Source organism: Cryptomeria japonica, chromosome 1 (assembly GCF_030272615.1).
Source record: "Cryptomeria japonica chromosome 1, Sugi_1.0, whole genome shotgun sequence".
NCBI classification, from domain to species: Eukaryota; Viridiplantae; Streptophyta; class Pinopsida; order Cupressales; family Cupressaceae; genus Cryptomeria; species Cryptomeria japonica.
In genome coordinates, this window is record NC_081405.1 from 712,736,119 (window position 1) to 712,808,207 (window position 72,089).

The window sequence follows — 72,089 nt, forward strand, 5'->3', positions numbered from 1 at the left end:
CTTTATCATCAAAGTTTCTCCATCTTCCGGTCCGTTCAGAGATCTGGTAGGTTCTTCCTCAACAAAAGCAGTTCTTCCATCATTCGTAGTCCTCTTATTTGAATTTCCTTGTCTACATTCAAAAGCTCGATGTCCTTCTCTACCACATTTAAAACAAGTTTCGATAAATTTCCTCTTCTCATCTCTCTTGAAACCCTCATTCCGGTAGTAATTCCTATCATCTCTCTGGTATGAATTGTCATCACCTTTGTCTTCTGTCTTTCCTTTGTTCTTCTGTGCGAAAGATATTCCACCTCCGATAAAGGTTATGCCTCTCTAAAATCTTCCACCTCTTCCTCTCTGTTTTTGCTCATGTCCCTTATTCAACCTCTCTTTAGCTTTCGGGGCATATTGATAGGCCACTTCCACACTCTGCAACTTCACCAAACTGATCTCATATTGTATAGACATCTGCAACCCATTAACATACCTAGCAATATGTTCAAATTCATCCTCCTAATGTCTAGATCTGATGTTCAACTTGTAGAACTCTTCAGTATACTCCTTCACGTTGGATTCTTTCTGTTTTAGATTCTGCAACTCCTGGAACAAACTAACATGGTAATCTGCTTGTAAAAACCTTGCCTTCAACTTACTCACCATTCTATCCCAAGATTTGATTTTCTCTTTTCCTCTCCTTTGTCTATCAGTCTGTAAATGTTCCCACCACAGTGATGCATGTCCTTTCAACTTAGTGCAAGCAAATTTCACCTTCTTCTCTTCACTGGTACCCTCAAAATCAAAGTATTTCTCCATTTCGGTAATCCAATCTATCAACTCATCCAAATCCAACTTACCACTATACTCCAGTGGGTTAAAATGTGGTTTACTGTTCACACTAGTCAAAGCTCTTATCAACCTCTCATCATCTTGTGCCAATTCCGACTGACCTCCATTTTTCGGTTCATCATTATGCTCTTCTTCATCATCACTCACATCTTCAATATGTGGACCTCTTCTTTGGGCCATTTCAACAACTTCCAAGCGAGTCACAATCTGTCTCAACATATCCATCACCGTCGGGTCTGCATCTCTCCGAGCTCCACCTCTCATATTTCCTCTTCGCGCCATTGAAGCAAGTCCTCTGCAGCTGTAGGTTGAATCCACAATCCACCACCCTACAACAAAATCAATAGGACATAACCTTCACTTTGATACCACTTGGTGTAGTCACGGTGAGGAGGATCCTCAATGAGGACAATCTGGATCGTGCAACAATTATGAAACAACACTAAGCAAAACAAGAGAGAGAGAGAGAGAATGCCAGATTTGGCGTGGATCACATTATTAAATCAATTACAACTATCGACAACATGCGGGCTTACATGTAGGTGACATGCCTTATTACAAAATTACATCCATATGTATCAATCTAGAAACACTCATCAGATCTAAATGACAATCTAATGATCCTGCTATCAACTACTACCATCCTAAGATTAGATACAACAATATATAGCATCCAGAAACATCTGGGTCGACCAAGAAAGATCTCATTCCCGAAGGTGGGAAAATGAAATGTGCAAATAGGTCGGCCCCAAAATATGAAATGAGATCCCCCAGAAAAGAATCACCATGAAGTGCAGACCAACAGGAAGCTTGACCAAGCATCGAAGATCATCGAACAAGGGACCAAATGGATCCACACATCAAGGAATTTCTTCATAAGACTCGAGAACGCCAACTAGCCGTTAAGCTCAAACAGGTCTCGAAATAGAAAATTGCTAGCCAATCCAGTAGTGATAACTTTCCAGAAAGAGATCCAAACGAGATGCGGTTCAGGAACAAGATAGAAGAAATGGAATGCAAGCCAAATCTAGCTCAACACAAGAAATTATTAAAGCCAAGGAATCCGGTGAAATCTCAGAAACTGAACTACTAAAATGAACAAAGGACAAAACTGAAAATGAAATATTTTTGGTTGATACAAGATTGCCAAGAACTGGGGATGCTCGTGCAACACTAGCCTAATACTCACAACTTCCCTTAGCCTATCAATTTCACCTTTGATATGCTCTCTTTGGTCTAGAAACTTCTACAACTAAGAGTGTAATTTTTCTATTTGTGCCTTTGTGGCACCATCTTTATCCTTCACCAAATCATAGATTTTGTCCATTTGAGTTTTTTGTGACTAAATAGAGTCCACTTGATCCTTTATGCTCTTTGTAGATACTGACCATGTCAAACAAAATTGATATAATGCAGTGGCATCATCTAATTTTTTTTAATGCTTTTTATATTTTCTTGCAGAATATTATTTGTCTTAGCACATCTATTAGATAATTTCTTTATTTCCATTTGTTTTACCTGCTTCTTTAGATAAGATGAGTGAGTTTTGAAGAAATCTAACATAAGCTTCATTTGTTGAGTAGGAGGCAGAGATGGATCTCCTTTTGCTTCAGGCAATTCCTCTTGAATTATGTTTATTGCTTCTTCTAAAAGTTCAACACCCTCAACATGTTTATGAAAAATATCCTTGAATGAAATATATCTCCCAGTTACAATCTGTTGAGGGGAGATATACTGGATATATCAACTTGTCCATGATGTGTTGGAAACTGTAATAGTCGCGGATTGACCACATGTTAAAATTGCATTTGTTGCATCAAGATTTCTTTAACTATGTTTGTAGGGGGGGTAGAGGAAGATGTTTCTTGTATTTTTTCAGAGCTTTCCTCTATGCTCAAATTTATTTTCTCCTTTTTCTCATCAAGCATACCCTGTTGGATTGTTCTTTTCAAAGGAGATGCAATTCCCTTGACTTGTGCATCATGCTCTTTATGCTTTGTATTCTTTGATGAGCGAACATTAGGAGATGCAGTTTCTACATCTTGTGCAGTATGTTCTTCTTGATGATCAATGACATCAAAGGGAGCATACATGATTGTTCCTCATTATCTTTCATTTCATCAAGAATTTTATTTGTCACATCTTATGTTTCTTTCTGTATTTTGTCCCCTCCTCCTTCTCCATTCTCATGAAGACATTCATTATTTTCTTTTTCTTAAGTTCTTGAGATTTTCTTTGAGATATTTTCACTTTTTCTTCATGAGAGACAAAAGATCTGACCTTTTCAAGCTCTTGTTGTCTTAGCCCTTCATCCATTTCTAGAGCTTTTTCTCTCTTCTGCATAAGGGCATGAGCAAGACTCTCAAATTTTTTATCTAAGATATCACTCAAAGACACATTGTATTTGATACTCTTATCAAACTTTGCACCATTCAATTCAGTTACCCTTAAGCATTAAGCATTCTTAATATTTTAATGATCAACAAGAGGTACTCTCGGATAGAGTTCTACTATTTCTTTTAGGATCCCATATTGCACAATTCCATTCAAGATTACTTCCAATTGAAGAGGCTCATGTGGAGGTGTCACTGAAGGATTTGTTTGGACCTCTCATCTTTCTTCTTTAATTTTGAGGTGTCTTCCTCTCCTTCTTCTTCTTCAACATCCACACTCTCAACCTTCTTTCTTGTAGCTAGTTGCTTTGGTCTTTCATGCTTTTTCTTTATAGTTTTCTCCTATGCTTGGGCTTCTAATGAAAATATTTTTGTAGTAATTTGTGTGAGTTTGGAAGGTTGTGGAGTAGTTTCAATAGCTAATGTGGACCTACTAGATCTTCTAGGTCCCTGGGTATCTTGTGGAAGAGTCAGATTGGTCCAAGGATCCACCCCATACACTTTAGATGAGGGCTTTGGTGAAAAACCCCACTTTCTATGAAGATATTCTCTATTTTTGTAAGGTGTTCATTCGCACTATCTTTATGCCTCTTATCCATTATTTCATTGTAGGTTCCAAACCTTTCTATAGTTATATCTTTAGGTTTGCTGACCAAAATGTCAATATAAGAGATTAAATCCTTCACATAGACTTCATAAGGCAATTTTGGAATCTAGATAGTCCTAGGATCCATATCTTCCATATGGTAGTTGTCTTTATGAACCAAAAAGGTTAGTTGACATTGGTATCTTCTTACAATATCTGAGGGAACTCTATATTTGGCTTGTATTTCTGCTTGATTTTTTTTGAAAGATCCCTAGTACATAGTGCTGCAGTTCTTGTCAATGCCAAATCCTCTCACGTGATTCCTAATTTTGGTGGCAATTGGAAAGAAAATTTCCTTGATTTTAAACTTAAATCCAAGTAGCTTATTCAAGAAAAATAATGTTAGACAAATGATCAAGGATCCAAACTTGAAATTATATCAGGTTTCCTTGGTTCTCTTCAAGTTTTCAATTAGTTGTTCCCTCAATAACTCACATGATTCAAATTTTACTCCTTCTTTAACCATTTGATACGTAGTGTGAATTGTGATACCAGTTATTGAAACTTCCTTATATGTGAAGTAAAATTTATAGGTGATTCTCATAGAAGCATACCAGTCAATTCAATTACCCTCTCATTTTTTATGACTTTCATCACCGGGACAAGTCTAGTGGAACACAAACTAGTAACAAACCTAATTGCATCCTTAGTGGTCCTATAGGGCTTATCCACTTGAGTAAATGAAATTATCATGAATTCAACTTAGGACAATACTTACCCATTGATGGTTGTTACAAAAATTAGAGAAATCCTTCCACACAACTAACCCTTTTGCCACCACATTTGCATGTTTCAGTTTGTACGAGCCATCATCATTCGGGAGTTTGAATGTGAGACTACTTCAAACCTTGCATGATCAATTTCATTGAGGGTAGCATGAATGTAGATCGTCACATATTTTGTGTACACCACATATGTTAGAACAAAAGAGAATGCTTCATCCTTATCATTCTCCATAGATTTAAAGAGACGTTTCTTAAAGTTTGGCCTTGGTTTTTCTGAAACTTCAATTACTCATGGAGTTAAGATTGCAATTTCTTATATACTTCAAAAAAGAATAGTACCTTTGTGTATGAACACTAGGGATTCACCTTTAGCACAAAATATGTGAGATATTTTGAATTTTTTTCTTCACTCCTCAACTTTAGACACAAATGCTTGAATTTGAATGAGATTAGATTGTACAAATGAAGCATAAGTACCTTGTATTTGCCCTAACGTTTTACAATCAATGTGCCTTGTCCTTGTTAGGTGAATTGTTGATGAAAAAACCCTATGTCATCACAAACGCCCAAGTTTATTCTGCAAACCTCTATAAGTCAGTGACTACTCCAAAAATTTTAACTAGGAACATGAATCTACTCAATAATCATTTACTTGACATGGTTGATACGAATCAACTTGTATGTTATAAGTCTCAACATCTTATTTGTGTAGGGAGTTGAAAGAAATTGTAGATGGTAGCTCCCCCTAAGATAATGTTCTGTCTTAATTTATCATGAGGTCTTGTGCACCATACCCAAACATACTGTCATTTTTCTTCTCATTATCTTGCCCTTGTTTCTTTCTCCAAACTTTTGTAGTTCCCTGTTTTTGCTTATTCAAGGTATTCTCCAAGTTTTCTTGTTTAAGGCAGGTGTTTTGATATAAATATTTTAATATAAATTTTCTTTACTCCCAAAGTGATTGCACTTGTAGCAGACAATATTGTATTATGAGTTCAACCTAGTTTGCCTTGCTTTAGTTCTACATTTTATTGCCTGCATAACAATAACCATAAAAGAAATGCGAACTCATACCATTATATCTTTGAGGCACAAATGTATTTTTACTCATGGAATAATTTCTTCTTGCCTTAGTTTTTTAATATAGCATTGTGACCAAACTTATTAAAAAATAAGAATAACCTTGAAATGATTGAGAGAACCTAGAAGTGGTAGCTTGTCTAGGAGGAGAGTTCTTGAAACCCCTATTTTTATTATTGAGCTTTTTATAATTATTGTCCAATTTCTGCTTATCTTTAGTATTCTTAGAGTCCTTAGCACAAGCTTCATTCTTCTTTATCGAGAAATTTTTTCTTTAGAAGCATATGACTTTGAGTTATGACCTTTTTCAAATCCAAGATCAACCTTATCCTTTTGGGATTTTTGGTTATTGATTATTTCATCAAGAATGATGGTTCTTTTCTTGAGTTGTAATCCTTTATCAATTTGATCTTTTGGTTTGTCCAATTTTTTCCTTAGACAGAGAATTTCTTCTTTAAGCTTGGAGTATTTAATTGATTTGTCATTGAGCCTAATATTTAGGAAATATGCAATTCTCTTGCCTTCCTCAACTTGAAATTTTAGTCTGGTGATTGTTTCTTTGGACTCTTTGAGTTTGATCTTAAGTTCTTCATTTTCTTTTCTTACTGTACGAAGATCATCTAGTGTAGAAATAAATTCGAACCTTCAAAGTCAACCTCACATTCTTCTTTATTGAAGTTTGATATGTCCTTATCCTCTTTTAGAGGATTAAGAAGTGCACTAGATCCCATGTGTTCTTCTCTAAGATCCACCTTAGCTGTTAGGTTGTACAAAGGAACCTCACTCTAATCCCAATTGTTGAGCACACTGGAGAACTGAGAGATGTTAGTGTAGGTTTTTATTTTCCTAGTTGGGTTTATTATTTTCCCTTTTCCTAGGTTTTTCCAACACTTTAATTAAGCTTTTTTAGGTTGATAAAGCATGTTTAATTAAGACAAGTGGGTATTGAGGTTTCAGCATGCTATGAGGAGGTGCATTTACTATGTTTAGACCATCATGGTGGTCTCTCCTCATTGGCCGGTATTGCCACCTCCACCCCTCTCTTGAGTCTATATAAACATGCTACCTTGCTTGTATTTTCACATAGTTGGAGATAGTAATTTGATGCTATTTTGCCTTGGAGCACTTGACATCAGTTTTCTCTCGATATCATTGTTATGCTATTTATTTCATTTACATTTACAGTTTATTTGATCTATCTCTTTCATTTCAATTCTGTTTTGTAATCTGTTTCTCAGGTTTTAACATGGTATCAGAGCCTGTTTTGAAATATTAGATTATTGTAGAGATCTTGTAAAATCTTGCTGTGTTTTCTTTTGCATTTTGCATGATCTGAAAAACCAGCAAAGGTTTATGAAGATTCGGTAATATTATTTTACATATATGTTTTGTTTTTGTAAAACAAGGTTTTTGAAGCTTAGATTTGTGAAGGAACTTTCAAATAGTGTGTTTTCAAGCCTAAAAAACATTTCCTTTGTGTTTGGAAGGCCGAAAAACCTCTATCTTCATATAAAGTGTGTGCAGATCGGACACCAGAAGCTTTGCATGTCATTTTTTCCTTGTTGAAGACATTTTTTTAACACTGTTGCCCCATCTTCCGAAAGTGATAAAGAAAAACGCTTTCTGGGTTTGTTTTGCTACTGAAAAAAACCATTTGCGTTGTTGCCATAATTTTTATCACTCAATAGATCTTTTGAAAATCGCATCGGAAAGCTTCAGCCAGACCCCTCACCATTGTAGTTTTCATTTTTGCATCTGATCTTCAAATGTGGTTTTCTCAGTCATACGAAGGTAGTTTTCAGTGAATTGTTTTTTGAAATGGGGTATTTTTTCATGCTCTTTGCAGTGGTGCAATCAATGCTTTCTTAGAAGTTACCAATTTTCTAGACATTAAGTTTTATCAATAGATCTGAAGGGCAGTCCCCATTTTATGAACTTCAAACCACTATAACTTTCACATTTGATTTTGGATTCAGGTCATTCTTTTTTTGAAAGTGGATATTTTTTCAATTAGAATAATTGGTCTTGTTTTGATGCTCAGATTTTGAGATATTATTTTTGCCTTCAGTATTTGTGTCCATTTTTTGGACTTTGTAGAACTCTGGAAAATAACCCCAGCATTGTAAATGCACTAAATTATAAAGTGCCACCTTATAATATCTGGGGGGGGTGATTTATGATCTAATACAAAGGAGGGGTGGTCTAGTGTGTTCTCTCTAAGTTTTTTGTCTCTCTTTCATGTACAATCAATCTTACTTTCTGCATTAAAATGGATCAAAATACAGTACTGGTTGGGGGGGGGGGTGATTTATGATCTAATACAAAGTGGGGGTGGTCCAGTGTGTTCTCTCTAAGTTTTTCGTCTCTCTTTCCTGCATAAGCAATCTTACTTTCTGCATTAAAATGGATCAAAATACAGTACCAATAATCACACCTTACAACTACTATGAGTGGAAATAAAAAATGACAATTTATCTTAAGAAGTTGGGGTTGTTTAGAGTAACTATGAGACTTGAAACTGAACCGACACTAATTGCAGAAAATCCAAAATGGTTTAACAAATGTGATGAAGCTTATGGTATTGTATGTATGTATGTATCTTCTGATTTTCTTTTTCATGTTGAATCTGCTACAACTCCAAATGATGTATGGACAACATTATAATGGTTGTTTGGTAAACAAGATGAGTGAAGGGGACACCAATTGGAGAATGAGCTAATAGGGATAGATCCATGTAATTTTGATACAATTCAGGACTTCTTCACAAAACTAAAGGCTGTGAGATTGCAATTGAAGGCATGTGGGATAGATAAGAAAGATTCACAATTGATTCTAATCATTCTTTCCAAACTTGGTCCAAACTATTCAGTTTTTGTGTCTACTTTCTATCCTACAAAAAGTGCCTTAGGAACCAGCTTTAAAATGCCTTCTCTTGATGATTTTGCAAAAGAACTCACACAAGAACAGGATAAGCTGATTCAAATGGGCACAATTAAGCCCTCTAAATCTCAAGCCTTGGTTGCCACCCAAGGTACAAAAGATCAAAATGGGCTTTCTAAGCAAGAAAATAAACAAAAGAAACAAGGAGAAAAGAAGCAAGAACAGAAGCCGGTTACTTCAAAAGCAACTAATGATGCATCTTCTTCTAAGGGCAACAAGCCCAAGAAGGATAAAACTAAGTGTTCCTATTGTAAGAAACCTCGTCATGATGAACTTAAATGTCTAAAGAAGCAAATTGATCATTTGTCTCATCTTCTAGAAAAGAACAACATCAAGGTGCCTAATTCTGTCAAACCAAGTTCATCTCAGGAATCTTCAAAGGACACAAGTAAGGGGAAAGGAAAGGGCAAGGCCCTTGTTGCTGTTGCTTGCCAGCCTAATTCCTGGATTATCGACTTGGGTGCTTCACACTACATGGCTTCATCAAAGGATATTTTTTCCTCGTTGGAGTCATATTCTATGGGGTCTGTTGACGTGGGTAAAGGAACATTTCAGGGTGTCCTTTGTGTTCCATCTTTATCAACTAATCTCCTATCTGTCTATCAGATCACTCACACTAGCTTTGGCAAGCGGGTTGAGCTCACTCCAGACACAGTGGTAATTAGTGAGATGCATAATGGGCCTACAATTGCAGTGGGAAAGGAAGATAATTAGTCTAGACTATATCACGTTTCTCACTTTGTTCCTGATTCTCCTTCACTTGCATTGCTTACTCACTCAGATGAGGTGAGTCATTTGTGGCATCAACGGTTTGGCCACTAGAACTACCGCTACTTGCAACAACTCAATCAACATGACATGTTTATAGGGTTGCCTTCTATTCGACCTCTTGATGGAGTTTGTCAAGGATGCATTCTTGGCAAGCACCTTGAAGAAAAAATTGATAAAGGCAAAGCATGGAGAGCCACACAGCTTTTGGAGCTAGTTCACAGTGATTTAGTAGGACCATTTCCAAATCCTTCTTTCAGTAGGGCCAAATATGTGTTGACATTCATTGATGATCTTTCTCGATACACCTTTGTATATTTTCTCAAACAAAAGTTTGAGGTCTTTGAGTCTTTTCAGAAATTCAAAGCCTTTGTAGAGAAGCAATCAAGGAAAACCATCAAGGTTCTGTGCACCGATAATGGGGGGGAAGATGTCAACCAGAGGTTTGAGCAGTTTTGTATCTCAGAAGGCATTGATCTTCAACACACAGTTCCCTACACTCCACAAAAAAATGGAGTTGCAGAATGTAAGAATCGGTCTTTGAAGGAAATGGCTAATCATATGATCCACTCCAGATCATTGGCACCTCAGTATTGGGTAGAGGCCATCAACTGTGCATGTTATATCCAGAATCGAGTTCCTCATTGAGCAGTGAAGAGGGTAACTCATTTTCGAGCTTGGACTGGTTGGAAACCCACAGTCAAACACTTTCGAGTGTTTGGGTCTTCTGCATGGGCCCACATTACAGCAGAGAAATGAAAGGCTATGGATTTGCAGAGCAAGCCTTGCATATTTGTTGGGTATCCAGATGGTGTTAAAGGCTACAAGCTTCTCCATCCAACCACACATGATCTTTTCATTGAGAGGAGTGTTCGTTTTGAGGAGGAGACTTCCAGTTCTTCTTCTACCACTTCTCCGTCTTTCATTGCTATGGAGACATTGCAACTTCATGATGACAGTTCTTCTAAGGATTTTAATCCTCTTGATCCTTCTGAGGAGTCTTCTTCCTCCACTTCAGATGATGATGGTGAGGATTCATCTTCCTCTTCTCTTAGTCATGCTTTAGAGGGTGATGATTCTCCTCCAGATTCTCCTCATTCTCTAGCTACTGGGCCTCTTTGGGCTCGTCAAACATTAGAGTCAACAGGTGATTGGGTTGGGGATCCTTCAGATGAGAGAAGAACAAGGTCACAATTTGAGCATGCTCCACATCTCTTCTTTGCTACACCTTTCGATCCACAGACCTTTTAGGAAGCTTCAGGTGTCCTCGAGTGGGATGCAGCTATGCAGGAGGAATTCAATTCCTTGGAGAGGAACCATACTTGGGATTTAGTCCCTCTTCCTAAGGGAAGGAAACTTGTTCAGTGCAAGTGGATCTACCAAACAAAAATTTCTGCAGATGGGTCGGTTGATAAGTATAAGGCTCGCCTGGTCGCCAAAGGATTCTCCCAGGTTGTTGGGATTGACTACTCTGAGACTTTTGTGCTAGTTGCCAAGATGAATTCCATCCGACTTTTCCTTGCTATTGCTGCAGCCATCGTTGGGAAGTTCATCAGATGGATGTGAAGAGTGCCTTTCTTCACAGTGACCTTCAGGAGGAGATATATATGGAGCAACTATAGAGGTTCATCCAGGATCCTTCACTTGTTTGTTGCCTTTGAAAGTCTCTTTATGGCCTTAAACAGGCTCCTCATGCCTGGTATGCCAAGATGGACTCCTTCCTTCTGTCAGCTGGGTTCACTCGGTACCATTTTGATCCAAACGTCTACATTTTGCAACAAGATGATACTCTCACCTTCCTTGTTTTGTATGTTGATGACTTGTTGATCACTAGGAGTCACTCATACTGCATCAAGGCAATCAAAACTGCCCTTCATTATCGCTTCTTGATGTCTGACTTAGGCCTACTCCACTAATTCTTAGGGATTGAGATCACTCAGTCGCCTTCTGGTATCTTCATTGGACAACCTAAGTATGCTCTTGATATGCTCTCGAGATTTCACATGGGTGACTATAAGCCCGCACCAACTCCATTTCTGTCAGGAGTCAAACTTGAGGCTTCTTGTCCTTCACCCTTGGCGGATGCTACCTTGTATTGTCAATTAGTTGGAAGCCTCATATATTTGACTCACACGAGGCCTGCTATTTCATATGCAGTGGTCTTGGTCTCCAGGTTCATGCATGAGCCACATGAGCTGCATTGGAAAACAGCTAAGCAGATTCTTCACTATGTATAGGGTACTCTCAGTTATGGGATTCATTATACAATGGGCATGGATATTGACTTGGTGGGATATACAGATTCAGACTGGGCAGGTGATTTTCAAGATCGCAAGTCCACTTCAAGGTATTGCTTCTCTCTTGGTTCTGGTCTAGTTTCTTGGTTGAGCAAGAAACAATTTGCTATTGCTCTTTCATCTATTGAGGTTGAGTATCGAGGAACAATTAATGCTTCTACTGAGGCCATTTGGCTTTAGAACATTCTCACTGAGTTTGGCACTTCCTTTTGAAAGCCTACAGTCATCTTTTGTGACAACCAGAGTGCTATTCAAATTTCTCGTAATCCGGTCCATCATCAATGGACCAAGCACATTGAGATTCACATTCACTACATTCAGGAGCTGATTCATGAGTAGGTTCTTGATCTTCAGTACTGTCTGACATCGGATCAAACTGCAGACATCTTCACCAAACCCTTCACTGAAAGCAAGTTCATTCATTTGAGAGCTTTGCTTGGGGTGCAACATGTGTTCTCTTTTGTTGGGGGGGCTTCTTAGTTCCTTTTTTCTTTCTCTCTCTCTCTCTCTCTATTATGGGGGGTGTACTCTCCTTTTTTGGGTGGGGGGGGGGAGCTTCTTCTTTGTTGGGGGGGAGGACTATGTACATGGGTACCTCATCAGACTTCATTTGTCGGGACCCATATTTTCACCCACCTAAGCTATGCTTAAGGGGGGGTGTTAGTGTAGGTTTTTATTTTCCTAGTTGGGTTTATTATTTTCCCTTTTCCTATGTTTTTCCTACACTTTAATTAAGCTTTGTTAGGTTAATAAATCATGTTTACTTAAGACAAGTGGGTATTGAGGTGTCGACGTGCTATGAGGAGGTGCATTTACTATGTTTAGACCATCACGATGGTCTCTCCTCATTGGCTGGTATTGCCACCTCCACCCCTCTCTCGAGTCTATATAAACATGCTACCTTGCTTGTATTTTCACATAGTTGGAGATAGTAATCTGATGCTATTTTGCCTTGGAGCACTTGACATCAATTTTCTCTCGGTATCACTGTTATGCTGTTTATTTCATTTGCATTTACAATTTATTTGATCTATCTCTTTCATTTCAATTCTAGGTTGTAATCTATTTCTCAGATTTTAACAATAGGGGGGTGCAAATTAGTACTTAAATTTATTCAATTAGATGATCAACAATTCATCAAATGTAATTATCTAACTACAAGAAAAGAAAACACAAAAGTACACAACCATAGCACCAAATTTATGTGGAAAACCCAACAAGGGAAAAACCATAGTGAGAAAGTTGCTTGGATGTACTGTTCAAATCCAACCTCACAAAAAAATAAATCAGGATTACAAATTTTTTTAAGGGTACAAACCCAAGGAAGCAACAACTCCCGAAAATACAATTTTTAGTACAAAGAGAATGACTAGTTATGATGGCTCTATTCCACTGGTCAGTCAACAATATTTATGCTTTGCATCATTAGCTACTTCCAACTCATTGCCTTCAATATTCATACCTTTTCATTCTCTACGACACACCATTTTTGAACAAGCTTGATATTCTATATATATATCCTCTGCATGCATCGAAATATTAATTAGGTTAGCTTCAAGATAATGTGTAGATGAGACAGATATTGCTTTACTAGTTGGCTGCATGATATACCCTCTAGAAGTTTCTAAAACATCAACTAGGTTAGCTATAAATGAAACATGTAGTGTTTTAATGATATCAAGTTTCCACAATCCATAGAATTATTGTAGAGTTGCTTCTGAATTATTGGATTAGATGAAAAAAAATGTTGAACACAATCTAATCCAGAAGCAACTCTGCAATAATGTAGTGTTTTATTAGTCGACCATAAAACATATATGCCAAGAGAGATAACACTTTGCGGTTCAAAACAAGGTTCAACCAGACCCAAAATAATCTTTTTACAACCTATCAAAGTGGTGTGAACACAAAGAAACATGGCACAGGTATGAAAACCATGTCCTATCGGCCTATTAGTCATTTGCCACACATGGCAGTCAACACTAAGTTGCTTGCGGTACCACAATCATGGAGAAAATTCATGTGATGCAAAACTTGAGCACATATGAGATACGTGGAGAGTCCACATAGGCTTATATAGTAGAAATTCACAACCTTCTACTGGCATAAGTACACAACCACTTATAGAGGTGAAGACAAAGTATATCAGTTCAACCATATTACCAAAACATTTTGGAAGTTGAAATTGCATTACACAAAATTATCTATAACTTGAATAGAACATACTTTAGACATCTCTCATCATGTCTTCAAAATGGCTTGACCATATTGTTCACTTTTGTAGAATGTGGAGCACTCCAACTTGTCCTTTGAGACCCTTTACTTTGCCTTAGTATAGTTCGGTACACTGTCGTCTCTAACTTTCTCTATGGAAGGAGTTGTGACTTTAAACTTTGGATATAACATCTATTTAACTCTATGAACTTAACTTTTTTAGCCACAAAAAAAAAAATCTATATGGAAGAATGCGAGGCCAAAATATTGTGTCTGCCTTAGAAGATAAATTGATGATGTCTTAGCTCCTTTGTAACTTATCACTATGTTTGATACACCAAATTGTCAAGATATCACTATATAAGTCTTAAAAAAATATCAAGACATGTGTACTTGCATCCACATCTTACTCAAATGTTGGAATAGTATTAAGAAAAATACTAACTCATTAAAGAAGATACTTAATATGGACATGAACTTCAAAAGATAGGGTACAACTGTGTACCAAGATATTATTATTGCTCTTCAACATATCTCTTCAACAAGGATAACATACAAAAGCATGTAGAATACCATATGTTGACATCAATTAAAACATACTTACACCACATTTGTAACAATATTATGTACCACTTTTTGCCAAAATGAGACATTAAAATCAACATTTTTCACCAAATTTTCACTTTCTGATACCTATAGAAACTAAAGTGTTTAGAATTTAAAGATGTGAACTAGTGATTTTTGAGATTTTATTGTAGATTATAAATATATAATTTAAAATATTTTAAGAAATAATTTGTGAGTTTTTTCACATAACTTTTAATAACTTATTTTTTTAATAATTAACAGTATTCTAAAAAGTGACGTTACTTCGGTAAAGCATAACTTTATTTGTTGAAATGATTAAATTATAATTTTTTAAATATATGTTTGTAACACCAATATCTAGTGCAAAAAAGTTTTTTCATATTTTTTTGTTGCATAATTTTTTTAATAATTTTTTTAAGTGTGTTCATTTTGGACCCCTGCAATGGTTAATGCCAACTTTTTTTTTCCAGTGGTTCTTTTGTTTTACCTGTGGAGCTATGTCTTCACTTGATGTGGGTCTCTTGGCCCCTTCTTCTTTCCATATGGTGGCTGCAATGTTTCTTGCTTTTGTGAGTTTGGTTGTTGCGGATTTTGCGGGTGTCATTGAGGGTTGCTTTGTTTGACCGGTTGCCTTAGGCCCTATTCCTAAGGATTTTGTGCATTGTTGACATGGGTTGCTGACTCTTTTTCTCAGTGGCTTCCCCTGTGTTGAGTTGGATGTGGTTCTTGTCTAGTTGGTTCTCTCACTACACTTGATTAGAGGCGTGGATTCTACCATGGGTTTCCCTTCTAGTCAGAGGATATATTTGAAGGGGTAGATGTTGGTTCTTCTTGTGATGGGGAGATTGCCCTCCCTTGTTTTTGGCCCCATTCTCTCTACTTGCATATTGCGGTTATTTTTTTGTTGTGATTTTTGACTCCTGATGGTGGTTGTTCCTTGCACATCGAGGATGTTTTTGTCAATGATTTGGGCAACCCTTCTTTGGTTTTGGGTAATTCTCTATGGTTTTGGATTTGAGTTTGGATGGGTATGGAGCTTTCTCGCTTTTTCCCTTCAATACACATTTCTTCTTTTATTATGGAGCTTGAGCTTGCTATACCTAATCATTTAGGGGTAGCTTTTGGGGCTTTTTGTTGTTTTTGGTTAAAGGTCTCTTTTGTTATTTTGGAAGAAAAGTTTGTTTTTGTTGATGTTGAGAGGGATCTTAATTTTAAACTTGTTGATTTCTAGTTGAGGGCCTACATATTTTCACCCTAGCCTCCTCTTACGAGTCTCCTATAGAGGTGGGGTGTTCTCCTATGGAGGTGGAGACCTTCCTTGTGGGAAGGGTTGAGGGCTTGGTTCTTCATCAACTCATTTCCTCTCTCACCTATCTTATGGAGGTGGGTACTTCTCTTTTTGAGGTGGAGAGTGTAATGGTGTAATAGAGGTTATTGTATACATGGATATTTAACATAACATTCAACTTGTTTGATTACATGGTAAATTAGTTATAGAGTCAATATGTTTAGTGGTCTGGATCTCTTAGACAACCTCTTGGACCTATTGGATGGTAGTATTGCATATTTTAGTTTCATATTGACTAGATTTGTGGTTATGATTATCTATAATATTCTATTATTTTGGTAAATGACTATTTGGATGTTTTAGACTTGGGGTTCTTCTAGATGATAAGTGGTTTTAGATTTGCATCCATGTGCATGAAATAGATGGTTTTGTAAATTTTTCATGTTTAACCAAAATTTATTGTTTTGTAGATTTGTGATAGAATATTTTTTTAGATTGTGAATCCCATGGGGTGCCTACAAATGTAATAAGTGTATGTTTGCACTCATCCTTTATGCATGCTTTGAGGAGGTTGTTTATAAATTTTTTGGTGTGGAGGTGTTGGTACATGAATTTTCACTCAACATTTTTGTATTGGTTTCTTGATAGGTTCTTGAATGTTGGTTAATCTATTATGGATTTGTGACAAATTGGTTCTAAGGTTGAATTGGTGAACTTGAGTGATGAAAAAGCTAAATATTATTTCTTATTGTTTCTTATTTACATATTATGACGTAGTGTTGAGTTTTCTTTAGACCTACGTTATGGTGAATTCACATTGGACTACTTTGAGATCTATGAGTTGTGTATTATTTTTACATGGACTATTTATACCCATAGAACACATGGATAACTCAAATTTGGGTTGTCTCTACCCATAGATCATTGTATTACTAGTTTAAATTTTTTTGGTGTTGGTTGTCTTTTGACCATCATGATGCATTGATGTAGTGTAATAGAGATATGGTGAGGTAGATGTATGAAGTACTTTGGGATGTATGTGTAGCTTTCCTATAAGAGTACATTAAGTTACTTGTAGACATGTTTTTCTTGGAGCCTATATTAGTTATCTTCTTTTGGAGATCATGCATTTTTTTTCTTTTCTTTGGGAGCTCCTAATGTTTTAGTTGAGTTCTTTAATTGTGGTAGGGTCACACATGATATTTAGTTAATAGAAGTTCATCACGATGTAATGGGCATTTACAGGTCATTTGTAATGGGGTATTTGGTAGTGATATGATATTATGCTATGGAGGGATCTAGATCTTGCTATTTTACAATTTTTGCATGATAGGACACTCTTGGGAGTAGATATATCTATTAGCTCGATAGATGATCTTATATGATAAAGATGTGAATCATAACATCATGTGGAGCTCTTGATTTTATTGTTGAAACTTTGGTAATGTTTTGAGCTACTCTTCTGGTACTGGGCATTGTGATCATTTTACTTAGGGGGCCTCTAGATATCGTAGTGATGCAATTAGATTCAATAGATATGAGATGATTTTGGGTGGTCATGGATACTAGATAGATTTAGGTGAGGATGGAGATATATATAGGGACTAATGACTATTTTTTATGAGGTTTCAGTAAGAAGGCCAAGGAGCCTACACCTAGATCTAGACTTGAGCTCACCATGAACTTGATGAGATGATGAGATTATTCATGGAGAGTTATGGTGGCTTGGCGATCTCAAGAGGAGAAATCTCATTTTCACTCTCAATTCACTCTATAGAGAATCATTTGATAGGTATTTCCTATCTTATTTTTAAATGCATTTCATTTTGTTCTTTTTCTTTTCATCATTATTAGTAGTTAGCTACAAATGTCAATTTTGGAGGAATATTTTGAAGAATACATGGAATGGTTTCTTTTTCCTTTCCTCTTATGCATATAATTTTTTTATGAGACAATGAGTGCATGGGATGGTTTTGGCACATTCCTCAAGGTTTTGGAATGGATGTTTTCTTGAAATGGCATGTTTAAGCTTGGGGTTGAATGATTAGACATTGAGAGGATTTTTTATTTCGGCCTTTTAAGAGTGAGATCTTACTTATTATATATTTAGCACATTCATGTGGGTAGGACATGCTACATGTTTTTAGTTAGTAGGTTTTCTCTTTATAGTCTATTATTTCTTCTTGGAGAATCGTGTTCACATGATATTGATGTGGAGAACTTGGTAGACCTATGTAGATCAACGATGAGATTTTATTTTACAACAATTTAGTTTTCTCAGGTTTGTGAATTATTGTGTCTGTTATTTGGTATTAGATAATTTCAATAACATTTTTCACATCCTTCTTGTAAGTGTTATTTAGCAAAATTTGGCTACTTGATTCATTTTAGATTTGACATTACCCATGTAGTGTTACTTCTAGGATGTATATGTCTCCTTTTTTGTATTTTCTCATTATATTATGGTGTTGGGGGTCTTCAAGACTTCTTTGTGCAAGGTATTCTATACATGGAGACTTGTGATTGTGGATTAGGTTGGATATATAAATGGAAAAATTTCTACCTATGATGATGAATATAACTTAGTTTTGAGGTATGGTTAGTTCGATGTGTTAGAAAATAGCCATGGTTTCTATCTAGTTATTGATGATTTCTTGACATATACTTAGGCGTATCTATTACCCTTGGTTTTGGTGTTTGTGTTTGGATATTGATTTGAGGTAGGGTTCATGATTTTATGTGATATTTAATGCATTCATCACCTTTATATTGGATCTTAACTTTCATGTATTGACATGGTGGAGGATGGGGGAATTCTTGTTTGAGATTATAGTGACCTTGGTTGTTATTGTAGGCAACTTAATGGAGCACACACACATAGATGTTTTGATGATACATGTTGGTTACATGGATTGTTCCCTTAATGATTAAGTTTACCATTGACTCCCTATGCAATGTAAACAAGTGGAAGAATATTGAAAAATTTGTTGTATACACCTTGCATAATGATAATTGTTGGTGTGAATAGGGTATTTTACCTAACTAGTTCATCACCTAGGTCCTATTTACATTGGTTACTTAAGATTATTTAGGATACAAATAGGAAAATTGCCACTTTACATGTCAAGCCATAACATTAATACACATTTCATAATATTATGCAATCTCATGTCCCACTTTGGTCTATATAACTAAGGGGTTCCATTTGTATTCTTAACTAGTCGTCATTATCTATTTGCATCATTTGATAGACTGGGATTATTCTTTCATATTTGATTTCTCGTGTGTACAGAATTTTAAAATTGGACCCATTTTTATGAGTCATTTTAGAATTTTCAAGAGTATGGGAGAATTTTTATTCCAAAGCCAAAATTTTATATTAAGAGTTTATCTAAGGCATATTAGAATATTATGGAAGGAGAGAAATTTTTTAGACATGTCAATTTTTTGAAAGATATTTTTTTTAATTTTTGGTAAAATCAAAATGTTAAAATTAAAAATAAACCATAACATTCAATATTTGAGATATTGAACTAGTTCATATTTATAGTTTAAGTCATTGTGATGGAACTGTTATATCCAAAACCTAATATAGTTGCAATAGTAACATGTATGTCTTCGTCCCTCTAAATCATTGGAGAGAATAAGGACCATGCCATTTTCATTTCCATTTCTCTTCATTACCCCATTTGTCAGTATTGTAAGAATTAAATCTCGATTGAAATAAATTTTGATTTCTTTTTTAGTGAGTGTCATTAATAAGCTTCAAATCACTTTCATGTGTTTCCTAAGTTCCACATACATCTCTACTCTCATGTTCTTTAACATCATTTTCATGTATAGATAAGTATTTCAAAAGGATGTCTTTCTTTCACATATAACGAGTATATCATAATGAAAATCATATAGAGATATTTGGTATATCAATTCGGAGGTATATAGAAAAGGTAACCTTCTGGAGTGATAAGGAACCAATCCATCTCTATATTTAATAGAAAAATTACTAGATGTTTTGAATTGTATTGTCCCTTAACATTCTTATTGGAAATTGACTTAAAAACTATATAGTTTTTTAATCATTTCTACATTATACAAAAATGAAATGCTATCCTTGCAAATTAATGTCAACAAAAAATAAGAGGCAAAGATAATATTAGAATGTTAGCATCAATAAAATCCTTTGTTTATGTAATTTTGCAACATACATGTTGTAGCAAGAAATCAATAGTTTGCAAGATCAAACACCTAATGCATTAATAGAGAGAAAGATGATGTCAATAATGATGTTTCTTCTTCAAGCAATTTAACTCAAAAATTTGGTAAAGACAAAAAATCCTCATAGAAAAGTGTTCAACGCCCTCATGTGCCATATAATAGTGTTGCAAAGAAGAATGAAATTGATTTCACTTCTTCAAGTAGTCTAACTCGAAAAGTAGGAAAAGACAAAATTATTGAAGAAAACTATCACATAAGAATGTTGTTGTACCTAAATCAAAAAGTGTGTTGTTGAATCCCATCAAGAATACAACGCCTATTAGTCCTCCCACTATTGAATCTCCACTTATTGTATGTGTCTAGGAAACAATAAAACCTAACAAATGTTGTCTTGGTGTAGGGTATGTAGGTGTTGTGAATTTTCATGTAAACAAACTCAAAACCTATCACATTTGAGTATACAAGTATTCAAAACAATAGTCAAGTTGAGTCTTCACATATTTGTCAACCATGTGAAAATGACAAATTGTCATGTTAATCAAAATCTTGCACTAAAACCTATTAAGTCCAAAAATATTGTCATTGTGGACATCAAGGATACACCTCCAACACGACTATTTTGATCTACATCCTTATCTATCATGTCATCAAAACACATATTTTGCAAAACATTATTATGTCACAAATCTAGCTACAAAATTGACGAGACATGTATTTTTGAATAAATAGGTCACCCTAAGTGGTAAACTAAGTCTCACCTTTTGTCAAAATATTATAGGGGAGTCCTATCCACCATTTTAGATAATAACTCATCTATTCTCGATGCATATGTTGTTGTTTTTGACATGTAGATGTTGTTAATTCATTTGTTAATGAACTTGATATTAAAAATATTGTTGAGCATTAGTATGAAAGCTTGCTGAGCTTGTTTACTTACGACACAAATGCTGCTATCTATTTAGTTGGTTATGAGCTAAGCATTGTAGATATTGACATTTATACTATTGAGCGACAACCTACTAATAAAATTGTAGGGTTGCACTCAATTCTCATAGAGGAAAATTATGCTCTCAGTCTTTACAATGTTTTACAAGATGTTGATAGAAGCAACAATTTTTGTACCTATGATTTCCCATGATGATTGGGATATTGATAATGAACACACTAAGACCACCAAATATGCATTTTAGTACAAATTATTTGAACTTGTGGATTATAACTCTTGTTAATTACACTTTTACACTTGCTTTGTAAGTTTAAAACCTAATACAGTGGCTTACAACCTCTTCCCATTAAATTGAAAACTTAGAAGGGTGGCTTAATGGGGACTGGTGATGAAAACTTGAAAGGGCATCAGTGAGTTGTGCATCTCTGTAAAAGTCCATATATGTTCTCTTTCTAGGGCCTTTGCAACAATGCTTCACCCTCATATTATAAGAGAAACACTAAGATTCAAATTCTGAGTTATTCAAGCATGGTACTTGGAGAAACATCAAGATTCAAATTTTGAGTTCTTCAAGTATAAGGGGAAACTCTATGTTTGAATGATAATGCTATGTGATACTTCGAATGGATCTTAGGCATCTTTGGATCAGATATAAATGAATTTGGGTTTATCCTTTTGTACATCACCCTAACATGTCATTTGAAATGTTTTGCATTCAAGTCAATAAATAATGGCTAATTAAGAAGGTTTTTATTTGAGCTCAATTTTAAATTCAAATTTTAAACTTCTAGATATTTTTTGCGCTATGAATTTAACTTAAATGGGTAAATAAATAATCTAAAAAATAAAACCAATTTTTTTTAAAAATAAGATAAAATTAAATTGAATAAATAACTCTAAAAACACCACTTATACACTAATTACTACATTAAGACCCAATTTAAGACAACCCAATCAAAACTAACTGATTTTCCACTTATATTCAGACAATCTAATCAAAATCAACTCATTCTCCTATATTCAGTAGATTCAATAAAGTTTATATAAATATTTATATCCCCACAATCACGGTTCGAATCGCATGCTTACTATTTCAAATATAGACTTAGTCGCATATAATGTCAATGGCTATTGCACGTTACAGCCAATAATCATTTTCCAGCGTGTTGGCCCCAGTGACCGTTGAATTTTGAAGTATAAGAGTGCCGTTGAAATTTGAATTCTTCTCTAATCCACAGCCCTTCGGATTCCTACTTTCGTCGCCGCCATGCCCCACAGAAAACCCTCATAAATCCTGTACAACTTTTTTCCTTCACCGCCGACCCAGTTCAAAACACCCCACAAAAATCTCATAAAATTTTGAGACCTTTCTACGGCTCTCGTTACCCTCTAACTCTCAGGACGGCTATCAAAGACCCACTGCATCAGCCAGCAGATCCAAGTAAACTTTCTAAATAACCACATTAAATTTTGAATTCTAAAACGTAGATTTTCATGTTCTTTTTATAGACTTTTATGGTTCTTCACTCAAAGATGTCTGTGGTATCATTCACAATATGCTTGTTTGTCTAGGAAGTTCTTTACCAACAAACCCATAATTAAAGAGAAATTTCAGCCTTACTTTTGTTGCTTTTTGCCCTCCCATTTTCTCAGAAGCTTTCAGACGCCCACTTAACCATTTAGTATCTTGGGGTAATATTCTTTTAACCACATATTTGGATTTTAAACTGCAGATTTTGAAATTCATATAGGATTAGATGACTTTTAAGGTGATTTAAACCATAAAAGTTTGTAGGATTTATCAAAAACTACATTTAGAAGATTGATTCTATCTACCCTGTTCAAAACAGGCTTACAATTCAATAGGAAAAGTCCGAGCCCTGCTTTGAACGCTCGTTGCCCTCAAATTTTTCTTCCAGCTATCAAATATCCACTTAATCGTTCATCAGATATATGCAAAATTATTCAAATCCAGATGCGATTTTGGTTTTAAATAAATTGGATTACGTGACTTTTAAGGAGTTCTATGACAAGTGTATACAATCTGAGTAGATTATTTATATGGGTGTTTCTTTTGGATTAAGACTTCATCTTCTAGGTTGCTGCTGCAAGCATGTGTGTAATTTTACCCCCATCCTAGTGGGTTTACTTTTGTTTTTTGGAAACTGTTTTACGGATGATGTTCAGTTTTATAATAGTTCATCAAGCTTTGGGTAATCTTGTTTTTTAATATTTAGTGAAACAAGGTAACTTAGGTTATGACTGCAAATATGTGTGCTATGTTGCCTTTATCAAGTGCGTACACTTGTTTTGAAGATTGTTACCATGGGTATTTTGTGCTATAAGAAATTCTTGGAACTTTGATTGATTGATTTAGGTGTTCAAGCACTACACCATGACTGCAAATATCGGTGTAGTTTTACCTTATGTTAAAGAGCATTTACTTGTTTAAGATATTGTTTTTCTGGATGTTTTGGTTTTAAAATAAATTCCCAAGGCTATATTTGATTGTCTTTGTTCAAGGCTTTGTGCACTAGGTTGCGGCTGTATATATGTTTCGAACTTTGCCTAATATGAAAGTGCATTTACTGTATTAGGTTAGGGCTGCAAATATGTGTGTGATTTTTCATATTTGAAACTGCATTTACTTGTTTAAAATATTGTTTTCCCTGGTGTCTGGATTTTGAATAAAATTTTTAGTGGTTTTTCAGTTTCAAAATAAATTCTTGTTGGTGTTTGATTTCAAAATAGAATATTCAAGCTTGGGTTGAACTGATTGAAGATTTCTTATGCTGGATTGTGATTGCAAATATCTGCATAATGGGTAATTGACATCATTTAATAATATGGTTTCACTGGGTTTCACTTTGTAATATATGATTTTGTGTACGTATTTATTCTGAAGAATTTCAGGAGAGAATTTGATTTATAAGAGCTTGGAATGTTACAGTTTCTGCAGATTTCAGTGGGCAACTGAAAATGATGATGAGTTTAGGGTTTATGCTAAGGTCTTCAAGTGGAAATAGTTAGACAATGTGTCTTTCATCTTCTCGATAGATGAAAATTGAGAAGGAATTTGACTGATTTATTGATCATTCTACAGGTGATGACTTCAAACGGCCTGGATACCTTGAATCCATACAGGTCCATGTGAGCAACCAAGAATAATAATGACCGGGGTAGTTTTATTTTGATCCATTATGATTGCAGTTCTGTTTGGAGTTCAAAATTATTGTGATTGAGGGTTTGGATTTTGGGGGTGACTTTGGGCTGCGAGACATCTGGGTTTATCTCTATTTGTTTGTCAATTCTGATATTGGGATCCTAGAAATATTTGGTGGTTTATTTGCTCAGGGAAAAATTGGGATTGGTTGAGGCATTTACTGTAATCCTTCTTTTTGTAGTTCACTCAAGGGCTATTATCTTATCGGGGATTTGGGCATGGTGGGGCAGTTTGGATTGGCTTGGTTAAACTATCTTTTATTAAAAGGGAGAATAGTAAGGAAATTAGTTCTGTAGATTTAAATATTTTGGTAGTGAGAACATCAGTTGCAGGTAATTAAACAATTAAAATCTGAGGGCATATGTTGAGGCATCGCTGGTTGAGGGCACATCAGTGCTACTTCTAGACCTTTTTTATTCTGTATGGTGAAAGTCAAAACTGTAGGTGGATAAGGGCAGTGAATATTTCCTTATAGGGAAGAATTTTCTGTAGGTGATACAAAGAGGTACGTGATATGGAATTTAATGAAGTACAGGACCACAAGAAGTCAGATGAAAATCTGGCAAGGGAGCCTTTGGGATTGACAGAGACTAAGAAGAATGCTGCCCCCAAAAGGCCCCGGAATAGAGAAGTCACCTCCAGATTCATGTCCTCAACAGTTTCCTCTTCTTCTGGTACAAGGTGCCTGTCCCCTGACTTTCATTCCAAGCGTCCCCAGCCTATTCCAAGGAAACCAACACCATATCCAATGGAATCAAAAATAAATATTTTAGAAGGTCCCAAGCGTCCTGCAGGAGAGGCACTCAGGAGTTTAACAGTTTCAATGCATGCTGAAAAGTTTAATTTGGATCAGCCAACTGCAGTTACAAAACCAGGAAACACAACAGGGGAACCTCCTTCCAGGATGGAAGCAACTGCAGAGAAGAAGCGTCTAGTAATGTCACTGTTCAAGGAAGGCAGTGAATACCAGTCTGAGAATGCCAAACCTGTTGAAAATATTCTGCCCAAGCCTAAAACAGGGAAATCACATGTACATCCTATGAGTAGGAGTGTGAATATTAATAATGAAAAATTCAGTAGGCCACCACAAGCCAGGGCAAGGAGTACTAAACCTAACACAGTGAATAAATCTGTTTATGGACACATTGGTGATGATGTACTAGCGTCAAACACCTCAAGGATGGTTCCCTTAGATGGCAGAGGAAGAGGTACAGCTTTGAAAGGGCCAGAAGGAAATACAATTAAAACAACAGAGGAGCCTACTGAGATCAGGCCGTCAACAGCACAGGAGTTGAAGCAGGCTGATACGGATGGTGACACTGGCGCTGGTGACATGCCATCTAGCCCAGAGAGTATGTCTTCTGATTGCACTTCTCAGACTCTAAATGCCACAAGGAGAAGTCAAGAATGTACTAGCCATGGTTTTTTTGTGCCAGCCAGATTTTTGCAGGACACAAATAGCAGAAGCAGGGGATCAGCTGAAGTGAGGTATTCAATGCCAGAGACTGATTTGTCGACTTCCACATCAGTGAGAGTGAGAGGAACGGGGAACCTAGGGGCAGGCAAATTATCAAAATCAACTAACCAAGGTCTCCCTCCACCCCTTCCTGGTTCTCAGCCAACAGTTTCACCTGTTAAAATAATCCCTGGTTCACCTTCTAGATGTTTGCCAAGTCCAACAAAGGCAAGGAAGCAGGCAATGTTACCCCCTACAGCAAATTCCCAGAACGTTAGGAACAGCTTGGCAGGATCAGTAGTCAACTTTTGTGCTGATACACGGAAGGGAAAGAAAGGTGCTAACCACATAGAAGATGCTCACATTTTTCGCTTGCTTTATAACCGACATTTACAATGGCGATTTGTCAATGCTAAAGCAGAGTCTGCCATGAATGTACAGAAAGCTGCAGCTGAGGTGAGTTTGCATAAAACCCGGAATATTTTTTGAAAATTAACTTTATAATATTCTTTGTAGAAATGTAAATAGTGCTCAAATAAGAACTCTGTATAGATTTCATCAAATCAAAATTCTGTAAAGAAAATGTAATCCCATCGAGTATATCAATCTTAATTGGAAATTGTGTCCTCTGCTGTAATCTCACTTTGATCTGCCATCTTAAGAATGGCACTTTTGTCGGAAATTATGTTAAAAATGGCCTGCAATTCATTTTGAATGTGAACCATTTATAGACAGCATTTTCTCTCCCATCCTCAATCAAGTTGCTTCTTGCATTTTCTTCCTCTGATTTATTTCAAGCATACTTCCCGCATGTGCATCCTCTTTCTCCCCAATCTTCAAGGGAGTAACTTCTTGTTCCACCTCTAAGTTCTTTCTAGCTGCTACAAGCAGCAAAAGAGTGATTTCTTCATCATCTACCAAGCCAGCTATTTCTATTGACTTGATACACGCTCATTCTTCTCTGTTCTGTAAGCTATCATGGAAGTGTTTCCTTGTCCCATTCGTAGCTCTTCTTGCATGCATTTCACTCTATGTTTTTGTTTGTCGATATGCACTCTTCTTGCATCAAGCATCCTTCCTCAAAATGTATTTTCTGTTTCAAAATAGCAAACAAAAGCTACTGCTTCCATCCTTTTTATGCATGTTTCCAATTATACACTTCTTTTCAACATCCTTTATAGTCTCAAATATCGTGGGAGTATTGTTCCTACCATTTCCAACTTCTTCTCAATCAGTGTTCTATTATGCAAAACTCTATTGACATTCTCTACCTCAACTTGAATTTCACCTTCATGCATGCAATCCTAAAGAGGCATACCTGCTATAAATTTCTTCACAATTCCATCCTTAAGAAAGGTCCTTGTTTTATGTGCATTTTCTTCCTCTGATTCAACTTTAGGTATAATTTCTTACATGCACCTCTATTCTCCTAATCTTCAACTAAGAATTCTCTTCCCAAGCTTTAACCTCTTCCCTTTAGCTTCAACAAAAGCACCTTCTAAGCTGGCTAGTCCTTTGCCTTGATTCTTTCAGCTGCATCCTTTTTATTATCTTCTTCTTTAAGTATGTCTTTTGCTTCTCTCTCATTGTCCTATGTTCAATAAGCTCTCATGGAAGCACTTCCTTCTCCCATCTATAAATTTTCTTTCGTTCATTCCATTGTATGCTATTCCTGTGTCAATACACCCTTTCTCAGGTGTACTTTCTTCTTCGTGGAAATCTCCTTTTTCGTGTATTATATAATAAAGGACATGTTAAAAAAATGATAGCCATCTTATTTTATTTCAAAGAAAGGGTATAATAGAAAATAGTATGAGTCAATCCACAAGAACTAGGGACTGTAGAACATAGAACCAAGGAGTGAAGACGGCTTTTGTTTAGGTATTTTTGAGGAGTACATTGCTGAATAATATCCTTTGTTGATGTAGCATTTTGGTGATGTTCATGGAACTATTTAGGTCCATTTGACTTCCTTTTCACTTTGATTTTTTCTCCCTTAGGGATCTACTAAAGAACATTTCCATTGTGCGTGTGTTGTGAGTCCTCAAATTTGAAGATAGACCCGCCACTTTGTTGCTTTTGCCTAGCTTATTGAAGGGACCTGCCATTTTGTTGCTTTTTCCTAGCTTTTGAAGGGACTTGCTACTTTGTTGCATTTGCCTTGCTCATTGAGGAGCTATCAGCATGATTTTTTTCCTTATGGCACTCTTGGTAGTTGGTAGTATTTTCTAGCTCAATAACTATTCCTTCAATGAGTTTCCTTACAATTTAAAGGAGAAGCCTCTCTAAATTTCTGACCCAAAAGGAACAAATCTAAGCTAATATTTAGAATTTTAATGCATTCTATGTGTTAGGATTGAAGACTAGCTTGTTGCATTTGCAAAGATGTTAGAGTGACTTCTCCCAAAATAGGAGCTGTGGATTCATGATCAGTCAACTCGTTTCCAAGGATTTCCAGTCAGCCATCAAATGTATTGATGGCCTTCACTAAGGTGACATAGGGTTTGGTGACCTCAACGACAAATATCTCGTTAGGAGTGACATAGGTTGGTAGATTGGTTTTGGGAGTGATTAGAGTGATCGAATCCATGGTTCTTTGAGTCTCAATTGTTGCTTGTAGGAGAGAAGTAATGTAACGTGTTTCCACTATGAACAAGTTGTTTCTAGGTCGAGCTAGTCGACTTTGGTAATAGTAATGGGATGACTTCTCACACTAGTGATAGTAGAGAAAGGGCCTAGAAAAGGGATATGAGATAAAGGCACGATTGCATGTTGCAATTTGCAAGTCAATTGAAGAGAAATAATACCAATAAACCTATGCAAAAGAAGCAGTTGTAATGGAATTTTAAATGTGGTAAAAAGCAAATAATGGCACTCTCACAACATAACATGATTATTTACCCTAGGAAATCCTTTTAGGGAAAAAATTATAGGTAAAACAGCACTTGTTGTGTAATCTCAACTATTCACAATACAATAACAAATTGTGCACTTGTGATTAGGAATCCACTAAACAGTAATACAGTAGAATGGATATAAAACCATGAACCAAAAAAACATGTATTAGGGACCAAGCTATTTTCAAATTGTTAAGAGGTGTAAAAAGGGCCAAACTATTTTCAAATTGTTAAGGGGTCTATAAGGGCCCAAACTATTTTTAAAGTATATAAAACGAATCTAACATCAACTAAAGAAGAAACTTTGGGTAGACAAGCAATAAGCCATGAGAAAATATTTGTAGGCACATCAGTATAGAGTAAGAGTAAGAGCCAGGGTTTTGTGTGACAATACAACACCACATAGGATTCACCTGCTCTGATACCAACTTATGCAGAGTTATGTGTTATGACTTCAACATTTCAATTAAATGCTTTTCCCTTAATCTATTAGACAATTTGTCGGATTCTCCTTTCAGCCTGCAGCTGAACATGAACATCATTCCTTCAATTCGAAAAGGTTAGAGTGTTCAAAAACATACATCAGAGATTTACATGGTATCATCCAGGGAAAAGCACTGCCCCAAATCTCTAACCTACTTAAGCTATGGTCCCATGAAGAGGATTTAGCAAAAATTTCTTGGTGGGTGTTGCTGAGAATATTTAGGAGCCTTTTGCAGGAAAGTTCTGCCAAGAATTTTTCATTTCTTTTTGTGAGGAAAGATTTGAGGTGAAAGAAATTTTAAGGGAGATAGTGTAGGGGATATAGATATACAAATTGACGGTGCATCTTTTATTTATATTTAGAAACCTAAAAAACCATGTCATGCAAAGGTACCACATAAACATAGAAGTCCCTAAGACAGTGGAGGGACTTTTGAATCCCTCTTCCCCAGCAGTTTCTAAAATTTTGTCGGCTGAAAATGTGGAGCTCCTATTTTATGGGAAAATATTCATTTTACTAATGTAGCTGTACTTTTTTTATTCCATGGGACTGACCTCAGAATATAAATAAGAGCCGGAGCCCCTTCCATAGAATCAAAACAAATTCTCTTTTCTATTGGGTAGATAAGATCTCATTAACCATTCTTTTCTATCAATAAACTAAATAGCTCAGATACCCCGTTCTTGCAGAAAATGGCCAGGTCCGTGTCTTGGTTCTTGCCCGGTCCTGGTCCGAGCCTGGTTCGACCTGGATCTCACCTGGGTCCTGCCTAGATGCAGGACCCACAGGGAACCCAGCCCCCTGGGCAGGACCCGGGTGAACCCAAGCCCGTGGGTTCCCAAAAACAGGGCCTACGGGTCAGAAAGCAAAAAAGAAAACAAATAAAAACAGTTTTTTTAATGCTTTTTTATACTTTACTGTGTCATGACATTTTCACATTTTGAAACTTGAATATTATCTTTTTTGCAAATTATGAATATGATATTACATTTATGATATATGAATATCAGAATATTTACTGGCATTGGCAATTATGGATTTATGATTTATGATCTATCTGTTATCATTTATGTATCATTGTATGGGAAAGTTATATTGTATGTTTCATATTTGTATGTTTGGAACTGTGAACATATATATTTATAATTTTGATGTTTGAACATATATATAATATATGACATATGTATATTTATAATATATATATATATATACGGACGAACCTGTACCCGTACCCAAGAAAGAATTTTTTTTTGCCAAATCCGTGAATCCGAACCTGAATCGGAACCTGAATCTGAACCCCAACCGGTAACTTAGCTAAATAGCAGTCCTTTATTATCCATTTTGGTTGTGCTGTTGTTGATCTGTAAGGTGTGCCAGTAATATTGTGTCCCCAGTTTTGTGTTTTCAGGTTGAATGTGTAGATCTCAAGGTTCATAGCCTATCAATCTCAGGCATTATTCCTTGGATGGTTTAGGACTGTTTCCATCATCAGTTGTGGCTATCATATCCATAATGCTTACGTTAGCGTCCTATATAGTACTAGTGCGGCAGTGCCAATATATACTAGTATCCTCAAGATTCTATTGTATTAGTGAGCCCAGCAACTTCGATAATGAGGAGGCATGACAATTCCATTCTGAATCATTTCAGTAAAGCTATAACAATATGATTGTTTATTAGTATTTTACTTGTTTCTTTCAGAAATTTTAGTTAACGATTTTGTTGCTTTTTCTTCTAGACTCAAATTTTTTTGGTATAGATTTCTTGTCAAGATATGTTTCCTTTATTATTAATATTTTTGAAGTTGTTCTCTTAATGTTGTAGGAAACACTCATTATCATCTTCATAATCTGATTCTTGAGATTTTGATGTACAGAAAATGCTTCACAATATGTGGATGGCTACTTCAGAATTGCAAGATTCAGTAACAATGAAGCGTATTGAGCAGCAGAAAGCATTCCAGGAAAACAAACTGAGGTCTGTTCTTTCGGGACAAGTGAGATTTCTAACCTTATCTTTCTCTGCAAAGTTTTGTGATGCTTCTTCTCATTTCCCTGAAAAATCCTAGCAAGTTCAGATACTCATATTTATACACATAATTGTACACTTGAGACTTCATAATCCAGTACCAGTCGTTTTTCCAATGGCTAGTTCGTTCAACTTTAGCTTTAAGAAATTTAGTATACTACAATCTCGTAGGGATTTTGAAAATTAAAATTACCTCAATCTTTCTTATATTAGGAAGAATGCTCCCTTTATAATCAAGGGTTCCATTAAAATCTAAGATCTGTGATTAGATTACTGCTAAGGAGTGGGTCACTGAAGATCCATCTTGGGGAGTCCTCAAAACGCTATGAGTTGATTGGGATAATCTTGATTACTGGATTACCGTTTTGTGAATTGAATTGGTCAATCCAAAGTTCATTCACAGAGAGTTTGAATTTTAATTACTCTATTTTATCAAACATTATATTTAACTTGAATATTTTCTGGATTAGACTATTTGATGAAGTAAAAAGTTGACATAGTCTAATCCAGAAAATAATCAAGCTAAGATTATGCAGTCTAATCTAGAAAATATTCAAGCTAAGATTATGGACTCTGATTCTTTTTTTCTTTAATTGAAGATTACATTTTCTAATAGTTACAAATGAGCTGTCAAAGTAGCATTTATTAGTGCATGAGTTGTTACATACAAAACCTTGTGTATAAAAGATTAGCATCACAGTAAAGTTGATATTAAATGTGCATTAATATAGGAACAGAAGATCTGTCATAATGAAGTTCTTGTTAATGTGTATTTAATGTGCATTAAAGGTAGGAGTTGAGGATAATCTTCATTAAAAAAAATTCCATCTTCAGGAATAGAGGAATAGTTCTCTGTCGAAATTTTTTAAACACCACCTCTCCGAAATATTTAGGAGGTGTACAGGATATCCAAATATTAAAGTCAGCTACATCATTCATTTGGCAAGTTGCGAGTGTCCATCAGATTAGTAGATGTTTCTGAAAGTTGAAACTTGATGTTGACAAAGATCTCAACAAATCAATAAAATAATCCCCAAATTTAAATATTTTTGTATTTATTTGAATTTCCAAATGTAAAGTAATATAATCAGTTTGAAACTTTGAGATGTGATACGGTATACTTGAATATCTCACATATCTTGATGTTTGTGCTAGTAGGAGGCTTATCTAGAAGACTGGACTTTGCTGGAGCAAGACCATATCAGTGTTCTTTCAGAAGCAATAAAAAATTTAGAGGCTGCCACACTTCGACTTCCAATCACCAATGGTGTAAAGGTATAGATTATTTTTCAGTGTGATGTATTTTGTTACAGACCTGCTATACATGTTTGGGGATATGATCTCAAACATATTAGACAGTAAATGTGATATAAAATGTACCAAGCAGGCTCTTTATATGTGTTTGATGAAAGATTTGGATTGTACTAATTCAAACTTATGAACAGGCTAATGTACAAGAGGTGAAGGAAGCTCTCGATTCAGCAGTTAATATGATGGATTCAGTGAGCTCTTCTGTCAGCAGTCTGTTACCCAAGGTAAGTAAACTCACATTATTACCTTTCAAATGTAATACCGAGTTATTTTCTTCTTAGTGTTTGACATTTATTCTTAGTCTCTAGAAATTCAATGCTTTGCTTTGGAAATTATGAAATACTAATTCTTAAGATGTAATGGAGTGTATTATAATTTTAACTATAATTCTATATTCTTTGGATCTTTGCCATTGCATGTATCCCTTTCTTTACTTTAAATAATCCCAGATAACGTTCTATACATGCGTGTTAGTCAATCAACCATCCTTGATCGGTAACTCTAGCAACACTTTAAAGTACCCATCAAGGATCCACAAGAGGGATATGTCTAAGTGCAGGTCCTGGGCCACTTTGGCATAACAGATGCACCTTGGTCTTGGCATAGATGTTAAAATAAGTCAATATATTTTATTTGAATGCACGTCACAATCAGAACATATCTCCTAATCAGCAAATAACCTCGCTCATCTTGAAATGTATGATAAAGATACATAGGTTTTGCTTGGTGATTAAACAACATATTTGACTAATTGTATTGTGTGATGTTGTATATCTGCGCCCATCTATATCCTTATATTGTATTGTACGTTGAGTTTATGGAGTAACCGACATGTGGTGTACATAAGTCTCGCATCTAGCCTACATAAGGTCTACTGTTTAATTAAATGTGTATATATATAACATTGTAATGCCTTCTATGTATAATCTTGAATCTGAACAACTTAAAAATGTTCATCGAACCCCATGCTATTGCAGGTAGAGAGCACGAGTACTTTAGTGTGTGAACTTGCAGCAGTAACTGCTCAGGAGAAAGCAATACTGGATGAATGTGGAGACCTTATAGCTACAATGGGGATGTTACAGGTGATATTTCATGTGAACTCCAGAACAGTTTTTTTTTTTAATTCTAAGGAGAAAGAGAGCAATAAAGTTGATTGCTATATCATTTTATAGGTGGAGGAATCCAGCTTGAGGACGCATTTGATTCAGTTAAAACAAGACAAATGCAGGGGAAGTAGATGAGGAAGTAATGACCATTGTTGTTGCTCATTATAATATCTTCATTTATTTCCTGCAAATGGTAATCCTGCATCATTCTTTATTTGTAAAAATATCAGTGTAGAATAGTAATGAGTTCAATATATAAAATAATTGCGAAGGCATTCTTGTATGTTAAAAGCATGTGAGGAAATACATTAAGATCGAGTGCAATGTACCTTAGGTGACCTCAATGTCAATGGTTCAGATCTGGCTTATATCGAGCTCTACAATTTTGACTATGTGCCGTGCTGAGGCCAATAAATGTGTTGTTAAGCTGGAATGCTTTTACAAGTTAATAAAATTTCTTTACATCACAAAGATCAAGCATGTATGCAACTTTGGGATTTCTAAGATTTTCTTCACAAGAGCTGTTTATGTAAAGTGTAGCACTTGTAGCAGATTCAATTTGATAATTATATATCAGACCTACATTCTACATGAGATGCATTCTATCATATGTCCACTACATGAAATGTTCCCTTGATTAAATGCTAGATCACAACAAAATGAAGAATGATAAAATTAAATCTCTCTAAGATCACAATAAATTCATGACAACATTAAATTTATCAATATTCACAAGATAAAATGACAAAATTTTAATATTTGTATTTCAAGATGATAAAGTGAAGGAAATAACTACATATATATAGGGTTTGGGATGCATAAGCTAAGATGACAAGTGTCCTAGAAAGCCTTCATGATCTATATGATTGACTATACACGTAGGAGTTGTGGTTGTTAATGTAAATATGGTCATTTCACATCTAGTTAGCTAATCACTCTTTTTAGGTTAACCCATTCATACTTGTTAGGTCTTTGGGATGCATAAACAAAGATGACAAGTGTCCTAGAAAACCTTTGTGATCTAGACTATAGACTATATATGTAGGAGTTGTAGTTGTTAATGTAAATAGAGTAATTTTACATTTAGTTAGCTAATCACTCTTTCTAGGTTGACCCATTCATTCTTTTTAATGTAAATAGGTCATTTCATATCTAGTTAGCTAATTATTCTCTTAGTTTACCCTGTAATGTCCCCTCAAAAGTAATACTTCTTTTGGGGTATTCGAATAAAAAATAAACTTTCATTATTTTATATTAGTCTTTACTTTACTAATATATTATAATTAAAGTTTAGTTCTTTTTATTTTTCAATAAAGGCTAATATTTAAATATTAGTGTAAACTATTATTTAAATCATTAATTCCAGTGTGTTAGCGGCATTTGGTTGAAATTGGTTTTCCTACGGGAATTTTTTCCCGATGGGATATCATTTTGATTTGATAGTTGGAAGTAAAGTTTTATTCAACTCTGTAGTTTTCGATAAGGAAATCATAGTATTCCTTTCGTCAATTATAAATTGGCCTATTGGAATTTTATTGCAATGTTATTCACGGTGGGATTGAACTAAGGAAGTGTCGGCACATATATGTTCCAATTGATATAAACTTTCATTCTTCAGATGTGGTGTTATGAGTATTGGCGCATTCGATGAATCTAAAGCTTTTCGTATCATGCCTGACTATCGGAAGACAGTTCGAACACTAAGGATTGTGAATGCGAACCTATTTTGTCATCACCGGGTGGCTAAGGTATGGTGGAATATAATATTCAATTGCCGTGATTGAACAAAGATCGCTTGGAGCGGAGTTGGAATTTGCTTGCCAATCCATTACAAACCCGATATCAGGTCCTATTTCATAAATTGTGGTGGTCTTGCTCTGTATTCATGGATACGAGAATAAGCATGGATCTCGCCAATAAGTCTGTTCCTACTTGTCACATTCTTAAGATATATGCGTGGATTCCTCTAGAAGTCTGATTCGACTTGTTTTTGAGGTATTTACGAAATAATACTTCAAGTATTAATATTTTAGAACAACAACGATTCTGTTTAATGGTGTCTGAACCTCATGAACCCCTCGAACCATCCTGAAAAGAGCTCATAGTGTTCATATAGGTACCATAGGTTCTAAGTTGTGTTTAAGACATTTTAAGGCTAACATTCATATCAAGTGTTTTGCAACAGCTCTATTTCACGGTTGCGGATGATGTTTCATATACTCTTTCTCCAGACTGTGAACCGTTTGAACCTAGTTCAAACAGTTCAGTGATGTTCAAACTGTTCGATGAAATTCAAGGTTTAAGCTCTGCAGGTCTGATTTTATGACAGTCATATAGAACCACACACAGTAGCACATATCTTTTTACTCTGACATTATTTTTGAAATCTCTCCAGTCATAATGTAGAAAACTAGGTTACGACCAACATATCCAAAATTGAGAAAGATCCAATGGTGAAAACAATAGTTATGGCCCCCGCACCGAGACAGATTTTGACTGTCGCAAATATTTTCAGTCTGCCCAGCATAATGAATATTTTCATTTTGGGATAAAATATTCAAGTGCCACTTGTCCAAATATTCTTATAAACTTTAGAGAATTATATTTCTAATGTTTATAAATATTTGATGCTATAAATAAGAGTAATGGGGAAAGTGAAAAGTAAAAGTTAAAAGGTTTTTCAAGCTTTAGTTATAAAACTGAATAAAGATCTCATGTAGCTATTTATTGCAAGAGGATTGAAGGAGGCAGGGTTCTTCTTCTTTTCTTTTCTTCCAGCAGCTTGTGGGTGAGAGGGAGTAGATTTTTATTTGTAAGGGAGGAGTTGAAGATTTTCTAAGCAATGTTTTGTACAGAAAATATGAATCTTTGAGTTGATTTTCAGACATGAATAGAATGCAGATGATATCTTCAATCTTTGTGTTGTTGATATTCTTCTCATGACTGTAGCTGGAATTTGAGCCTTTGCAGTTGTTTATTAATGTCTTTTCTGCTATAATCGATTGTGTATGTGGATTTATTACACGACTGTGTGCTTGAAAGTAAGCCATATTGGAGCAACATCATTCTCTGTTAGTTTTTAGTCCAAATGTTATCCATAAGTGCAGACAATTAAATTTTGATTTAATGGTCTTCATTTATATCTGTTTTGTAAATCTTTGGCATTCATTTTCATAGCTATGGATGAATGTTATTTTCCTTTATTGCTTTCTGGTTAAAAGCATATCAACAATTTAATTCCTTGTAAATCTTCTAAGAGGGAGCTGTACCTCTCAATTCAGAGGAAGATTATCACTTTAATGATAATCTATCCAACTATTAGTTCTTTTTGTCCTTCATTCTGGGCATTTTGAGTTTATTTGTATAGTTATTTTAGAAGGACAAATCTGTTAACTAACAATCCTCTAGTGAGTTAACCTTTAACAGGGTTTATAGCCATCCCTTAACCGAGTGATCCCTAATAGGATCGGTTCCTAACGGAACCTTATTGTAAAGTATTTAACCCGACTAGGCTCCTAACAGAGCGGACTTCAAAAGAGTTCAAAACAAGCTTGTGGGTATTCATCCCCACCGTGGTTTTTCCCATTTGGGTTTCCACATGAAAAATCTGCGTGTTATGGGTTGTGAGTTTTTATGTGATGATTGAGTAGTTTTTGATTAAAGTTGAGTATGCATGCATTGCTAAATGATTGTGGTATTATTGATGCAACTCATGCATGACTAAACTGGTAAAGTAGCTATCAAGATCTGAGATCCGTTGAATGCTGTCTTAAGTACTTTTGGTTAACCAGTTTAGCTGTCTGAAGCATTTCTGTTTAACCGGTATTGCTATGGTTAAGTACAGTGGTATAGACAACCAGTTATCCCCCCCGCGCCCCCCCCCCCCCCCCCCCAAAAAAAAAAAAAAAAAAAGGTAAAAAAAAGTGATAGTTTCTCTCACCCCTAGAAGAGTTAAAAAATGAACATGTGTTCATTGGAAAGGGTTTGGTAAAAATATTTGTATTCTACTCTTATGTAAGATAGTACTAAATATCGATGGTTTGCTCTTGTATAAGATATCAAATTTTGTGCATATGGATCTCAATATGTTTTGTTCATTGACAGTGAACTAGATTTATTGGAGATTGCAAAAGCACTTTGGTTGTCATAGTAGATGATGGACGGTGGTTGATAGGTGATATCAAACTATGTTAGGATGTGATGAAGCCAAAGGCCTCTATAATAGCCATCACAACACCCTTGTATTTTGCTTTCATAGATGAGAGAGCAATAACATGTTGCTTTTTTCTCAATCGGCACATAGGAACAGATCCAAGTTGAAAATTCTCGCTAGATGTGGATTTTTAGTCCTCATAATCACCAATCCAATCAAAATCTATGTATTCTACAAAATTTGTATTTGAACTTGTTGCATAGTGTATCCCTAAGCGTGTCCCCTATACATAGTGTAGTATATGTTTGGTGAGTCTCTGATGAAGCTTATGAGGTTATTACATAAAAAAAGTATGTCTGGTAAGAGGAAAAATAACCTACAAATTTAGAATACTTGTTGAGTTATTTTTTCTTAGTTTCAATATCATGGAATTTTTTTTGGGTAATCGAAAAAATAGGAAATTAATATTCATAAAATCTACACAAACTTGGTGGACGTTTTGTAATTCTCAAAAACAACTTTTTAATTACTATTTGATTGTGGAAACATGTGTCTATATGCTTGAGATATGTCTTTCGAAAGAGAACTATCTCTTTTAGCAAAGAGGAATAGTCCCAAGTCTAGGTGTTGGTCACCTATGTTACTAGGTTCTAATACCTATGATTTGGAGAGGTTAATGCTACCAACATAGTGGTTAAAGGGTGGAATATCAATGTTCACTAGATGGTGGAAAAATTGTAGTGGACTAAGCAATTTCAATAGATTGTTGGTGGTCTCCATAGTCATTGACAACTTACTATGTTGTAGCTAGCCACAATAGTCTTGAATGACCACTAGTGGAATGCAATTGCAAGCTATGATTAGAATAGTGGTTGCACAATCTATGCCCTTTTTAGTTTTGATAGTGTTTTTTTGGGTCTTCCCACAATAATGGTTCCTAAATTTTGGAAACCAAAAATTTGCAAGCAGGGGCACAAAGTTTTTGCATTGACCATCATTCGAAGGTTTACCTTTTTAAGACCTTTGTTTGAAGGTGTTTCACATGTCACCTTTCAAACAAAGGTCTTCATTTAATTATTTTTTAGGATAAAAAATGCCTTAGTTATTTTTTATTTGTTTTAGGAAAAAGGTATTTATGTCATGATGAGAGTGTAACTATCATTTTAGGCCAAGGTTTTTGAACAAGATATTAAATTACAATGTGCAAGAGAGGATCTTGGGTACACCCCATGCCACACCATGTCACTCCAATTCAATGTGTCACAATGGGTTTGAGCGAAACCGCCACGTCAATAGTGATTTACCTACTATGAGCTCCTTAAAGCCTAGTTTTCATGCATACAATGTATGGTTCTGAAAATCTTGAAACCTTAGTTTTCCATTGGGGAGATATGTTTCACACATTATTTGCACATCGTGAGCATTGAAAATAAATACTGTTATAAATGTATTCTAAATTTTCATCATATCTTAACCTGTTATCACATGTGTTATCACATCTACCCATCTATAATGGAACCTCAAACAATTTCTACTTCTTCGTGTGGCATGCACCATTGTATCACCCACTATTACTCTAGGTTATCTAGTAACATTACAACTGATTCTTATCTATGCATCTTGATCATCTAATAAGAATCTTATTACCGCATTCCATATCCAAGCGATATTCACACAATATTTGTGGAGCCTTTGATGCCCTTAAGTTTCTCTATTGTTCTATCCCTTCAATCTGAAACTTTAGATCCTCTATACCTTTCAAATGCATACCCATACACTTGTCCCTAACACATCCCATATTACCATCCCATCCATTTACCTAGATGCATAAATCTCAAAGATTGTTCACGTAGATAAGAAAGTAAAAATTAAGAATTATAATCAAGATGTATATTTTTCAAATCCTAGATACATGTCACTTTCTTTTGAAATTGTGACATCTATTTTATAGGTTTTGCAGCACCAATATTCTCAATGTATATTGGAAAAGGATATCATAATACACACCTTAATTCCTATACAATTTCATATTTATATTTTAAATATGAGGATATAATGCTAAGAAAATTATTTTCAAGACAACTTAAATATTATACTTTTGAACATGGTTGTATACATTACCTCATGGATCTATTTATATATTTAGTGATTGGGAAAAAAATCCTTAAGTAATCCAAAGTGAATATAGGTCTTAGAACATCTTAAACAAAAAATAGATCTATGTTTGTTAAGGAACCTAATGATGGTCCGTATGAGTGTAATGTTGAGATTCATGATTTATATATAAGATTCATCTAGATGATCTAGTAATAATTCATTTCATATTTGAGAGAAAATAACATATTATAAAGTAAGAAGTGTCAATAAGGAAACATAGAAAGAAATAATGTATCGCAAAAACATATTTATAACATATTGTAGAGGATGGGATTTGTCACCCTCAAGGTGATGTACGACAAGGGACAAACCTACCTTCGCTCTACCTCACGTATACTGGTGCTAAAGGTGAACTAGGGGATGAAAATACAAAACTAAACTAACAAACTACAAATGAGACCCCCGAACGACTCTGTTGAGTCTCTGTCCTTGGGAGGAGCACGCGAAACTGGGACACCAATGTGGTGTGCTGTCATCCTGTAGAGGCAGAGTACAAAGGCCATACAAAGATGACAAGTATGATTAAAATATTGTACGAATGATAAAATGACTAACTAAATGAATAGTACGAAATGCAAAACGTTTAAAACAAAGAGAAAGAGAATAAAGGAAACTTGTAGTCGACCCATGATTGAAGCCTCCCACAACATAAGTATCTCCCTACGATAATAAACCTGCACACAAGAAAAAAAAGGAAATGTTGGGGGTTATGTTTAGAGGTCCACCTCAGTTAGACCCCCGTTTCAATGTTTCCACCTCCACAGAAAACCCAACTAGTAGCAACGATGGGAAATTAAACGATAAAGATAAGAGATGAACAATAAAGATAACAAGATGATTAAGTTAGAGTAAAGGATTATAGGTATACCAATGAACCAAGAAAGAGAATGAATTCCTTCCCAACACTTGTGAAGATGACACCGTGAGTTCTCCAGGAAGTTGCAACAATTGTGGTCTTCAAATGCTGGAAGACTTGTGAAAAGAAAGAATAATAGATGCCAAGAGCTCAAATTATCTTCAAAATGATCCAAAAGTCCCAAGAAAGGCCATAATTGTGAGAGATATACCCTCCCAAACGAATCCCGACGTCGATGGACGTGAACAAAGGCGTTACAAACTCTTCCGGGCATAGGCATAACACTCAAATGGCTACTTGTGGGCTGACAAGTTCATGGGATGTGAGCATGGCACACAAACGTCTCTGCGGCACACTAGAGTCCCATGCTTAGCTGGTCAACATGGTTGCTAGAAGCCAAGTTCTAAGTTGACAAAGCGATCCATGTGGACAAAAGGACAAATATGATGATGCATGATCTCCATTGACTTGGAGCGAATATGCTTATGTGACATGGAATTGCATGAGATGCAATTTATGACAATACATTTTGCCCCCACTTTAGAGAGCATATCTTTGTCGAGAAATGTGAAGCTAAAGTAGAGAGATGATATTGAGATTCGCAAAGGGGAGGCAAAATTTTGCTGCCCAGACAAAGTTGCCCCCAAAGAGATTAAGTTAAGATTGAACCCGATTTTGTTAAGCCATTGTATCACAAACACATTAGCTGCAGACTAACATGTTGGATGAAAGAGCAATCAGGTATCAAATAGATTAAGATAAATAAGATAGCGCAATAGAAACTTACCTCAGTTAATGGAGGAAAACCCCTATTATGAAAGATATAAGATAGCAGTCGCTGTGATAAAAAGGATGGCATTGGTATGGGTAGCAAGGTGTGTTATTCTAGATAGCCATACAATAGGGCAACGATTTGCTAGATTTTTGCCACTATGGATAACAAGTTGTGTTATCCTAGATAGCCATATGATAGGGTGGGATTTCATCGGCATGGGTAGCAAAGTGCTAGATAGCCATGTGATTGGGCGATCGTAGATTGTTTGATTTGACAAGCAGTGAATTAGCCCTCACAAAAGCCAACGAGATAAAAATAGATTGAGTGGTTATGCCCCAATAGAGGAAAACAATAATTCTAAGCTAAACATATACAAAAGATAAATGCAGATTATGCAGATATGATAGCCCCCCTGAGAATGGTATGCATTAAGGGCATGTCATTCTAAGGAGAAGAGATGTTGAGGCATGTCAACATAACGAGATATTCCCATGGAATGTTATCTTTGACAGATGACACATAAGATCCACAACATCGATAAAAATGCAAAAGCACAAGGGGATCCGATTATTTGGCGTCAAAACCCATAGTAGGGAGATAAAATAAGTAGTAGAGATGCAAAATGGGTTTTTCATCATAATGCCAAAGTTCTTGGATCTAAAGAAGAGCATATGAAGATGAAGATAAAATAAAAATACGGGTCAACATGGAAGAAGGCCTAAATTCTCCCCAACACTTTGCATCATCCCTAGATTGCGAAAAGCAAGATATGACAGATGGAAGAAGTAGATAACAAATAGAAAAAGTTTTATGATAGAAAATCTCTTGTATCCGATCATCTACGGAGTAACTTGCATCCTTGAGGAGAGAACATCAGATAAAGATAGTCAACCTCCCGTATCCAAGTACCGATGAAGTAACTTGGGTCCTTCGGGAGGGAACAAACATGTAAAGCAAGCACGAGGGAACACAATCAAGCACACACACTATGCTATAAGATAAAGAAAGATAGTGCCCTAGAAGCATCCAATCATTAAGTCATCGTTCTCCCAATCTAGATCATATGGGGAAGGAGGGTGAGACCAAAGTGAGACAATGGCAAGGGTAGCACCAAACACCTCACCAACAGTGAGGGCGAGGGACGAGGGTGCCTCAACATCTACATCCACAAGCTCACAAGAGGCAAGGGTCAACGATCATGTAAAGATCATAGACAGTGGCGAGATATCCTCCAAAGAGTTGAACAAGCTTGAATTTGTAGAGGAATCAGGTGACTCGGTATGAGGAGACAAAATAGGAGTGGGACTATCGACCTTGGCAAAAGGAGTAGTGACAAACTCAGGAGAAGGCATGGCCTTCTCAATAACACAAACAAAGACATACAAAGAAACAAACACTGAAACAAGCAAAGAGATAGGGGAGGAGCATACTTGAGCTAATTACAATTGACAATACTCAAGAACAGGGCCCTACTCAAACTTGCATTTAAATTGGGTAGGAGGCATATGCCATCTGTCAATTGTAGCAGGTTGAAGGACCTCGAGAAATCTTTAATGAAGAAACGACTGGAAAATAGGAGGATCAGACAAAGATGCACTAGACACCACCTGCATGTGCAACATGTCTAAGGTATAGGACAATGGAGGTACAGTTGACAATGAGGTGATAAGGGGTGGCTTTGAGGAAGGAGCAATGAAGACCTGCACTTGTCTAGGGGGAGGTTCATCAAGAGGCCCCGAAACAACCGGAAGCAACATTGAAGATGATGCAGAATCTGGAACATTTGAAGAGACCGTATCTGATGTGACAGGAGTAGGTGTCTAAGGTGCACCACAATACTTCAAAGAATCATCACATTCTGGAGCCATGACCCGTTGATAGCATTTATGCTTGCGCACACATTGATTGCGATGAAGATAAGGACCAAGAGCCGAATCTTGGGAGGAATTAGGAGCATCATGCTCCATAGGAGAGGCCTCCAAAACATTGTTGGGGATAGGAGAAGGCCCAAGTGATGGAACAAGAGGTGCATTTGAGATAGACACAACATTCACAACAACGAGCGCCCTACCTCACTTTGTTCAAGGAGCAACGGGAGGAATAGAGGGTGATGACATGGGCTATGAAGTAGGAGCAAGTGGTGATGAATGAACACGAGAGGAATGCTACCCCTTCTCATATCGAGAAGGTCGAAAGATATCGATCATGATCGAGACCTCAAAGGGAGGGAAGACCGCAGACTTTGACAGTGCGGGTGCCTTTCCCTTGTTCGCACTAGGTGTAGTTGTAGGAACATAAGAAAACACCAGAGGTTGCGTAGTTTTGGGCAGACGAGGGGGTCTATTTAGAGGAACGAGCTTAGCCTCATCCCTTGACAATGAGGGGACATGAGACACTACCTATTCCAACATAGGAATAGATGGAGCAAAGGCTGATGTAGGAAGAGGCAACAATTAACTAGGTTGAAACGATCTAGGGACCAACTCCCCTATCTTATACTGATAATATTCTCGATACATAAAGTAACCATGAGGAAGCATGTGTCTCCCCAAAGAAGGTAAAAAATGATCTAGTAAAAAATCTCCACGAGCTACCAAGGGTCGATATCGAATATCCTGGATGACATGCACCAAACCCTCATGAGGAAACTTCAGGCACTTATGAATCACTGAAGGGACCGCACCCATAGAAATCAACTGGGGAATACCTAGTTTAACTCTAAATAGGTCTGATTTAGGAATGATGACGAATGTGGATGATACAACCTTGGGTCCCACAAGGACCGTCAAGGTAATATTGCCGAAAGGAGAAATAGATAACCCATTACGTGTCCTCAAGGTTACACGACACTTGTCATATGCCGGCCTATGACATCCATTTACAAATAAAGTCTCCTCTGTGACGACATCGACTCTACACAAAGGGTCAACCATCATGCCTGTAACAATTTGACCATTTAGCTTCACGGGGATGTACAAAGGAGTAGGTTCTCTATAGTATGGGGCATCCAAAAGGGTGAATGATATATCAGATATTTTTGTCATTTGGCTAGGAGGCGAGATTGGAGTGATAGTGACCATGTTGACATATGGACCATCATCTGGCACTGAATCAGATGCAAAGATAAAATGAGACAAATGAGGAGGGAAAGGATGTGTAGATATGCAAATCATTGTTGGTTTTGTCAACAAACTTGTTGGATTTATGCTTTCTATCACCAACCTTTATATCTCTACTGTCTATGTGGTTTTGAACTATGTGTCTACGATGATAGCATCACTCAGTGTCATGACTAGGTACATGGTGATATCGGCAAAATTTAGATGCATCATACCAATGAGGGTATGGTATGTTGTCAGGAAAAGGTCTAATCTCAGGAAGGGTGATGAGATTGTCTTTTAACAATCTTTGCATTATGCTCAGATAAGAGTCATTCTACTTAGTGAAGATCCTATCATGCTGTGACTCTTGTGCAACAACTATCAAAGGTGTAGCTATGACATTGGCCACAAAATTTTTTCCTAGACCCTTCTGCGGATATGCCTGTGAAAGAACCACTATGAGGGTTCATAGTAGGTTCTCCAAACTAAATCATCATGGTGTTGGTAGTTAGTGAGTGCAAAACACAGATTAGCAAAGTTTTGATAGCGATTAAGAGATAAATTCTCCCTCAATGCCCATTGCAAATTTTCGATGAACATCCTTTGCAAATCACAATCTGATAGGGCAAAGGAGATCTTGGTGGAGATGGATTGATACCGTGAAATAAAATCTATGACCTTCTCATTAGGATTTTGCTTACAATGAACAAGGTCAGTGATGGTGACCCTGCTACCAACATTGGCTTGAAATTGTTTGAGGAATAGATCCATAAGCTGATCAAGTGTCTGGATAGAATGATCAAGCAATGAACTATACCACTCTAACATAGTCCCCTTAAGATAATGCAAGAACAATTTAAGTAAGACAAAATCAGATAGATTATGATAATCATTGCACATGGTCATGAATGAATCAATGTGTACATTGGATCTCCATCACCGTTAAATTGATCAAACTTCAAAGACTTAGCCCTGGGGAAGGATTGTATTAAGGATGGTGATGTCAAGCGGGCTCATATGATAATAGGCATGCATCGAAGACTAGCCAGAGGTGGATCCTAGGTTTGTGAGCAACAATTGCAACTATCCCATATTCTACAGTATGGTGTTCATGACAAGATTGACATGCAGAGGAGGAGGAGGAGGAGAACCATGTGCACCACCAACTCCACTAGTACTGACTTGAGGACCAATACTACCACTAGGGATAGCACCAACATCTGGACCAACATTGACAGAAGCAATGTGCCTCATAGCAGAAGTGATACTAGAACTACCAACCGTACTAGTATAACCCAGGGGAATAGTGGAAGCATTGATGTTGGGGATGGTGGGTCCGAGATCGACCATGTATACCGTCAAACAAGGTATGTCAACACCAACCTGAGAGGCACACGTGTCAGATTGGCTATCCTAGGGAGAGGTACAAGCCAAAGGCACATGACTCTTGACAATCATATATAATGCCCTCAACATCTTCAGGCCTCTTCTATATGAGATCAACATGTCTCTCAAAGTACTTACGACATTTCCAACTCGGGGGACAACATTCTCTTGGTTCAAGAAACCCTCAAAGTCTCTCAAATTTTTCTCTAGCATGTTAATTTGTTCAAACTCAATGGTGACAAAAAAATCATGATCAACAATACGAGGAGAATTCCTCAAAGTGTTATTTTGAGAATTGGATTATGAGTCAGGTAGAGGGTCCCCCTGTCAAAATGGTTATGATAGGGTGAGAATCCAAAAATTCGTTAGGATCAACAAGTAGATCGTTAAACATCAGACTCAACATAGGAGGACAAAAACTCCCATGGCAGTCTGGGTCATAAAGCTCATGGACAAGCTCCACAACACTTCGACCAGACTACGAGGGTGTCCCAAGCCTACGACACTCAATGATAAAGAAAGTTGTTTTGAGATTTGTTTCAAAGTTGGAATGTGATTGTTTGTCTTTTTGTTTTTTGTTTTCTCTTTTTAATTTACTTTAAATTCTAAATGAAACTATGCAACAAAGGAACTATAGAAATGATAATGCAACTAGTTCACGCCGGGTTCACCAAAATTTAGAGGATGGGATTTGTCACCCTCAAGGTGGTGAACCTCAAGGGACAAACCTAACTTCTCTCTACCTCACTTATATTGGCGCTAAAGGTGAGCTAGGTGATGAAAATGCAAAACTAAACTAAAAAAATACAAATGAGACCCCCGAATGACTTTGTTGATTCTTTGTCCTTGGGACGAGTGCACATAACTGGGACGATAGCGCGACACGTTGTTGTCTTGTACATATAGAGTATAGAGGCCGTATAGAGATGACAAGTACGGTTAAATTATTGGACGAATGATAAGATGACTAACTAAATGAATAGTACAAAATGCAAAACACTTAAAACAAAGTGAAAGAGAATAAAGGAAACTCACAACCGATCCACAATTGAAGCCTCCTGCAAGATAAGTATCTCCCCATGATAATAAACTTGCACACAAGAAAACAAAGGAAAATGTTGGGGGTTGTGTTTAGAGCTCTACCTCAATCAGACCCCTATTTCAGTGTTTCCACCTCTATGGACAACCCAAATAGTAGCAATGATGGGAAATGAAATGATAAAGATAAGAGATGAACAATAAAGATAAAAAAATGACGAAGCTAGAGTGAAGGATTATAGGTATACCAATGAACCAAGAAAGAGAGTGAATTCCTTCCCAACACTCATGAAGACAACACCGTGAGTTCTCTAGGAAGCTGTAACAGTGGTGGTCTTCAAATGTTGGAAGACCTGTGAAAAGTAAGAATAATGGATGCCAAGAGCTCAAATTATCTTCAAAATGATCCAAAAGTCCCAAGAAAGGCCATAAATGTGAGAGATATAGCCTCCCAAATGAATCCCAATGTTGGTTGCCATAGACAGAGGCATTAAAAAATCTTCCAGGCACAAGCGTAATGCTCAAACGACCACTTGTGGGCTAATAGATTCACGAGGAGAGAGCGCGATACACGAACATCTCCGTGGCACGCTAGAGTCCCATGCTCAACTAGTCAACATGGTCGCTAGAAGCCAAGTTCTAAGTTGGCAAAGTGATCCATGTGGACAAAAGGACAAATATGACGATGCATGATCTCCATTGACTTGGAGAGAAGATTCTTAGGTGACACGGAATTGCATGGGATGCAATTTACGACATTACACATATAATACTAGAATTATAGGATATAAGCTTTGAAACCTAATGACATAGAACATATTATAATTTTTAGAGAGGCATGAAGGAATCCAAAATAGAAAAAACAACCAAAGAAAGAAACACACAAATACATGGGGAAATAAAAGAGTGAAGCTCTAGATGATTGAATTAAAAACAATTATACAAGTTCAATTAGATTTTGAGATGGTAGAGGAGAATTTAGAACCAGGAGATGCATGCTCAAATGATACAAATTAGAGGATGCAAAACCATAAATTTTAACTTTGAGGAGATGAAATCAAGTAAGAAAACCATAAAGATATAGAGACCCTAATTTTCAATATGTATTTCTTTTGTCAACTTTATCAATTATTGATGAAGACCCCAAGACTTAGGAGCTCATGAAGGATGAAATTAAATCCTTTGCTAGAAATTAAACTCAAGATTTGGTTAAATTACCCCTTAGAAGAACTAGTTGGTTTTAAATATTATTTAAAAAGGAGTATAATATAGAAAAAAATAGAGAAGTATAAGGCTTGATTAGAATGTTAATAAATTTTGGAAAAGTTTTTTCTTGTATTGAAAAATTAACTTTAATTAGGATTCTATTAGCTATTTAATTTATTTTTTATATTAAAATTTAATATATGGATATATACAAAACATTGTCATTGAGTAAGTTGAGCTTAAAATAGAATCTTACAAGGACCATATATCTATAGGATGGATGATAAGCATAATATAAAGGTATGATAAGAATCATAGGCATCGAGATAAAATTTGGTCTAATAGGTAATCATGTTGATAGATAAGTGTGCAAGTGCAAATAGATTTTTAAGATCTATTTGTAGTTGGCATGTGATAAGAACATGTGTTAAAGCTAATGTCATGTGATCAAAATAAGGTAACAATAAAATAAATACATGATAAGGATCATATAGGCATCAAGATTTAAGTTACATAATCATGTGACAAGGATCATAAACTGATGCAGGAAAATCCCCAATCGATGAGCAATCTTGCATCAACCAAAAATATTTCCTTTCTGTTTTGTTCTTGTTTAGTTCTTTGTGCAGTTTTTTGTGTTCTTACCGGTTGTTATCGGTAGTTGCTTGTTTTTCATGGCAGATCTTATTTTTGGTTTCCAAATGGTTTCATGTGCTTGATTCCATATTTCCAGTTCATTTGGGTTCTTTTTCGGTCATTTATCGCTTTCGGTTGACTGTTTCTGGTTTTCGGGACAATTCTTGTGCTTACCGGTTGGTTTTCCTTCTTTACTGACGCGATTCTTGGTGTGTGGATCTATCTTGGGTCTTGTCCGATGTTCTTTGGCATGTGGCCGACCTTCCTGCTGAACCGCATCACTTGGTTGTTATTTTCTGGAAAGATTTATTTAATTCTTAGGGTCAGCCTAATTACACGTTTCATTTTCCTGCATTGGTGAATGTAATCTTATGAGGCCAACCCAGATGTGTTCCGGTGGGTATAAATATGTTATTATGTATTCATTTGTAGGGGTAGAGGAAGTAGAGCTTATAATATGGATAGAGATTCACATGTTATGATCCAGTTGATTCTTAGAGTCTCGGTTGGATTGTATCTAGCTTGAAGCCTGCATGTAACCGGTTAATTACCGGATGTTCTTTGATGATAATATGATGATTACCGGATGATTTTTGGAAGTTCTAAGGCTTTAATATGATCTATTTATGTGAATTTGTTATGTTTTCTTGCTACTTTCATTGTGTCTCTCTTGGTGCATAATCTGGTTGACTCTTTGAGGGTTTTTACCGGTTATGGCTGCATCATAAACATAGGATGTAAGCATGACCAAGGTCATATAATAAACATGTAAGCATCATATATGATGATAATAATGATAAGGATTATAATAACAATAGTATAACCACTAGGATATATTAGGTCTAAAAGATTGATGATAATGTAAAATGACTCTTAGCCCCTAGACACAAATTACATGGTAATTGATGATAGGTAATCATGCGTTTATTCTATAAATGTGCAAGAACATATAGATAAAAAATAATCATAAAAGAAAATGAAAATCTAGTTGAGCCCCAATATGGGAAATATGATAATATAAATATCTCTACAAGTATGTTTTAAGAACTTGTAAACTTTAATGTGATGATCAAGATAAGATAAACATAAGATAAAAATCATATGTAATCATGAAAAGGACCATAATATATCTATATGATGGATGATAAAGCATAAAGATTGTACACCGTACATGTAAATATGACTATAAGAAATGTATGGCCGCCTGTAATGGTGAAAAATTAGGGTTTCCACCATTAGAGGGATGAAAAATCACTAATTTACCATTACATTCAAAAGAGGAATGGGAATCCACTAGATTCAGTCACAAATCAGACAAGGACTGAATATTGAATGGATTTGGGGTTGATCGTGTGATAGCTTTATTCCTCTTTTGTAAATTGAATTGCTGAAACTAGGTAGAGTGCTGAAAAATGAATGTAAAATTAAGAAAACAATGAGCTACAAACACGGGATTTTTGAACGCACTTGGATCTGAGAAGTATATGTAGATTCAGACCTGATCCCTGAAAAAGCTCCAAAAATGTCGGGACCGTGGTGGTGATCACCCTGTTCCTCCTACTTTTTCGCACACCAAAGAGGTTTGATTCGTCTCTACAAATAATGCCTATCTTGAAGAGTACAACTTAGTACCCATTTCCTACACACAGAAAGAAGGAAAAATAGGGTGGGAATAGGGGTTTGCCGAAGTCAAACTCCGGTTTGGAATCAACCTTGAATGAAATATTACAAATACTTGAAATAAATGATGGAAAGATATACCTTAGATTTGCAATGAATGATAATGATGCTTTTCTTCTTGAATGTAATCACATATATTGTATGAAATGACATGAACATGACAAAACCCTAATCACACACACATGCTTGCAAATGAATAATCTAATGTCGCTCCACAATGGATAGATGAAGAATATGCAGCCTTGAAGACCTATAGAAATGCTTGATGATGAATACCTTAATGATTGAATGCTTGAGTGCTTGAATGTATGTCTTCTTATTATCCACCTATATCTCCCTTATGCCAAAATGAGAGGGGAAGACCTCCTTATACACTTGCCCATCGTCAAACATATTAATTTTCTGATATAAGCCGAGATGAAGCAAGGTTTCCCACTCAAAATTTGGATAGGGCCAAGAGTTTAAATTAGGGCCCAATTAGGGAGGACCATGGCGTGGCGCCATGGTTAGAGTGAGAACCAAGGCACCACACCTTGGTCCTACCCCATATTTGGGCTAGGGCTAAGGCTCCCAACAAGGTGAAACGTGATATAAAGGCCATTATTGCATGGTAGAGGCATAAATAGGTCATGATCAAGCATGATGATGAGAATACTAAGGTGAGGGCCCCAAATGCAGTCAAAATTGTAAAGGGTGCAATTTTAGGATGCTACACTACCAAAATTCGATAATGTTTTAAATGGCCCTTTGTATCCAAATAAATATATCGAGTACATGATATAACTTATTTTATTAGGTAATCAAGTTGATAGATAAGTGTACAAGTGCACATAGATAAAAGTTGAAGGATTTAATGTCCCCTTCTCCTTAGCACATGGACATTCATGAGGTTGGCCTTTAATTGACCCTCGTAGGCCAAGGAGTTGATTGGGGGGTCAACTTGGCGGAGATTTGGTGGCTTCACATTTCATTTTTATTTGGTTTTATGAGGATATAAGGGGATAACACGTATCATGAGACATGTGCACTTTAATTATAATGAAATAATATTTTAAAAGGTGCATTTAAAATAAATAATAATAAAGTGTACCTACCCCAATCTTCTAGAAGGAATCTTATGATGAGTTATGAAAAGAATAAACAAAAGAGGGTAATACATGGTTGATCATCAGTTGTTTTTTTATCTTCTTTGTATTGTGGTTGTGGAGCGAAGGGTTGTTCACAGATTTGATATTAGGGAACGATACCTCCCTTCTATCCACATAATTGAGGAGGTGAAAGATCCTCTGAAGGGTTGCCTTGCGAGTGAGGAACATTCAGTTCTTCACATTGAGCTAATTGGAGTTTTTTCATGGAGGACGATTTTGTTGAGTCTTCAGATATTGGGTTGTGGTAATTTCAGCTCTTCATTTGGCATATTTGTGCATCGATTGTTATTGAAGACTAGGTGATTCTATTGGGGGCTTATTGGAGGTTAAATCGTCGAGATAAATTCATACTTTAAGGTCTGAGACAAAGTCTGACTAGTACTCTAGGTACCTCAATTTTTCTTATATGTCATTGTGGAAGCATCTTTTCAAGGATTTGTAGACAACGATTTTGTCTAGAAGGAAGGACAATCCCCTTTAATGCATTTCGGAGGAGATTTGAGTGAAATTGCATATTGTATATCAGTCTGAGTCAGATCGAACCCTACCCCCCTTTCCCACAATTTCATTCATCTTTTTTAATTTGAGCATTGAACTTGGCTAAGGGAGATAGCGCCACACTTGGGAGAGGACAACGATCATTCCTAGGAGTCTAAAGGAGATCTCCGGGTTGACAATTATTTATTCTCAGTCATTCACATCTACAACAAGGCGAATTAAAGAACAGTTCAATCTAGCATTAAGAGGGCTTCACAAAGTTGGATACTGCTTGCTTCTTCATCGCCACACTTAGGCGATTGATATGAGGTTCATTGCAAATAAAATTTCAGTTTGATGTGCATAAGTTTATGAGTGCCATTTGTCTTCAAAAGTCTGAGAATTAGTAATCATTATCAGTCCATATGTTTGATCATTGTAAAGTCATCATATGAATAAAGGTTGAAGGAGTTTATGTCTACATCTTATATGATTAAATTCTGAGGTTGTATGACAACTATTTGACATAATGACAACTAGTAGATGTCCATGTTTGAGAGCTTCATTTTTCTTGCAACACATCTAGGTTGTTGTCTAAGCATTTCAATATTATCATACTTTCATTTCAAGCTATTTGTGAATGTTCTTTCATGAAGAATTAGTGTTTGATGTCCCTTATATCAAATTGAAACTAAGACCAACAAACTGAGACCCTATTAGCCAAGTGTTTGACAGAATAACTAGGCCAAAAAGATTAGAATTTTATATCAAAATTAACAAGGGACGTTACAGTGGTATCGAAGATTTCATCTTGCCATCTTGTGATCAAATTTTGTTGAATGAGTGCAAGAGAAGTGAGGTACTATAACAAGGAACAACGAAGACAACAATATCAAAATCCACAAGGACCTGAAGTGGATACATTATCAACAACATTAAGGGAAAGAGACACTGGTAAAACTATTCGGAACATGGCAAAAGGAGATAAGGATGCCCGAATTGAGAGGAAATTTGATACCATGTTAGACATGATGTCTCAGTTGTTGGGGAAAATGGAACAACAGTCCAACAATAACTTCCATTGACGAAATGAAGCGAAACATAGCTGGAATAATGAAAATATCAGGAATGTTGAAGGAGACAGGTTTGTCCATATAAATACTACTAGATGATTATCCTCTAAACCACTTTCCCCTACTTTCACACCAAGGGAAGAACAACCTCCAATATTTGTAGCTGCTACCTTTGGAGATGAAGCAAGGCAAGCTTACCGGGAGTATAATGCATTACTTGCTGATTTGAAGGATCAGTGGACCTTTGATCAATTCATGGACCAAAGGAATAGGAGAGGAGGAGGAAGAAATGAACATTATACTCCACCAAGAAATGATTATCAACAAACACTTGGTAAGATCACTATGCCTTATTATGATGGAAGCAACAAATGTACAGATAGGTCTTGGGTTCAAAAACTTGATAATTATCTATCATTAAGACCTATGCCTGAAGAAGATACAATAAGGTTTGCCACCTTACATTTGGAAGGAGCTGCCCACGAGTGGTGGTACCATTGGTTGATCACTCTTGGTCACAACTTAATCATCAATTATGATGAGTTCACAAAAAGATAATTGAAATATTTGATGTGAAAGATCCAGAGGTAAGCTTTCGTGAGATAGCACAACTTAAGCAACATGGCTCCCTTGAATCATATGTTGCTGATTTCCAACAATTATCAGTCATGGTTCCTAATATTAGCGAAAGGAGGTTGGTAGTTCTATTTATTGAAGGGTTAATGGAACAACTTAAGGGATGGTTGAAGGCCTTTGATCCTCTCTCTCTACAAGAAGCTATGAAGAAGGCACATGGGATGGAATTTGCAGCACCTACCAGAATGTTTATATCAAAAGGGTCATCTTCCTACCGTGATAACAAGAAGTTTTCAAAGAAGGATGACAAGGCAAAGGGTGAGTCCGCTTTTCCACTTGATCGTGAGACACTCAATGACTTGAGAAAGGAGAAATTGTGTTTTTTATTGTAAGGGCCTTATGATGCTAATCATGACTATCCTGTAAGGCTTAAAGGGAAGGCAAACAGAGCTATGTGGGCTCTCTATGAGGGATCAAATTTTGATTAACAATCAAATTATGATGATTCATAATTAGAAAAGTCCGAACAAGAAGGGGAAGTTGAGCCTTAGGTAAATCTTAAAGAGGCTCGCCTCACTATTATTCAATGTGAGAGTTCTTTTAGGATGAGAGGTGTACTTACTGGGCATAAAATCATCACTCTACTTGACACAGGTGCAACTCACAATTTTATTGATGCAAGGACTGTGGAAAGGCGTGGCATACACATCGAGGATTTTAAGGAAATGATTCCCAACTTTCCTATGCACTTGAATAATTTTGAATTCAAGGCAAATTTTTATGTGGTAAATATGGGAGACACTGATATGGTTTTGGGAATGACATGGCTGCATGACATAGGAATATTTATCCTCAACCTCTGTGAGATGGAAATGAGATTTGAAAGGGATGGAAAGACACATGTGTTGAAGGCACTCAGGGATACTAGCTGCAGGACTATTTCATTTAGGAGGATGGAGTGTCTCTTGCATCATGACATGGTTGAGTGGGCAGCAAGATGTGTTTTGAAGCCAACACAAGAGGAGTAGCTAAAATCTTTTTATCCGCCTGACATACAGTAGTTGAGGATAAAGCATGATAAGGTATTCAACGAGATTCCACTTGGAAGACCTCCAGATAGGGAAATAGAACACATTATTGAATTGGAGGAGGGTGCTAGGCCTGTGATAGTCACTCCCTATATACATCCCAAGCGGCTCAAGGATGAGATAGAAAAAAATATCAAGGAGTTACTAGCTATGGGACATATCTGACCTAGTAAGTCACCCTTTGCTTAATCCGTATTTCTGGTCAAGAAGAAAGATAGTACGTTGTGGATGTGCATTGACTATAGGTTGTTGAACAAAAAGACTATCAAGAACAAGCATCCAATCCTTAGAATTGAATGAGTTGATTGATGAGCTACATGGTGCATAGTATTTTTCTAAGATTGACTAAAGGTCGGGATACAACTAGATTCGAGTTTGGGAGCAAGATATTGAGAAGACAACATTTCACTGTCATTGTGGACATTTTGAGTTCGTGGCTATGCCATTTGGGCTAATCAATGCACCTGCTACTTTCCAGTCCACGATGAATAGGGTGTTTCATTCATAGTTGCGGAAATTTGTGCTAGTCTTCTTTGATGATATTTTGGTGTACAATAGGACATGGGAGGAACACATTGCACATCTTGATACAATTTTGGGTATTCTTGGCAAGGAGTCTCTATATGCCAAGGAATCCAAATGTGACCTGGGTATGACAAAGTTACTTTATTTAGGTCACATCATTAGTGTAGAAGGAGTGCGTATGGATCTCGACAAGGTCAAGGCAATTGTAGAATGGCCTACACCTGTGAATCTTACACAACTTAGAGGGTTCTTGGGCTTATGTAGTTTCTATCGCAGATTTGTTAATGGATACTAATGACATACAACTCCACTCACCAATTTGACTAAAACAAGAGCTTTTGTTTGGACTCCTGAAGCGCAGGAATGCTTTGAGATGTTCAAACAAATTATGACCACCTGCACAGTACTTGCTTTGCCAGATTTCATCAAGCCCTTTGAGTTACAGTGTGATGCTTCAGGTGAGGGAATTGGTGTTGTCCTTATGCAGGACAAACATCCGATTGCATTTGAGAGCAAAAAGTTTAGAGGTATTGAGAGGAGCTACATCATATATGATAAGGAAATGTTGGCCATCATGCATGCTTTGGCCAAATCCAAGCAATATTTGATAGGCAACAAATTCATTGTGAAAATAGACCATAACAACTTGAGACATTTCCTTGGGTAGCGAGATCTTAATGATAGGCAACAAAAATGGGTAAGCAAGATGCAATCATATGACTTTGACATTTCCTTTGTCAAAGGTACACAAAATGTAGTTGTTGATGCACTATCTCACCGTCCACACTTGAGCTTCATGGCACATATTTCAAAGGATTGGAGGTATCTGATTGTGACAAAATATGCCAAGGATTCTTGGGCTTTAGGTTTCATTGAGGGGTCGGTTCATGATGATAGGTACTCCATTGTGAATGATCTAATCATTTACAAGGGGAGGATATTTTTGACCCCGGGATCGGATGTGAAGAACATGGTGATGAGAACCTTTCATGATACACTTATGGTAGGTCATCCTAGCTACTACAAGAAATACAAAAAAATACAGGAGAGATTTACTTGGAAGGGTTTGAAATCATATGTTCTTCGATATGTCAGAGAGTGTCTCGTTTGCCAGCAGAATAAACATGACCACACATACCCTGCAGGCTTTCTTCAGCCACTTGCGATTCTTGATAGGAAGTGGGAATGCATTTTGGTGGACTTCATCACAAGTTTACCTAAGGTGCGAGGTAAGGACTGTATTTATGTAGTGGTTGACCGTTTGACTAAGTATGTACATTTCTTTTCGATCACCACTACACATTTAGCTACACAGGTATCTGAGATTTTCTTTAAGGAGATATTCAGATTGCATGGTTTACCCTGGGAGTATAGTGAGTGATAGAGATAGCAGAATTACGAGCCATTTTGGTAGTAGCTCTTCAGACTTTGTGGGACCAAGCTCACTCTGAGAACCAGCTATCACCCACAGACGGATGGATAGACATAAATAGTGAACAAATGGGTGGAGGGATATCTCAGAAAATACATTGCAGGGAATAATAAGGGTTGGGTCAAGTGGATTTATCTTTGTGAGTATTGCTTTAATACCACCTACCACATTTCTATTCAGATGACACCATTCATGGTATTGTATGGGTATGAGGCGCCTAGCTTTCGTGATCTGTTGTTGAGTGACAATAGAGTGCCTAGTGCGGGAGACATGTGACAAGAGAATCATGATATTATGAGGGCTCTTCGAGATAATTTACAAAAATGCACAAAATTAGTAGAAGTAGTACGCAGATCAGAAGAGAGTAGAGCGGTCATTTGAGGTAGGTGACATGGTGTATTTGATATTGTAGTCGTACAGACAGTCCACTCTCAAGAGGAGTGGTGCCAAGAAGCTTAAGCCACTATATTATGGACCCTACAAGATTATCAAGTGTGTGGGAGAGGTGGTCTATGAGCTTGAGTTACCGACAGACAATAGAGTGCACAATGTATTTCATGTCTCACGCCTCAAAAAGGCATTAGGACATCATTTGATTCCTTACATGACTTTACCACCCTTGGATGATGAGGGTAAGTTGATTTTAGTACCTGGGGCTATCTTGGATGTTAGGGAGAAGCAATTGAGGAAGAGAGTTATCAGGGAATATTTGATCAAATGGAAGGATTTGCCAGTTGAGGATGCTACCTGGGAGAGCGAGGAGATTCTGTAGCATCTAGTATTGCGATTGCTTGAGGACAAGCAGTTTCAGGGAGGGCTGATTGTCAGGTTCCCTTGTCCTTAGCACATGGACATTCATGAGTTTGGCCTATAATTGACCCTCGTAGGCCAAGGAGTTGATTAGGGGGTCGACTTGGCGGAGATTTGGTGGCTTCACATTTCATTTTTATTTGGTTTTATGACGATATAAGGGGATAAAACATATCATGAGGCGTGTGAAATTTAAATATAATGAAATAATGTTTTAAAAGGTGCATTTAAAATAAATAATAATAAAGTGTACATACCCCAATCTTTTAGAAAGAATCTTATGATGAGTTATGAAAAGAATAAATAGAAGAGTGTAATACACAGTCGATCATCAGTTGTTTGTTATCTTCTTTGTATTGTGGTTTTGGAGCCAAGGTTTGTTCGTATATTTGATCTTAGGGAATGATACCTCCCTTCGATTTGCATAATTGAGGAGGTGAAAGATCCTCTAAAGGGTTGCATTGAGAGTGAGGAACATTCAGTTCTTCACATTGAGGTAATTGGAGTTTTTTCATGGAGGACAATTTTGTTGAGTCTTCAGATATTGGGTTGTGGTGATTTCAGCTCTTCATTTGGCATATTTGTGCATCGATTATTATTGAAGTGATGTAAATATAACCGGTAAACCCTCAAAAAGAGAACTGAGTGACCTGTGCAACGAGAGTAACACAATGAAAGCAACAAGAAAACATAGCAAGATTACACAAACAAATCATATTATTGTCTTATAACCTTTGACAACCAACCGGTTATCATCATACAACCATCATAGAACGTCTAGTAGTCAACCAATTATATGCGGGCTACAAGCCAGATACAATCCATCTGGAACTCTCAGAATCAATTGGATCACTAATCACGAATCTAAATCTTTCTTCTGATTTCTACTTCTTCTTTCCTACAAATGATTACATAATACCCTATATATAGCCTCCAAAACATATTCGGGTTGGTCACAAAATATTGCATTTACCAATGCAGGAAAATGAAACATGTAACTAGTTCAACCCTAAGAATGAATTTTTTTTTTCTGGAAAATAACAACCAGGAAGTGCGGATCAGCAGGAAGCAGGAAGGTTGTCCACACATCAAAGAACATCAGACAAGACCCCAAATAGATCCACAAGCCAAGAAACTACTCTAGAAATGAAGGAAAACCAACCAACAAGCACAAGAACTGTCCCATAACCCAGAAACAGTCAAAATGGGAGCGACAACTAGCCGGAAAAGAATCCAAATGGACTGAAAATATAGAATTAGGCACATGAACCAGCCTGAAAATTGAAAATAAGATCTGCAATGAAAAACAAGCAACGACTGGCATCTACCGGTAGGAACACAGAAAAATGCACACTGAACTAAACAAGAACTAAACTGAAAGTAAATATTTTTGGTCAATGCAAGATTGCTTATAGTTTGGGGATGCTCCTGCATCAGACACCCCAGGTAGAAATAGATGTTCCATGAGAGGCAACTCATGAACATCGAAAAGGATTCGGGATAAAAATCCCATGCTCATTTATGATCCAAACATCTTTCTTATCTGCAAACCTCTTCTCTGCAAACCTCTTCTTTAGGTCCTCTAGGACCTCAACCAGATTCTCTAACCCCCAACTCTCTTTATTTCTCTTCCTTCGCTTTAGATCCGCACATTGTCTTTGCTTGCTGATCTCTTTCTTCTACAACTTTGATTTGTTTCTGCCACAAGACTTCATCTAGTTTGTCACCATAAGCTTTCTGTCATCCGGTTGTATCTTTCCATCAGACTTATCTATCAGATCCTTCTGTAAACTCATGCCATCTTCCGGTATAACCTCTGCAATTGGTTTCTCAGTACTGCAACTTTTCTCAAGATTTAGGTTCTTCACCTCCTTCTCTTTCTCCTTTAAAGAAGTCAATGTGAACTTCTTCCCATCCTTCTCAATAGTGATTAGGTTTCTTCTATAGTCATAAATAGCTCCTCTATCAAACTGCCAAGGTCTTCCCAACAAGACATGACAAGCACTCATAGATACAACATCACACAAGACCTCATCCCTAAAAGGCCCAATATTAAAATTCACCCAACACTGTTCCTTTACTTCTAACCTTTGATCATCTTGTAACTAACTTACCTTGTAAGGACAAGGGTGCTCAAGCCTCTTCAATCCAAGCTTCACTATCATCTCCTCAGATACCAAATTATTCATACTTCCACTATCCACAATACCCTTGCAACACTTACCACTTGATTTGCACACAGTTCGGAAAAGACTCTTTCTCTGAGTAGATCCAGTATCTTTATTTCTCTGCTCCATCGTGACTATTCTAAACAAAAGGGATTCTCCTTGCTCCGATGCACAATCAATTCTGGTAGCTTCACCTTCCAGTTCCTCATTTTCCACACAACTTCTTGCCATTCCCTTCTTACATTCATAAAATCTATGTTCGATTTCTCCATACTTGAAACATTTGCTGGGAAATTCTATGCTGGTACTTCTACTGCCTTTCCTTTGTGTTTTCTATTTCGGTTCTTTACTCCACTTAGGTTTTGATTCGTCTTCAACATTCTGCTTCTCTGTACTCATCTAACCCTTAAATCTCTCCTTCCCTCTAGGGTTATTCAGTTGTCTTATTCTCATCTTCTCCTCAACCTTCAAACCATACTGGTAAGCTTCTTAAACTTTGGAAACCCTCAACATACTCATCTCATCCTAAATGTTAAATGCAAGTCCATTTATGTACCTCACCACCTTCTCTCTATCCATCTCTTTATGTCCAGATCTAATCATCACCTTGTATAATTCCTCAATATACTCTTTCACAATCATGTTCCTCTATTTCAGGTTCTGCAATTTCTTGAACAATTCCAACTCATAGTATCCCGATATGAACTTGGCCTTTAATCTTGCAACCATCTGTCTCCATCGGGTGATCTTCATTTCTCAATTATCCACTATCTTTCTACAATTCTTTCCACCACAAGGTAGCATGCCCTTTCAACTTAGTCTGTGCCAACCAGACTCTCTGCGGGTCCTTGACATCTTCAAACTCAAAGTAATCCTCCAACTCTCTGGGTTCAGTGTTCCGAAAAAGTTTGAAACTTCCACTTTATGAAATTTACTCGCTTGCACCACTGCTCTTAGGAATCTTTCCTCTCTTCCATCTTCCAGTCCTTCAGCCTCTTTCGCTTCAAGCTCTTAACCGACTTCTTCATACTCATCCTCAGACTCTGGGTCCCTCCGCAAACCAGCGAATGCATTCTAGATTTTGATCCTCACCTCATTCTTGAAATCCTCCATCATCTGCTCTACCCTTCGGGGGTTCATCCTTCTAGGCGACATCTCCTCTTCTGCTTCGATGAACTGCCTCAACTCAATGATCTGACTACCGGTTTCAATTGCCTCACTCGATGATCTATTGAACACACGCGCAACCTACCTCCAATTAGCGATTTGTCCACCCAAAGGAATGCCTCAAGGTTCACAAACAAATATTCCACCAACCGGTTCATAACCAGCTCTGATACCAATTGATACACCCATAGCCGGTAAACCCTCAAAAAGAGAACTGACTGACTTATGCAACAAGAGTAACACAACGAAAGAAACAAGAAAACATAGCAAGATTACATAAACAAATCATATTATTGTCTTAGAACCTCTGACAACCAACCTGTTATCATCATACAACCATCGTAGAACATCTGGTAGTCAACCAATTACATGCAGGCTACAAGCTAGATACAATCCATCATTAACTCTCAAAATCAACCCGATCACTAATCACGAATCTAAAACTTTCTTCTGATTTCTACTTCTTCTATCCTACAAATGATTACATAATACCATATATATACCCTCCAGAACATATCTGGGTCGGCCAAAAAAGATTGCATTTACCAATGCAGGAAAATGAAACGTGTAACTAGGTCAGCCCTAAGAATGAAAGAAATTCTTCTGGAAAATAACAACCAAGAAGTACGAATTAGCAGGAAGGTCGACCACACACCAAAGAACATCGAACAAGACCTCAAATAGATCCACATGCCAAGAAACCGCTCTGAAAATGAAGGCAAACCAACCGGTAAGCACAAGAACTATCCCATAACCCAAAAACAGTCAAACCGAGAGCGACAACTAGCTGAAAAAGAATCCAAATGGGCTGAAAACCTAGAATTAAGCACATGAACCAACCTGGAAACCGAAAATAGGATCTGCAATGAAAATCAAGCAACGACTGACACCTACCAGTAGGAACACAAAAAACTGCACACTGAACTGAACAAGAACTAAACTGAAAGGAAATATTTTTGGTCGATGCAAGATTGCTCATAGACCGGGGATGTTCCTGCATCATGAAGACTAGGCGATTCTATTGGTGGCTTATTGGAGGTTAAATTGTGGAGATAACTCCATCCTTTCAGGTCTTAGACAAAATCCGACTAGTACTCTAGGCACCTCAATTTTTCTCATATGTCATTGTGGAAGCATCTTTACAAGGATTTGTAGATAGCGATTTTGTCTAGAAGGAAGGGTGATCCCCTTTAACGCATTTTGGAGGAGATTTGAGTGAAATTTCATCTTGTATATCAGTTTGAGTTAGATTGAACCCTACCCCCCTTTCCCATGATTTCATTCACATCTTCCATTTTGAGCATCGAACTTGGCTAAGGGAGAGAGTGCCACACTTGGGAGAGGATAACGATCATTCCTAGGGGTCTAAAGGAGATCTCTAAGCTAACAATTATTTTTTCTCAGTCATTCACATCTGCAACAAATTGAATTAAATAACAATTCAATTTTGCATTAGGAGGGCTTCACAAACTTGGATACTGCTTGCTTCTTCATCACCACACTTAGGCGATTCATGCCAGGTTCATTGCAAATAAAATTCATCGTAAATTTCAGTTTGATGTGCATAAGTTTATGAGTGCCATTTGTCTTCAGAAGTCTGAGAATTAGTAATCATTATCAGTCCATGTGTTTGATCATTGTAAAGTCATGATATGAATAAAGGTTGAAGGAGTTTATGGCTGCATCTTATATGATTAAATTCTGAGGCTGTATGACAACTATTTGACATAATGGCAACTAGTATATGTCCATGTTTGAGAGCTTCATTTGTCTTGCAACACATCTAGGTTGTTGTCTAAGCATTTCAATATCATCATACTTTCATTTCAAGTTATTTGTGAATGTTCTTTCATGAAGAATTAGTGTGTGATGTCCCTTATATCAAATTGAAACTAAGACCAACAAACTGAGACCTTGTTAGCCAAGTGTTTGACGAAATAACTAGGACAAAAAGATCAGAATTTTATATCAAAATTGATAAGGGACATTACAAAGGAACATGAAAAGTTAGAGTTACCCATAATATGATTAGTATGATTTCTAAGATCTATCTCTACTTTGCATGATAAGAAATGTCCATGATCAAAATAAGATATAAATAAAATAAATACATGATAAGGATCATATATAGGCATCAAGATTTGAGTAACATAATCATTCGACAAGGATCATAAACATAGGATGTAAGCATGACCAAGATCATATAACACAATATTTAAGCATCATATATGATGATAATTGATGCAGTCAAGGTAGGGAGATCCAATGAAGGACAGCCAAACCTTGCAACTTAACTCATAAATCAAGCACAACATACCGGTAACCGATAACAAGATGCCAGAAACAAAAGAAAGAACAACCGGTAACAAGAAATGGCACATAACCAGTAAGCAATATGAAATAATCTTATTACAATTTGAAGAATTAGACATGCGACATGTTGTATCGCAGTCTAGGATACAATTGATGCTTACAACACAATTACAAGATCCATAGATCATCTACATAATAGATCGGCTTCTAGGAACAACCTACTGGTTCTACCCTAATCTAGACCTCAGCCTCCCAGCCTCAGTCCAACCAGTTCGAAATCCGTCGGACCTACATCTTTGTTCAATCTCAAAACTTTGTCTTCAATATTCTAACTTCTATCTCCCCTCAAATGATTCACCGGATTCCATTTATACCGTCCGCAAATAATTACAACTCAATCAAGTCGGCCCAAAGACCAACTGGTTCATGAAACGTGTAATGGTAACCCATCGGCTCAAATCACCAAGAACAAACTCAAAAACATAAAATGATGCGTAGACCTCCGAGAATACTGACCAAGGCCCAAAGAAACACCTCAACGATCCATAAGTCACGGAGATCAATCGCAATCCAAAATCATCTTCACTCAACACACTGCCAGACTAACTGGTAAGAACATATCAATCAGGTCAATACCGGAATCCACATCTCGCTGGAAACAAATTCCAAATGCTATGAACCTTGAACACAACAAGGATCACGAACGCAAGGGGATAAGCCCAAAACCACAACACTAAACACTCAAACTAGAAGAAATGTCACACTCTCAAGCAATTCCATTGCTAACTGCTCAACCGGTAAGAACTAGACCGATGCTCCTGCATCAATAATAATGAGGTTCAATTAGATATGATAAGCATCATAATCAGAAGATGTAAATATGGGAAGCATATTGATCATAATTTAAAGATAATCATAATGTGGAAACAATTATATCTATGCCATGTGTAAACTACAAGGACCACACTTGGATATTAGTGGACCATCATAAAATCATGTAGTATTGGTGTACAATAATGAACATGCAAATTTACATAAAGTTATATAAATATAGAACATAGGAGGACATGAAAGTCAAACAAGTAATGTAGGAAAGTGTGCTTGGAGAGTTGACATAAAAATAACAAAAAAAAAACCTATGTACATGGATCATAATTTTTTTTTAAATTGAAGCTTTATTTATCTAATTCAATTTTTTTTCTTAGAGATTATTTTTGAACTACCAATTCTCTTTAGAACATGAACATTGACTTTTAATTCCAAAACTTATCCTTGATGGACTCTTAATTGATCTCCACTTGTTATGTGTGTGTATGTACATGTGTGCGCGTGCGCGTGCATGTACGTATATATGCATGCATGCATGCATGTATGTATATATGTATGTATGTACACACATGTATGTATATATGTATATAGATATGCACATATATGTATATGTATGTTTGTGTGTGTGTGTGTGTGTGTGTGTACACACACACACACACACACACACACACACACACACACACACACACACACACACACACACACACACACACACACACACACACACACACATATATATATATATATGACACATATACATACATATGTATGTATTTATGTTGCTTGAATAGATCAAACAATCTAAAAGATTTAATCTAGTCTAAGTAGTTTCTAATTTTTTATGTATATTCACCACTTTCTAGTCATGAGAACTCTCTCTCTCTCTCTCTCTCTATATATATATATATATATATGTATGTATGTATGTATGTATGTATGTATGTACAGATAGAGAGAGACGTGTTGAAATTGTTGGTTAACCGATTTAGTTCCCTTTAAAATATAATGATATGACTCCTAACCCTCGACTTGGGAACAAACCATTAATCAACAGTTGGAGAAATTGTGCTTTATTCTGCAACTTTCTTTGAATTTTAGAGGTATAACTCCCTCTTATGATGTGAGTTTGGGGTTTTTGAGGGTATTCTTTTGACCAAAAAGAAGGAAAGGCAAAACTTCTAATTGAGAGATTCTAAAGGTGAGATAAACAACCATATAGATAATGGAAGAATCCCACCGAACAAATCATCAAGTAACCATTGCCATATAATAATCACACAAAGATGAACACCATATAACAACAAATGAATTAGGGAGAACAAGCCTTAAGATAACTCATTATATGAAAATATCGAACAAGATGCATCCACATAAGAAGAACACAAATTCTACTATAGGACAAAGTCTAATCATTTAGATAAACTATTCAAAATTTCCATATCTAAAGATAAATAGTGAAATCAAATTGTCTTTTCAGAAAACAACACAAAGCATGCTTCTTTTTTAGTCTTTCCCCCCCTTTCATATGCTATCTTTCTCCTTTTATATCTAAAAACCCCTTTTTTCATTTTCAAGAAACGGTTCATTCCAGAGTAATGGTCTTTGAAAATGACCTTTTAAACATGATTTCTAATAAAACAAAAATTACTAGAATTAACACTAAACTCATATTATAAACAACTGTCAACTTCACACGTCTTCTTCGAGCGCTGGATTCTGACTGGCAACCTGATTATTGATCCTCTCTGCCTTCGTCTCCTCTTTTATAAGTACCCAGAGGACTTTTGAAAATTCATCTTCGTCTTTTATAATTTCTCAAGTGAGGCCGGTCAGGTTGAAAATGATATCATCTTGCAAGTGTTCAACATCCGTCAGTACCATGGGACCTTTCCCCTTAAGCACCATCTTCTTAGTTGTTTCGAAAGTTAATCACCAAGATTTCTTCTAATAGCTATTTCTTCTTGTAGATGTCGTTCATGATTTTTGGCTTGCTCGGCGATTTTTCTTAATAAGGCAACAATTTTCCTATATCCGACAAAATCGGTTTGCTGTTTCCATGCAAGAGCATGCAACCCTTGGATGATGTTTCCTTGTTGGTTTTTTGGCCAATTCAGGTCTAGGTTATCAAATGAAAATTGGTTATCATGAGGCAAAACCATTCCAACAGAGGGAGCTCATGATGGCATGCGTTACTTCAGTCAGTCTTCAAAGGTGATGCATTTAATTTTGTTGGCAAGAAAGTAATAATACCAAGAATCACCACTTGTGCCGCTACCTTTGCATGCCCTTAACTATTTAATTTGTCATAAATGATGGTACTTTTCAAATCTCCTTTGATTCACTTTTTGGAAAGTGCATGGCGATGGGCTAACTTAGAGACCAACAAAAAAAGAGCTTGAAAGCCTCCAATACTCTGATATTGATTCATGAAGGGCATCGGGTATCAGAGAGGAATAAGAAGTGGGAACTGTGAGGTTTATGGGTCACTTCCCGGCAAGCATTAACTCTTCATTCTATCATGGTATCGAGTGAAAGCGAAGCTTGGGAAAACCAAACATAGCTTCGACATGTTAGGATTTCACCGATAGGTGAAATGTGATAAAGGAAGAAAGGATTTCCTATGGATAGGCAATTTTAAAAAATGAAGTAGGGGGAAAAAGAAATTAGGGCTTCACCAACTAGGTTAATAAAGCCACTAATTTCATGAGACCACCAAACATTAAGGAGGGGATTGAATTTGATTGATTGTAAGAAGATAATCCTCTAGCAAGATAATAAATGCAAACTAACATTTAAAATCTTTTCAGATGATAAAACATAGAGCTATTTTCTTTTAGAAATATATGAAACTTAACTTTTCTTATAAGCATGTAATTTCAACTTTTAACCAATAAGATAAATACGTATGCATATAATCAAAACAAAGATATACTCTAACCTTGACCAACATTTAAATAATGTACAAGAGGAGTTTAGGGTCTGTTGTATTCGGATTACAATTCTAAATCTTTAAGAACCATAGTAAATCGTCCAAAGGGAGAGTATCATTGAGGCACTATACCTCCAACCATAGACCTGGCAGTCACCTGCACATCTTCCTACCAAAAGTAACCCTACCCTTCATGAGGGTGAAATAGATCTTAGGTATAATGTCATCCGAGCAAGATGTTTTGACCCTACACAACTCTAGTAGATCACACACTATAGTTACCTCCTAACTAGCATGACCATTGACTAGGTAGTGCATCTAGACCATGTGAATTGACTGACGCTTGCATAACACAACACCACCTTGGTCGAATTATTTCTTAGTTACAAGCATGAATGAACGTGCAATCGATGTTCACCACCCTACTCAGCTTGAACAATAATTCTAGTTTCTATCATCCCGACAAACTAAGTTGTCTTACATGCTAACTGCATATTGACAAAGATTTAAAGACACACTTGTCTCTGTGTTCAAGAGTTGCTTTCTAGACCAACCTTGGTACAATCTTTTGTCATGCTATGAACATGGACAACTACCATCTTAGCAAGTTTTAAAATGTTATTTCAAGAATTTCAATAGTCTCAAAGAAAACTCACATGCATACCAAATGTATACATGTACAGACAATCTTGCCGCTACATGCATTCAACCTGTTTAACAAACTTTAACAAAATTAGGGTTATTAATCCCAAAATTATTTCATTGCTTGTTCAAGCCTCCACATACAAGAATGCAGATTTAGAAGTTTAAGTCCTCTTAACAATAATGCTTTATTATTAACTCTTTATTGTCCCCTCAAAACCTGTTTTTGCTTAATCAAAAACAGTAAGGTTTGGACTTAGTTTAACGACACAGAGTTCATCTAATTATTAGATCAAATGTTCCACCAAGAGTTTTCATGGGTAGGCAAGTATCAAATTCAACTGAAGTTATATTCTTCTTGCTACTTTTCATTCTGGTTTAAATTGGGAAGAAATTCCAACAGAGTACCGAACGATTCATGGTACTCACAGCCCCTACCACAGACTGAGCTAATAGTATAAGCTGATTCAAAATTTAATGAGAGACAAAATTTTGAGAACTACTATCGTATTTCCTTTTTAATCAAGAAGGAACGATGATTTCTTCACCAGAGTTAACTTGAATGCATATTCAAGTATAGTTTTATGCCAGACTATGATTTATGTTTTATCTTGCTATGGAACATAAGAATTGAATGCAAGAGATATATTGTCGGCCTCTTAAGTGATAATGATTAAAACTTAAGCAAACTTCCTTCCATTTTAACCAAATGAAGCTAACTTAACTATAATGCTTAATATGACTGTGAATGTAAACAACAAATACACTCACATGTATACCATTCTTTCTTTCAAGATTTCAATTTCTCTTCATTAGACAAGGGTCTGCATTACTTGCATGTTTATTACAGTTGTTGCAACTACTAAACTTCATTTTCGTTGTTTCTGAATTCCACTGTCTTGACTTCCACAGCTAGCACTAAGGGTTCCAACCTTTCTATCTTCCCAAAGATACCACTATCAAATGTGTTCGATGGAATTATATTTTCTACAAGTATAAGCTTCTTGTCTCTTTTTCCAAGACTTCTCTTCATATATGTATATACAGATTTCAAAAGGCTTCATAATAAACTTTATTCCAAAATGGTTTATGAGTATTTCATTCCACTTTCGATTTTATTTCAGTGAGTTTCAGTATCATAAGCATCTCCCATGATAATTGGGTAAAATAACTATTCCCTATGATATAATTATGTGGTTTCTCGATTCATAAGCTTGGTTCCACCAAGGTATGGAAATACTCATATAAATATGGCCATCAACATATATATATATATATATCTTTCATGTTTCTAAGGAATGAAAAATATATATATGTATATATGTGTATATATGGCCATCCACAAATCTAGGTTTACACACATATACATATACATATACTTCTTATTCTATACATACATAGTCATTTATGTATTGGCATTTAGATTAAAGTAAAAGTTCAAAGTGGTTTACCCAACCAATTCTTAACTTGAATTTAATTATACAAAAGCTTGAGTTAACATTATAAGTTCACATTAAAGAGGGGACCCTAACAATTCAATTGATAGTCTAGGGCTAGACTAACCAAAAACTTGGATCACGACTTGGCAACCCTAGGAACTAACATCACTTGACATGGCTAATACTTAAATGCTTAAGTCACTCAGATGGCATCTCAACCCTTCACCTGTTTACCCCTTCTACCTGATGATACTTACCCTCTCTTTTTGAAAGACGATAAGTTTCCTACAACCACTATGTCATAAGAATGTAGTTAGCCCAAAATCTCATGTATGGATATATGATTAGATAGAAATTCAAAACTTAATGTTAACTTTCACATAAACTAATTTCTCAAAATGAAATCTTGAACTAATGTTTAATTAACATTGCCTAAACATCACATAATAGTGCAAATTAAACATAGCATAATATATGTGAAAAAGAGGGATGTAACATTGATCCAATCCTAAAAAGGACTAAATACATATCAAATTAATCCTCCTTGTTTGAGTTGAAACTGACTTTGAATTAGGGTTAAATTGCAAAGCTAGATCTAGGACAAACAATGAGAAATTGACATAAAATAACAATAACAAAATGCTTTACATATCATGCAAAGTTGTAAACCTAGATCGGTGGATGGAAAATAGATCAAAACATGTGACGTGAAGTTCAGGTAGAATTTTCAGGACTAGGGGGAGGAGGTCATCCTAGTCCTCTAAATATCAAGGGAAGACAAACTTGATATTTTTCGGATTAGGATGACACATAGAATCCACTATCACAAGATCGTAAAAAATTTGCAGGACCAAGGGGAGCCGATCGTCCCGGTCCTTCATTTTTTGTGCCTTCAAACTGGGTTTGATTGTCATTGTCTACTCTATCGGATTCCTTGCTCATAGCTCTTGAGATAATTTCCTACACATAGATAAATAAATAGAGTTGTTGATGGGGATTTGCCTTAGGTCAAACCCTGGTTTAGGAATTAAACTTGAATTGAATTGAAATAGGAAATCTAGATTCTAAAGTAAATGCTAGATCACAATACCTCATATCTTCAATAATTGATTGAATTTGATGATAAAATGCTCTTTATATGTGATTGCAAGTATCAATGCAATAATATGACAACACAGTAGACTCAAACACAAACATATGCTTGCATGGAAGTTGATGTAATTTGCTCCACGATGCTTGAAGGATATGGTTGGATGAAATACTACCTTGAATGCTTGAGAATTCTTGATGATGGATGTTTTATATAGATGTATGAATACTATGGTATGAAAGTGATATCAAAATGAATTGATAGGATGTCTTTATATAGGGTTCCCTAGGTAAATTACCAATTATGTCAACCTCCAATTATCACATTGAGACCCAGGTACCAAAACTCATTAGAGAGGGAAAGTGCCCCGCCTTATTTGAAATAGGACCTATTTAAGGGGGACCATGGTGCCTAGGGTGCCCAAGTCTAGATAGGGGCACCCCAAGCGCCCTTGTCCTCCCAAAATAGGGTGAGCAAGTAGGCAAACATGAGGGTATAGTCCCATGACTCAACCATGCAACCAAGTGACATCAAATTTAAAGTAAAAAGGGCCGAAAGGGACGTAGGGGCGAACTAAGATAGGACATGCTAAAGTAGGGGCACAAGAATGAGGTGTGTGTGTGTGTGTGTGTGTGTGTGTGTGTGTGTGTGTGTGTGTGTGTGTGTGTGTGTGTGTGTGTGTGTGTGTGTGTGTGTGTGTGTTGAATGTATTCACTGTTTCATGTTAAATAAAAGTATTGTTCTTGTATTGGATACTTTTGCGTACATGAACTCACATGTGTAATTGATAAATTTATTCAAACATTGAGTTCATTTACTTTAATGCAATAGTCAAGAAGTAATATTTATTCATTTGAATTTTCTAAATTCAAGATATTAGGAAGTTCTACATTATTGTTTAAGTAAATTGTCAGGATGTTTATCTCATACCAATAAATTCCTAATGTCAAAGTGGACCTGCAAACTACGTAACAAATTACATAACGTTCATGTTACTAACAAAAAGTGATGAATGGGATCCTTTTCTAGAAATTAGACTCAAGCCTTGGTTAAAGTACCCCTTAGAAGAAAATTAGCTGGTTTTAAATATTTAGTTAGAAATAATAATAATTAGTTTATTTAAGTGTGACTTATCGAGACAACTTGACATGAAACATCTAGTGTTGTAAATTTATTTTTGGTGCATCAAAATTAAAAAGGATACACAATTAGAAATATTTTGAGATGATTTTACATTGAAAGAACTTAGGATGTAGGATAGAGAACCTTTAGGTGCTCTATTTTTTACTAATAAAAAGTTGTCTACTCAAGGATGTTGTAAAAAAGAAGAAAAAACTAAATAAATAGGTTAAATTTCTAATGAAAGTGTTGTTGGTTGCCTTATGTATGCAATGGTTTACATACTAAATCTAATATTATGTATGCATTAGGAGTATCTAGTAAATTTTAAAAATTAAGATGATTTATATTTGTGCACAACTCACCTGGATCGATATGGCATCTTGTCTTTTGACACCTACAAATGCAAAGATTTGGAGATTGAGATTGATTTTAGCTTACCCTTCCACCACAAGGGTGTATAGATATAATTGCAAGAGTATTTTAGATAGTTTAGATCACATTATACATTCATTAAGGGAATCTAAAAATAAATTATGTTGAGACTTTGGTCACCATTCTTGTCTAGATGTGGCAAGAGGTCTCTGGTGATGTTCGTCTAAGTATAGTACAACTACAAGTCCCAAAAGAAATTATCAAAACATAATGTTTTGCCTAGTATAGTGCTAGATCTCACGTGAGTGCATATCGGGTCACTAGATGCATCTACCCTAGGATCGCCCCACTGATATATCCTCAATTTCTTCCTAAACATGGTTGTTATCCAAATAACGACCAAATTTCATTATATTTTACACAACGATTATATGCTAAGGTTCATTATGGCATCAATATGAACTAT

At 36.2% G+C, this 72,089-nt stretch overlaps 1 protein-coding gene across 3 annotated transcripts; it reads left to right on the forward strand.

Annotated features, from left to right (window-relative positions):
• Window positions 1-22,053: 22,053 nt before the first annotated feature.
• On the forward strand, window positions 22,054-33,942 carry LOC131050396 (QWRF motif-containing protein 2). 3 transcript variants are annotated; one of them, XM_057984555.2, is made up of 7 exons: window positions 22,054-22,369; window positions 23,879-26,063; window positions 30,865-30,984; window positions 32,175-32,291; window positions 32,462-32,551; window positions 33,305-33,412; window positions 33,503-33,942. In XM_057984555.2, the coding sequence occupies exons 2-7, from the start codon at window positions 24,666-24,668 to the stop codon at window positions 33,569-33,571; spliced, it is 1,902 nt and encodes a 633-aa protein (XP_057840538.2). In that variant the 5' UTR covers window positions 22,054-22,369; window positions 23,879-24,665; the 3' UTR covers window positions 33,572-33,942. The 3 variants fall into 3 exon arrangements, with proteins under 3 accessions (XP_057840538.2, XP_057840540.2, XP_057840541.2); XM_057984557.2 differs by having other exon boundaries at window positions 24,032-26,063; XM_057984558.2 differs by lacking the exon at window positions 22,054-22,369 and adding an exon at window positions 22,487-22,620 and having other exon boundaries at window positions 24,032-26,063.
• Window positions 33,943-72,089: the final 38,147 nt, after the last annotated feature.

Excerpts from the sequence above, each read along its gene's own strand:
- LOC131050396 (XM_057984555.2), top strand. The coding sequence starts at position 24,666 with ATGGAATTTAATGAAGTACAGGACCACAAGAAGTCAGATGAAAATCTG. Across the intron at positions 32,292-32,461 it reads CAATCACCAATGGTGTAAAG|GCTAATGTACAAGAGGTGAA; the intron begins GTATAGATTATT and ends ACTTATGAACAG. Across the intron at positions 32,552-33,304 it reads TCAGCAGTCTGTTACCCAAG|GTAGAGAGCACGAGTACTTT; the intron begins GTAAGTAAACTC and ends ATGCTATTGCAG.